Below are 60,948 nucleotides of genomic sequence, written 5' to 3'. Positions count from 1 at the left end.
CCCACATGCCTCAGGGCCAAAAAACCAAAACATAAAGCAGAAGCAATATTGTAACAAATTCAATAAAAATGGTCCACATCAAAAAAAAAATTTTTGTTTAGGCAAAATAATACAATGGTTAAGACTTCAGATTCTGGAGTCGGTCAACCTGGATTCTTTTCTGAGTTGTTTCATTTACTGAATGGCTCATTTATTTAAGTTTGCCTCAGCTTTCCCCCTTGATAAAATGAGGGCAGCAATAGTATTGTCCTCACAGGACAATGTGAGGAAGATGTTCTTGGAACATCTTTGAACAAACATGATTTGTTCTTGGAAGAATAAATTAAAATGATGCATGTGAAGGTCATAGCACGTTGCCCCATACGTAGTTGACATTTCATTCCTGCCCTTAGCTTAGCATGAACCTCTCAGAGACCCTACATGCAATGAAGGTGATACCTGACTTAGTCTGGTGGGGTGTGTCATAGTCAGAGAAGGGTTTCTGGGGAGGGTGGCACTCAGTCGGGTTCTGAAGCTTGAGTAGGAGTTTGTTGGCTGGAACAATAGGGTCAAGTCCAGAATGAGGAAATGGCAAGGACAAAGGCTGGGTGTGTGCATGTGTGCATGAAACCATGTGGCTTGTTCTAGGAACTCCAGAGCAGAAGGAAGGGAAGTGGTGAGCTAGGCAACTGGTGATGTGGGTGGAGCCCCAAAAGCTAGGACTGCAAATGCCAGGCTGAGGAGCTCAGACCTCATCCTGGGGGCGATGGGAAGACAGCGCCCAAGCAAACAAGCTGATCCTTCGGTTCACAGATGGGGAAACTGAGGCCCATGCTCAGACCCTGTGTGGTGGCCCCTCTGATTTCCAGCTCTCTGATTTCTAGCCACTTGTGAGCCTCCCCATCCTGGGTCCTCCAGCTCCTGCTCAGACACCCTGGAAGACGCCTGCCTCCCACCTGCTGGTGGGCTCAGGATAACGAGGAAACAGAGTGGGGAAACTGAGGCCCACAAACAGATCAGGACCCCCGAGTTAACATCCCGGCCTCTGAGGTCACAGATACAGGTGCAAATCCAGGCTTGGTCTCTCTTTTGTCTGCTTTGATTTTGAGCAAGTGAATCTCCTCCTCTGAGCCTCAGTTTCCCCATCTGAAAAGTGGAGCTGTGAGAGTAGCCACCTCGGGACTTCCCTGGCGGTCCAGTGGTTAAGACTCCACGCTCCCGATGCAGGGGGCATGGGTTCGATCCCCGGTCGGGGAACTAAGATCCTGCATGCCGCAAAGCACGGCCAAAAAATAATAATAATAAATAATAATAATAATTAAAAAAAATAAGAGTAGTCACTTCGTGGGGCTTGGCACAGCCAGGATCCTGCAGTCCTTGAAAGATACGGGCTTCCTGAGAGGTTGGAGAATACCAGGGGTGAAGTGCACAAGGCTGGAGCAAGCCTCTAGTTCTGGGAGTGGTTTGATGCGATGATGCATTAAGGACAGGAAAAGGGGTGCAGAGGAGGGGGGCTCAGACCTCCCAGGGTCTCCACTCTAGGCTGAGGGGCCGGGACTTTGGCCAGGGGTACTGGGGAGCCATGGGAGGCCTGTGAGCAGGGGAGGGGTAGGTCTGCTCTGCACTGGATGGGATAACTGGAGGCAGGGAGGGCTGGGAGGAGGCTGGGCTGAGGGTCCAGCCAGGTGAGGTGAAGGCCTGCACGGGGCCAGGGCGACGGGGACGGGGCAGAGAGGATCAGAGCGAGACTGTGAGAGGTGAGGGGAAGCAAGGGAGAGAGGACAGCGCCCCGGGTCTGGGTGGACGGGGGGGCCGTCCCTGAGATGGAGGACACGGGGAAGTTGGTGGGGGGCGGGGTGTGGGACTTGCTAACGTGGAGGCCTGTGGGTCCCAAGAGCATCATCAAGCCCTTGGAGGACCCTCTGGAGACTTGGCAGCCGCCACCCGCTGGAGCCCTGTGCCCACCGGGGACGACCCTCTTCCTCCTCTACTCCCTGGCCGCCCTCATCTCCTACCTCCTGGTGATCCAAGGGGCAGGGCCCCCCTGCCTCCCCCTTTGTCCGCAGACTGGTTTGGCCACCAGGCCATGGCCGATGCCGCCTTCACTGTTCTCCTGCCCCTGCCCCTCACCTGGACGCTCCCCGGCTGGCCCCTGGGTGGCATCTTCTACCACCTGGACCCCGGCCTCGTCTTCCTGACATTCTACGCCAGTGGCGGCCCGCTGACCCGTGCGGCCGCCGACCGCTGCACCTCTGCGCTCCAGCCCACCTGGGCACAGAACCATCGCACAGCCTGGAGGGCAGTTTTCTGGGCCGGGGGTTTTGGGCTCCTTCTTCTGGTCCTGGGCACATCAGCCCTGTGAACCCTGAGGGGCCAGGTGAACCGGGCCGACGCTTTTAACAAGACGCCTGCTGGGGAGCCTGCCCAGCCATCTTCATCCTCCAGCCCTGCACTGAGTCAGCGGGCGTTCAGCTTTGGGGTGCACTGGCGGTGCTGAGTGCCTTCCACAGCCTCCTGAAGGCCAGGCTGCAGCTGGCGAGGCTCACAGGGCGGCCCCGGCTGCTGGGGGTGCCACAGCCACGGGGGCCGTGCTGTTTCTCTGCTGGTTTCCCTTCCCCCTGCTGCTTCTGTTGATGCTGGTGGGGATGTGAGAGGACCAGGCGTTCAGGCAGCTCCTGTGCTGGGCGGGTCCTCTGGTGCCGCCAAGTGGGGTAGTCTGAGGGGGGACGGGTGGGGTCTGGCACTGGGGAGGGAGGCCCAGGTGTCCTGCGGGGACCGGGAGGGAAATTCCTGGGGGGCGGGGTTGGGGACATTTAGGGAGAGTGTAGGGGGGGGGTCTCCCACCTTATCAAACTCCAGAGAATGTGAGATGCTGAGAGAGACTGAAATTTAGAGACGGGGACAGGGACCCGGGGTGGGGCGCAGGGGCCCAGAGAATGGGGAAAAAGGATGCAAAGAGAAAGCAGGCCAAGTGAAGGAAGAGATGCAGAGAGGGAGAAACGGGCACCGACGCAGACGTGACAGCATCACACAGACGCGGTGGCAGACGGAGGCCAAGGCAGGGAAGGGACGCGAGAGACAGGTCAGGCTGCCGGGAGGGACCAAGTGGGAGACAAGACAGGAAAAGATACAGAGACAAAGACCCAGGAGGAGGTGGAAAGGAACTAGACTGACTGAAGGAGAGGAGAATGAGTGGGGAGAGAGACAGATGGACAGGGAGAGACAGACAGACATACAGACAGACATGGGCCTGGATCTAAAGACACGATTATAGACATGGGCTAGGAACCTGCAGCCAACCGTCCTGGTTATGCCAGGACTTAGCAATACAATATCTGGGCTATGGGGCTTTCGGAGCTAAAACCAGGAAAGTCTCATGCACGCTGGGATGCCGTGGTCCCTGCAGGTGGAACCGAGTAACACAGGACAGTACTTGGCCACCGGATGTTCTGGGTCTCCAGGACACTGGCTATCATTCGTCTTGTCTTGCTGCCTTTTGAAATACGCACGTGCCTCCTAACCATGCCCCCGCCCCTGGAAAAGGATGTTGTTGGTCATCTTTGGTTTTCAAACTCCCAAATGTTTCCCAACTAAAGGTTAATTTTTGCTCCTCGTTCTGAGTCGTTTGATGTATCCGTGGCGCTACCTCAGACATGCACTAAGCTCCAAGGGGGAAAATCTATCTCTTCGGTCTTTGGAAAATGCATTATAGCAGATGCCTCTTGACCCTGTCTGCACATCAGGATCTCCGGAGGAGCTTTTAAACTCCAAATCAGTGCCCAGGGCCCATCCCCAGGTGTTGTGGTTTAAGTGGCCTAGGGTAGAGCTGGGCTCTGGGAGTTTCCAAAGCTTGCCAGGAAGTCCCACGGGCAGCGGGCTGAGCCCCACCCATCTCCAAGTGCCTGTGGCTGTGCAAATGCAACCTTGGTAGCTCCCAGGGGGTTGAGAAACCCAGCACTCAAGGGCTGAAAACCCTGGAGGTGGGAGTGGGGAGGAGGGACGCAAAGATCGATTTCTTTGTCAATATTTGTTTGTTTTCCAAACGTTGATAGCCAAGACCCAAGCTGGGGGTCCAGCAGAAGTCAGATTTATTCTGTGCACCCCCTGCCTTAGGCTCCCAGTCACAGCCAAGAAGGGTGGGGAGGAAGTGGCGGGGAGGCGAAGAGAGGGAGGCTGACTCTGATTGGGAGAGGTTTTTAGGAAGCCTTCCAGGTGGAGCTGACACACAATAGAGGAGGGAAAGGGCACTCCGGGCAGGGAGTACAGCATGTGCAAAGACCCCGGGGTGCGGCTTTTTTTTCTTTAAACCATCTGTGAGCTACATACGTTAAGATATACTACAGAGGGGGCGTAAGAGGTGGGTGCGATTAAAAAAAGAAAAAGACGGGAGGGCGTCAGGTCAAACACAGCTTCCAGGACTTCTCTGGTGGCACAGTTGTTAAGAATCCGCCTGCCAGTGCAGGGGACATGGGTTCGAGCCCCGGTCCGGGAAGATCCCACATGCTGCGGAGCAACTAAGCCTGTGTGCCACAATTACTGAGCCTGCGCTCTAGAGCCCGGGAGCCACAGCTACTGAGCCCACGTGCCACAACTACTGAAGCCCGCGCGCCTGGAGCCCGTGCTCTGCAACAAGAGAAGCCACCGCAGTAAGAAGCCCGTGCACCACAATGAAGAGGAACCCCCCGCTTCCAGCAACTAGAGAAAGCCCACAGCCCACGTGCAGCAAAGAAGACACATCGCAGCCAAAAACAAACAAACAAACCCCAAAACACAGCTTCCTATGCCAGGCTGAGGGGCTGGGACTCTTGTCCCAGGGGTGCCGGGGAGCCAAGGGAAGGATAGGTCACCTCTGCTTGTAGAATGACCCCTGTGAAGACTGAAGGAGAGAGATAGGGGGCGCGGCTCAGGTCTCGGAATTCTTGTTTTGCGGAAATCGACTTCCCTGCTAGAGCGGGGCTGACCAACTTCTGGCTGGGAACATAGTACAACACCGCCCCTGTGTGGTTATTCTTAGCATTGTAACCAAGGTCTCCTATAAGTAAGACTGTCTTCTAAATCAGGACGCTTAGAAGAGTTAAAGAGGACACTATTACAAATTAAAATTACAGTGAAACTATAAATTCGTTTCTAATTGGAATTTTCTAGGCCTTTCCCAGGAAACCCAGGATGTTCAGTCACCCTACTCAGAAGCTGCCTTTTCAGATCTTGAGGTGAAATGAAATTGTTTGTCTGATGAGAAAAATGGATGAAACTTGACCAAAGGCTGGGGTGTCACCCATGGCATTCCACCTACTGGGGATGGAGACAGGGAGTGGGAAGGAGGCGGCTAGTGAGGGAGCTGGTAACTGACTGTATATCTGGAGGTCTGGACACTTTTATAAGTAAGGGGCATTTACAGTAGGTATTGAAGGCTGAATAGGAGTTTGCTAAGAAAAGAGAAAGATGTGTTGATACAATATAGCAATGAAGACATCACTACAGACCTTTGCAACTTGCAAATTCCATTCGCATCTTTGATCTCAGGCTGTCCTTGCCACGGCCTTCTGGGGCCCACTGGTCCAAGATTTTCACCTTTGTCTGACTGAGAAGAAAACCAAGACTCAGAGAGAAGGAATAAATCTGAAGTACACAGCAGTTTGTGTTGGTACCAGGTGGTGAGTCATCCCTGCTTCTTCTCCTATCTGTGTTTTTGCACTCAAAGTTGGAATGTCCTTCCCCCTCTCTAAACGCTCCTGACAGACTACTCCCCCCTCAAAACACAGCTCAGTCTCTGGGCACCTAGCCTCAAACCTGATAGTCTATCCCCCTAGTCTTCACCTTCCCCAGACCCAGGAGTGCGGGCCTCCTGTCTCTGACCCAGAAGCCTGGCCCTCAGACAGAGGTGGCCCGAGGCTGTGTGCCTGCCGGGGTGGTGGGATAGAGCAGGGTGTACTGATTCAGTCACATTTATTTGGTCTCAGAGGCCACAGTCACGGTCAGGGCAGAGGCAGGGCTCTTGGATTAGGGGTCCTGTGTCTTCTCATTGCTGAGCCTAAGAGAGGAAAAGAGACAGAGAGATACACGGAAACGTGGGACAGGAAGAGAGGCCCGAGATCTAGCCTGCTACCCCCGCCCTCTTCCCGCTCACCTTGTTGAAGAAGTAGATGGAGGTGAGGATGGTGAATACGGCTATGGCCAGGGTCGCATTCTGGGTGGAGGGGTCAGAGGTCAGGACCCATCCCTTCCCTTCCCTCTCCCCACCACTACCCCGGGCCTCCCTCCCCCTGCCGGACCCCTCCTCACTTCCTGAAAATTCATGGCCAGAGGTCTCAGCCGCAGGGTTGCTTGGCCTCTCTCTCCCTTTCCCGGGCCTGTAAGCCAGAGAGGGAGGTGGGCCAGCAGAGCCTGACAGAGGGTCATCTGGGAGACCAGAATGGTGGCCACGGTGACAAGAGAAGGGCATTCTGGGTAAGGGGACCTTGTGGCAGAGGCTTGGGGGAGAGGGGCATTTGGGTACAGAATGTCACATGGAGTATGTGAACTTGGAAGGGGGACATCTGAGATGGGAGAGTCCAGACCTGCAACCCTGGGCGCCAGAAATATCTTGGAGAAAAAAAAAACAAAATGAAAAAAGAAGAAAAAAAAAAGAAGTATCTTGGAACAGGAAGAGACTGGAAGCCAGAGAGCAGATGAGGCGGCCCAGGCAAAGTTTCCTCCAATGGTATCTGTCAGTTGCAAGATTTAGAGACACAGCAGGGGGAGGACCGAGCCTCCCAGAGCCTGGTCACCAGTTTGGGGGCGGAAGCAGCAGTTATAATGGTAGGACTCGTGGCAGAGGCAGCAGCCTTCCCATCTCTGGGCCACGGGGACAGTGATGTGCCCGGGACTCCCGTGGCCCTCTGGCGGTCCTTGGCTTTTACTCTGCCAGCCCTCCCGAGAGTCTGTAGACCTAAATCTCTTTGGGTCCACCACACCTTTAGAACTAACTTTGGGGTCACCAGAAACACAGAGGACACCAGTGCAGTCAGCCCTCATTATCCGCGATTCCACCTCTGCCCCGAGTGGCTACAGGTTTGAGTCTGAGGACACGCACGTTCCTTTGTTGATCAAGGGGACAATCCTCTGCTCTCTTGTTTCAGCTCAAACAGAGAGCTGCCCAGAGGCCAGAGACAGGAGGGGGCAGTGCTGGGGAGGAGCTCCTGCTCTGGGGCCAGACGGATGGGTTTGGATCCCAGCTCTGGCACCTGTGAGTGGGGTGGCCTGGGGCAAATTTTCTAGTTTGTAAAAAACAAAAAGAAAAAAAAAAAAGGATCTACCAGGATGAGTAGTGTTTTGGATTTAAGATTATAATCTACGTGACACACACACACATTTTCCCTAGAAGCAATGATTCAGTATTTGCTAATCCCGTGTTCCCGGTGACTTTATGCAACATAAATGCTGGAAATGACATGAATCAGCTGTGAAATGATACCTGAGCGCACCAGCCAGAAAACTCCAGAAGGCAAGACACTGAGCAGGGCAACTGGCATGGTCTCTCCAAGTCCGTGTCCCCAAAAAACCAAGGCAAATGGACTTGCTCTATTTAAACAAATCCATAAGAGACATAAGACCAGATTCGATGGGTGATCCTGAACTGGATTCTGGTCTAGATAACTCAGCTGTAAAGGATATTGGGGGAGATATTGGGGACCTCTGAAAGGAGAGTGGGTATTAGATGAGATGAAAGTGTTATTGACATGGAAAGGAGGAGATTGTTCCAAAATTGCATGTGCGATATGATCTCATTTTGGTAAAAAGTACGTATATTTTTTAAACGTGGGGATTTCCCTGGCGGTCCAGTGGTTAAGACTCTGCGCTTCCACTGCAGGGTGCACGGGTTCGATCCCTCGTTGAGGAACTAAGATCCCAGGTGCCACGTGGTGCGGCAGGAAAAAAAAAAAAGAACGTGTGTGTCGAAAAATCTGGAAGGATGCGCTGTCTCAGTGTTGCAGCAGAAAGCGGCAGGCGCAGCTCAAAAAGGTTTAACTGGAAGGAGTTTAATACAGGGTCCACGTTCAGAGTTGGCAAGACAGCGCACCACTGGGCTTAGGAAACTTGGGGAGCTGCTGCCACCCAGTTGGGTCTGGATTGAGTCCCACCAAAGATCAAGTCCTCACCCCCGGTACCTGTGAATGTGACTTCATTTGGAAATAGGGTTTTTGCAGATGTGAATCAAGTTAAGATCAGGTCATAACTGGTGTCCTTATAAGAAGAGGAGAGACCCAGAGACAGACACACACACAGGCCACATGAGGAGAGTCTGGAGTGACGCTTCTATAAGCCAGGGATTGTCAACGACACCGGAAACTGGGGAGAAGCAGGGAGCAGATCCTTCTTCACAGCTCTCAGAAGGGACCGACCCTGCTGGAACCTTGATTTCGGACTTCTGGCCTCCAGAACTGGGAGACGATACACTTCTGACGTCTAAACCAGCCAGTTTGTTACAGCAGCTCTAGCAAACCAATACACACCTCTAGGCATCAAGGGGTGAGACCCATGTCATCAGAACCTCAAGGGACAGGGGGTTCCCCGAAGGAAGCTATACTGCGCCAGTACCTCTCATCCTAGGAGTTCCTGCTCCCCTCCCTGGCTGGCCCCAAGGGGGATCCAGAGGGCACGGGGGCCAGGATGGAGATGAAGACAGAGGCTTCCTCAAGGGCACAGAGCTGGACAGAGAATGGTGGAAAGTGGATCAGAGGAGTGGGGTGGGCCACCCCTGTATTTACGTGTGTGGCGGGCTGAGTAATAGACCCAAACTGGCCACACCCCAACCCCCAAAACCTGTGAGTATTTCCCTCACCTGGCTTAAGGGACTTTGCAGAGGTGATTACATTAAGGATCTTGAGACGGGACTTGTCTTGGTCTGTTTGAGCTACTATAATAGAACACCATAGACGGGGTGGCTAACAAATAACACAACTATATTTCTCACAGCTCTGGAGGCTGGAAGTCCAAGATCAAGGTGCTGGCAGATTTGGTGTCTGGTAAGAGCCTGCTTTCTTGTTCATAGATGGCCAATTACTCGATGTGTCCTCATGTGGTGGAAGAGACCAGGGAGCTCTCTGGGGTCTCTTTTAAAAGGGCACTAATCCCATTCATGAGGGCTCCACCCTCATGACCTAATCACCCCAAAGGCCCCACCTCCTCATACCATCACCTTGGAGGTTCGGGTTAAAACATATGAATTTCGGGGTGGGGGACTCAGGAAGTGGGCTGACAAGACATCTTTATTTAAAGTACATTACCATGGGGACTTCCTTGGTGGTCCAGTGGTTAAGACTCTATGCTTCTAATGCAGGGGGTGTGGGTTTGATCCCTGGTCAGGGAACTAAGATCCCATGTGCCATGCAGCCAAAAATAAAATAAAATAAAGAACACTGCCATGGAGCCAGCCTCCAGCATAGCCCCCAGTGAGTCTCACCTCCTGGAGTTCATATCCCATGTAGTCTCCTCCCTCATGGAATAGGGTCAACCTGTGTAAATAGTGGAATATGGTGGAAATGGCAGAGGGTGACTTCTGAGGCTGGGCTATAAAAGACACTGCTATGCCTTGGGTTAGTCACTCTGGGGGAAGCTGGTGGCCATGCTGTGAAGATGCTCAAGCAGCCCTATGGGAGGCCCGTGTGGTGAGGGGGCTGAGGCCTCCTGCCAACAGCCACATCAGTAAGCTTGGAAGTGGCTCTTCCAGTGCCAGTCGAGTTTTCACGTGACTGCAGCCCTGGTGGATATTTGACTACAATCTCATGAGAGACCCTGAGCCAGAATCACCCAGCTAAGCCACCCCCAAATTCCTGGCCCACAAAAGCTGTGAGAGATAATAAATGGCTACTGTCCTAACCCATTAAGTTTTTTGGGTTTTTTTTTGCGGTACGCGGGCCTCTCACTGTTGTGGCCTCTCCCGTTGCGGAGCACAGGCTCCGAACGCGCAGGCTCAGCGGCCATGGCCCACAGGCCCAGCTGCTCCGCGGCATGTGGGATCTTCCCAGACCGGGACACGACCCCATGTCCCCTGCATCGGCAGGCGGACTCTCAACCACTGCGCCACCAGGGAAGCCCCCATTAAGTTTTAGAGTGATTTGTTACGCAGCAGTACATAACCAACACTATTTAGTACTTACCCTGAGAAATGCTGTTCTAAGCGCTGAATATATTTGAACTCATTAATCCTGAAAGCAACTCTCCAAGGAACAGACTATGCTTGTCCCCGTTGTATGAATGAGGAAACAGAGAGATGCAGTAACTTGCCCAAAGTCACACAGCTTATACATGGCAAAGCTGGGGTTTGAACCCAGCCTGTCCAAACTCCAGGGTGTACATGTTCAACCTCTGGGCCATGCTGGCTTTGGCCAGCTGTGGGTGGCACTGGAAGAAGTCACCAAGAAGTCCAAGAGAGCCTCAAAGAGCCCCAACATTTAAGGGGTGAGAAAAAGAACAGACGTGCCTGGTGGAGTGGGGAAGGAGGGGAGGGCAGAGTCTAGAATGTGGGGCGGGGCGGGGTTCTCCCTCCATCTGTGCCCACTTTAAGGGCTCCTAGGTTCAAATCCCAACTTTGCCACTTACTAGCTGTGTTCCCTCAGGCAGATTACTTACCCTTGCTGTGCCTTGGTTTCCCCGTCTGCACCATGGAGATGGTGATAATCAGATCAACACTTCCTGGGGTTGTGGTGAAGATTAAATGGGTCAGTCCACGGTGAATCCAAGGCTGACAAAGGCCCTGGGGGATCGGGCTCTGCGGGGAGGCGTGCTGGGACCTGCTCTTCGGGGGGGCGTTGCTGAGGCGGGGGTAATGAGCAGGTGGGGCTGCGGCACAGACAGTGGGCTGAGCTCAGCGTCTGGCTGTGTGGAAATGGCCGGGCCAGGGTTTCGGGGCCACCCTGCTGGACTTCTCCTGCTGCTGCTGCTGCTACCCCAGGCCCTGACAGAGGGACCCCTGGTCTTTGTGGCTGTGGTGAGGTGCCCCACCCCCGCTGCCCGGCCCCTCATGTCCCCCAGGCCAGCCCTGACCTGGTCCCCTCCCCAGGTGTTCCGTCATGGCGACCGGGCCCCGCTGGCCTCCTATCCCACTGACCCGCACAAGGAGGCTGTATCTACCCTGTGGCCACGTGGCCTGGGCCAGCTGACTGGGGTGAGAAGCTGGGGATGGGAGCAAGGGGTGGGGCAGTGTGGAGAGGGGTCCGCTGAGCCTGCTCTGTCCCCAGGAAGGGGTCCGCCAGCAGCTGGAGCTGGGCCGCTTCCTGAGGAGTCGCTACGAGGATTTTCTGAGCCCCGAGTACCGGCGGGAGGAGGTACTGCCTTACTGACCTCCATCTTACCTCCTGACCTTCCACCTCTGACTTCCACTGACTCTAGTGTTTCCCTTGGCCTCCACCTCTGGCCTTTGACCCCCATCAACCTGACCTGCACCTTATGTCTGATCTCTGACCCCTGAACCATCGACTAAACCACGTTGACCTCTGACTCTATCTCAACCTGAGTCACATCTTGACCTCTGACCTCCATCATCTCTGACTTTATTTTCTGTCCTCCACCTCTGTGTTCTGACTCCCCCTGACTCCAACCAGACCCTCTGACCTCTGACTCCAAAACTTGATTGATTCTGTCTTTGACCCTCATTGATTCTACTTGCCCTTCTGACTCCAAACTTTGACTTCTACCCTTCCTCAAATCTGACTTTCCTATACCTTCCTCTGTCTCCTGACAGATCCCCAGTTAGGATCATTCCTCCTGACCCCTGACCTCTGATCCCTGATACACATGTACTGAACTCTGACCCCATGACCTCCAATCTGCCCTCCTCATCTTGACTTCTAACTTCCAGCCTCCAGCGATTCTTATATTCCTTTACTTTTTAAAAATTTATTTATTTAATTTATTTACTTTTGGCTATGTTGGGTCTTTGTTGCTGCACGCGGGCTTTCTCTAGTTGCGGTGAGCACGGGCTTCTCACTGCGGTGGCTTCTCTTGTTGTGGAGCACGGGCTCTAGGCGCGGACTTCAGTAGTTGTGCCTCGCAGGCTCAGTAGTTGTGGCTTCTAGGCTCAGTAGTTGTGGCGCACGGGGCTAGTTGCTCCGCGGCATGTGGGATCTTCCCGGACCAGGGCTTGAACCCATGTCCCCTGCTTTGGCAGGCGGATTCTTAACCACTGCGCCACCAGGGAAGCCCCTGATATTCCTTTCTGACTTTCATTGACTCAAATGACCCGTTAATCCTCAATGTCCACCCAACTTCTGACCCCCAACCCAACTGCTCCTGACATTGACCTCTGGCCCTTGATCCCAGCTTCCAAAATTGAAGGCCAGCCCCTGAACCCGCCCTGAGTTTTGACCCCCAACACCTGAACTTCGACTCTGAACTTAATCTGAAGCTTTTGGTTTGCTGCTATAGCTGACCTCTGACCCTGACCGTGGTACCCTGGCCTGGCCTCTCCCCACCGCACCCAGGTGTACATTCGCAGCACAGACTTTGACCGGACCCTGGAGAGCGCTCAGGCCAACCTAGCGGGGCTTTTCCCTGAGGCCGCCCCAGGGCGCTCCGAGGCCACCTGGAGGCCGATCCCTGTGCACACGGTGCCCGTCACTGAGGACAAGGTCAGGGGGCTGGACAGGGCCTGGAGGTGGGAGGGATGGAGGGAGACAGGGACCCCAGAGACGGAGAGGGCCAGCGGCTGAGAGAGGAGGCTCGGGGCCTGGATGGGTGGTTCCCGGGAGCCAGAACACCCAGACCTTCCCTGGGGCTGAGCTGTCCTGATGGGGTGAGCCGCCTACCCGACACTGTGCAGCCGGATCTGGGAGAGACGCTGGACCGGAGACAGGGCCCCACAGCCCGACTCCCCCCGCCTGCAGTCGGGCCCCGGTCACGCTGCTGTCCCCGCTGAGCCTCCGTTTTCTCCAGCTGCTGAGGTTCCCTACACGAAGCTGTCCCCGATACCAGGAGCTGCTGAGGGAGGCCACGGAGGCCGCCGAGTACCAGACGGCCCTAGAGGGTTGGACGGTGAGCAGGGCCTGTGTGGTGGGGCAGGATGGGGCGGGGCCGGCGGGGCGGGGCGGGGCTGGCGGGATAGGGCGGGACCTGCGATGCAGGGCGGGGCCAGTGGAGCGGGGCGGGGCCGGCAGGACCTCGTGGGACCCGCCGGGCTCGGAGGTCTGTCAGGCTCACCCAGCCCAGTCCGGTGCATCCAGGACTTCTTGACTCACCTGGAGAACTTCACGGGGCTGTCGCTGGTCGGGGAGCCGCTCCGCAGGGCGTGGAAAGTTCTGGACACTCTTATTTGCCAGGTGGGTCCCTGCCTCACCCACCCAGCCAAGTCGTTTATGGCACCTGGGTTCAAATCCCAGCTTTGCCGCTCACTACCTGTGTTCCCGCAGGCAAGTCACTTAAGTGCCTCAGTTTCCCCATCTACACAGTGGGGATGGCGACACACGTATCAACACCCCCTGGGTTGCTGTTTAGATCAAAACGGGTTAATTCACGTGATGCCTTAGAACAGCGCCTGGCACACAGCGAGGCCTTTCAATCTGTATGCTTGCAACTCCAATCCCCCAGTTCCATAAGCGGAAAAGCGCCGGTAACTACGGCTTCGGCGGCAGGAGCTGACCTGAAGCTGCATGACGCTGGTAGTCTTTTCTTACCCCACTTTACGGGAATGTATGTCTAAGGGGGCTGCCCCAGACCCCACTGGATGTGTTATGAGGTATAAGGTATCCTCACCACTGTACCTTTCTAAAATTCCAAACGTCTGATTCTAGAACAGCTCTGGACCCAAGGATTTTGGAGAAGGCCTTCTGGAATGATGGTCATTCCTATGCTTAATTAATAATCGCTATCGCCCACCCCACCAGACCTAGCCCATGAGGGTCGGGAGAGAGGATTGCAGCTGATGGGGGCAACACAGGAGGGCCTAAGGGGGGCACGAAGAGCTAAGGACGTTGCGGTCACTTTGTCCCCTCCCTCTCTCTCCCCAGCAAGCCCACGGTCTCCCCCTCCCATCCTGGGCCTCCCCGGATGTCCTGCAGACACTAGCTCAGATCTCGGCTTTGGATATTGGGGCACACGTGGGCCCACCCGGGGCAGCAGAGAAGGCCCAGCTGTCTGGGGGTGAGGTGTGGAGCTGGGAGGCTGGGAGGCTGGGAGGCTGAGGCGCCTTCCTCTGGGAAGTTCTTAGCACTCTGTCTCGCCCTGTCAGGAATCCTGCTGGATGCCATCCTTGCCAATTTCTCTCGGGTGCAGCACTTAGGGCTGCCCCTCAAGATGGTCATGTATTCGGCTGTGAGTCTTTGGGAAGGGAGGCAGTGCCACGTGGGCACAGGGATGGGAGGGGCACAGGGATGGGAGGGGCACAGGGATGGGAGGGGCACAGGGATGGAACCTCAGTCTGATGCCTTGAGTAACTCTTATCTCCAAACCATATTCTTGGACCATATCACTAGAGGCATGGAATCTGGAAGGAGGGAGGTGATGGTGTTATGGGAAAGAATTCAGTTTTTCTTCAAGGACTGGCTTTTTAACTGAGCTGTCATCATACTTCGTGTCTAGTTAACCAATCTTTATTACGTGACCACCTGTAACTGGTGGGGCTGCCTCCAGGGTGAGCAGGTTTGGGGGGACTGGTTCTAAGGGGTCTGAGGGACATCTGGGAGGCAGAGGGATGCACAAGCTCAGGAGAGAGGAGACATCTGGAGGAGCCCCGAGTCAGCCCTGGATCCGCCTGCAGCACGACAGCACTCTCCTGGCTCTCCAGGCGGCCCTGGGCCTCTATAATGGGCACACACCGCCTTACGCCGCCTGCCTCGGCTTTGAGTTCCGGAGGCGCCTTGGGGACCCGGATGACGACGCAGGGTGAGGAGGGGGTGGTACCCGGGAATGGGCAGGCCAGAACTCTCAGGAGGAGCGATGCGGTGCCAGGTAGAGGGCATGGCCCAGGCACAGGCTCCGAGGGGAATTTACTGGGGACGGAATCGGGAAGGAGTCAGGAGCCCAGTTCTCCACCCAGCTGCTCTCCTCCAGATATCAGGTCAGCAGTAGGGAAGGCAGGGAGGGGCCTGGGTACCACCACCTCCTCTCTCCCTCCAGGAATGTCACCATCTCCCTCTTCTACCGCAACGACTCTGCTGGCTTACCCTTGACCCTCAGCCTCCCCGGGTGCCCGGCGGCCTGCCCCTTAGGCCGCTTCCGCCAGCTGACGGCCCCCGCCCGGCCTCCGGCTCACGGGGTCCCCTGCCATGGCTTCTACGAGCCCGCCGCCCCCGCAGGTGACCGCCCCCGGTGCTGGGGTGGGAGGGGGCGGCTCAGTCTGGAGACTTACCCCCGCCCCCGTTCTCCCCGCAGCCACCGCGGTGCCTCTGCTCGCTGGTGCCGTGGCTGTGCTGGCAGCCCTCAGCACGGGGCTGGGCCTGCTGGCCTGCAGAGCCGGCTGCCTGCGGGCCTGGGGGCGCCCCGTGTGAGCCACGGAACCGGCACCGTTTCCCCCGCAGCTGACACTGGATCCCAACACAGCTGCTCACCCGCTGCTCTGGCTTCTGTGACTTACTGTGCGCGCCGGGGGACACAGGGAGGGCTCCCAGGCCAAGTCACAAGCTGTCCTGTGTGTGTGTGGGCTCAAGCGCGCATGCGTGTGCGCACACACGTGTGGATGTCTGTTCACGCGTACGCTCCTGCACGGATCTGCGTATACACGTATTCGACGTACACGCACATGCTTACGTGCTCCTTTGCACGTGTGGGTGATACGTGCGCCAGTGTTTATGTGCAGGTTTCTATACACGCCTAGGAACGCGTGGTGTACGTGCGGGAACCTCTATTTGTAGGTGCAGCACACATGATGTGTGCGAGCCTGCAGGGTGACCTCCTCCCCACCACGGGTCATGCACTGTCAGGGTCCAGCTCACTCAGCCTGGTTTTGGTGCCCGCCTGGTAGTGGGAGAGCTACGGTCAGGGTTCAGAGCCTGGCCGCACAGCCAGCCTGCTGGGACCAACCTGGAGGCTGACTCTGGGCTAAGCATTCATCTCTGCACCGCCATCTCCTCTGGCACACACAACTCCTCCATCAGGTTAACTAGCCTCCGGCGAGCCAGTGGCGGGAGGGGGGCGAGAGCATCCCCTCTGGGCTACCTAGCATAGCATTTGCTATACTTACGATTTGGAGGGGGCGGGATCCCGGGATCCCACCCAAGTACTGTCCAGTATGGTTGCCACTGGCTGCCACGTGGCTGTTTGAATTCACATTGTGTAAGTAAATAAAATGTGAAATTCAGGTCCCAGTCGTACTAGCCAGTCCCAGCACTCATTAGCCACACGTGGCAGGTGGCTGCCCTAGCGGGCGGCGCAGGCAGGGAGCTTCCACAGGACAGCCCTGAACGTGAGGAAAGGCAACGCTACCGCACAGCAGGTTCACGTGGTGCTGGTCACAGACCAGGCCGTCCCAGGCCTGTACTTGCGCTGCTGCATTTAGCCCTGCAACCCAGGAGGCGGCTCTGCCCTCTCCACACGCCAAACACCAGGCAGCAGTCTGGGGCACCAATGATCCTGTCTGCATAATCAGGCAAACGTGTCAACACCCCACTAGGCTGTCGGTGGGCAGCCTGGTGTGCAGTGGGTGCTCTGTAACCGCCACTGGGTGCCTGTCAGATGGGGGAGGCTTGGAGGATCAGAGGTGGGGCTGGGCAGCCAGACTCGAGAACCACCCCCAGCTGCCAGAACACCGTGGGCATGGGAGGGATAGGGCAGGGGTCAGCAGCCCCATCCTCACATGTGTGGACAAGCCCGGCTCCACCCACCTCCCTGTGCCACCTGCCCTGGGCCCCAAGGGAGCCTCTTGTCATGAGCACGCGGCCCACCACTGCTCCTGCTGGTACTGGACTGTCACAGGGCCTCAGGGAAGGCCTAGGAATGCCCTCTGCACTTCACTTCTTGGTCCTGCTTGGGGGGCGGGGCTGGAATCGCAGCGGTGCGGCCTCTTGCTTCCAGATGCATGTTAGACCCAAAGGAAGCTCCAGCCGCCCCCGCAGCTGTGAGCCTAGACCCCTCCTCAGCAGACTGCTGGGAGGGCCATGGAGGTGGCGGGGCCTTGCTAGGGCTGCCATGCAACTCCCTCCATCCTCACCCGGGGAGGGTTCTGGCTCCAGCTCCACACCTGGACCCAGTCAGACGCCGCAGCTCACACGCAGTGACGTGCAGGCTACTTAATGGGTGCCTGGTACCGCCTGCCAGGGCTGTCCATCCTCACAGCTGGGATTCTTGGCCCCAGCATCCCTCGCCCAAAGGTACCAGCCACACACACAGCTACAGAAACTGGAAGGGACTGGCCACCCCCTTCGCAGGCAAGCAAAGCGCAAAATTCAAGTTTAAAAGAGAAAGGCATTGCAAAACAAACTTAATAGAAAACCCTTGGCAAAAGAGGAAACGAGCAACCATAAAACCCAAGTGCTGTATGAAGTTAACAGGTAAAAATATTGCATTAAAAAAAGGCTTAAGAGAAAGGGTACAAGCTTCAAGGTGCTTTCATGGCGTGGGCTGCGGGGTCTCCCGCTTGGCCTGTAGTGCTTCAGAAGCCCATGTGACACAGCGGCGGGGTCCACCCACCATGCCCATCAGGCCAAAGTGTAACAGACTGAAATGTAACACACTGCCTGGCATCCAGCAACAACAGCTATCAGCCAGCTGCCTGTTCTCCACCAGCTCTGGCTGGTGACGCCCACGGGGTGGGCTGGGGGCAAGGACACCCCCCTTTGGGGCTCCTTGAACACCGGCTGGAGCCGACCAAGGCTTTGCGTCTCCCCTACGATGTCCTGCTCCTTGCCTCCTTGCCCCGGGAGGCCTAGTCTTGGCGCACGGGTGGCTCCGCCCACAGGCTTGGTCGGTCCGGCGGGCACGGGGGCTGCTCCTCTCCCGGCCCGAACGCGTCGCGGGTGTGGCTGCGCCTGGCCTCTTGGATGTACAGCTCCAGGGCCTTGGGGGGCTGCCTGTCCACCCGCTCCTTGGGCATGCCGCGGCTCAGCAGCCAGCCCACGAGGTCGTTGCGCGTCGGGTTGGGCCCCAGCATGAGCCTGGCGCGGCCCGGCTGGCTCTGGTGCCAGAGCAGGCCCACGTCGGCGACGGTCTGGATCACCATCACCGCCTCCAGCACCGTCACGCCCTTGACCAGCAGGCCGACCAGCAAGAGCCGAGAGCCGCAGCTCGGAGGGCGCGGCCGCCCACAGGCGCCGCTGCAGGCCCTGCATGAAGGGCACATCCTTGGGCACCAGCCGCTCGGGCTCGGGGAGCGGCGGCGGCGGCTCGCGGTAGATCCAGTCGAGCATGCCCAGCTCTCGCACCAGCTGGATGCCCTCCTCCATGGTGGTCCAGGGTCGGAAGGGCAGCTCGGTGCCCTCCAAGTGCAGGAAGGACTGCCAGCGCTGGCGCCAGGCCAGCAGCGTCTTGCCGTCACCCCGCAGGGCCTTGCAGCAGTAGTTGAAGACGGGCATCGCCGGTCAGGTCGCCCAGCATCACCAACTCCCTGGAATCCAGGGCCAGGCCGCCCTGGTCATACACCCGCAGGATCCAGGTGATCATGAGCTCGTTGGGGTTCTGCCGGAAGCGCCGGGCGATGGCCAGGAGCCTGGTGTACGTGTAGTAGCGGTCGCCCTGCCCCGCCATGGCCACGGGAGCTGCGGGAAGGGCACAGAGGGGCATTGGGCGGGGAAACAGTCACAAGCCCCTAGCCTCTCCCCACAGTGGGGAGCCCCTCAGACCCCCAGGTGTCAAAGGTCCCGGGGGGGCACTGTGTCCTCATGGGAGATCAGAGCCCAGTGCTGCACATCATGGGGGCCCCAAGCGTGGCCCCTTCAGGAGCCCTCATACTGGATGTCTCCCCGCAAGCCCCACCCCAAGCCGCTCCTGTACCAGCTTCCCCTTACACCACCCACTGCGCTCCCATCACGGGGTTACTGTGAAGATTAAAGGAATTTAGTGCTTAGGACTGTGCCTGGTTTAAAGTTTAGTGTTCAGCCTTCGCCTGGACATATACCATTACCATAATCTCTCCACTTTGTGACTGTAAATTTAATATAATTATGGTATTAATAAGAACTTGTTCTCACCGAGGCCTGGTGGAACTGCTGGCCTCCTGGAGGAACTGCCTGCAGACAGGGAGGGGGGAAGAGCAGGCTGGTGGGGTGCAGGGCAACCATGATCGCCATCCATCTGTCCCCAGAGCCAGGGACCCTTCCCACCCCCGGGGGTCAAAGGTCCCGGGGTAGCACCGTGTTGTCACAGAGCAGAGCCCTGCACTGGACATCACAGGGGTCACCAAGCACAGCCCCTTCAGGCACCAACTGAGCACATCTCACTGCAAACCATGCCCCCCCCACCGCGGGCTGGCCTGTTTCTCATCCCCGCCCCTCCCGCAGCCACCTCCTCTAACACGCCCCACCCCCATCTCTGCAGCGGACGCCACAGAGCTCAGGGCAGCACTCGGGGGCGGGGGGCGGCGCAAGGCTGGCGCTCGGTGATCCCGGTGAGCCCCAGCAGTACCAGCTGAGGCATCTCTACAAGCCCAGGAGGGGCTGGGCCCTTGCTGGGGTGGGGGGGCCCACAGCACACACACCAGGGCGCCTACCCCTCAGCCCGATCCGCGCAGACAAATCACGCCCTAAGGTCAAAAGTGGCAGAACCGGGGACCAAACCAACCTCGCTGGTCCTGTATCAACTGCAGGGAAGAAGGGGGGGGTACAGAGAAAGCCCCCATCACCCTGTTGCACCCGAACATGGATGGAGGCTGCAGAAATACGCCCCCTCCCCACCACAAGGAGACGAGTGTGGGCAAACCACCACCTCTACGCGCCTCCATCTCACCTGTGAAGCACGGACAGAACTGCACCCGTTTCAAATGGGGTTACTGTGGCGACTAACTGAGTCTAGTGCTTAGGAATGCGGCCTGGCTCAGACGGAGTGCTCAGCACCTGTCCTTATTATGCTAATGTCACCATACTCTATAAATTGTATTAACAATAAATTTATAATATAGTAAGTTTAATATGATTATTACAGCATTAATAGTAAGGGGAGTCTCTTCTGTTCTTACCGAGGGCTGCTCAACTCCTGGGGGAACCACCTGCAGACAGGAAGGGATGGGGGGATGGAGAGGTTATAGGGTGCAGGGCAACCATGGCCCCCATCCGTCCCTCCCCAGAGACGGGACCCCCCCACTCAGACCCCCGGGTGTCAAAGGTCCCGGGGGGCACTGTGTCCTCAACAGAGATCAGAGCCCAGTGCTGGACATCATGGGGGTCCCAGTGTCCTCAAACCCCACACCCCAACTCCGCTGCCCCCGGACTGGGCAATGCAGAATAGAACATTTCCACCTTGCCAGTTCTGCTGGCCAGCAGTGCCTCAGACATCGACAGATGTTACACATCCCTTAGGGCTTCCCTGTCCTGCTGTCAGCCCTCCCTCTTCTCACCCCCCTTATGTATCGCTGCCCAAGTGACACTCTCTCTACTCCACATTATCCCAGAAATTCCCTCAGCCCACAGCAAACCTTCAGAGCTCTGCAGAGGATGCCTCAGATGAAGAGAACAGCCCCCCAGAAAGATGCTCAGATGGTCTGCATTCTGAGCTAACCCTTCACAGGATGCAGCTCCACGCCCCCTAAGGTACCTCTTGGCGAGAATCTAAACCTCTAAGAACCCCACAGGCTACACTTCCAGTTCTCCACATTATGTATTTAGAAAGTAATCTAAATACAGGTGAAGACATACCTGTATCAGTATCAAGTCATCCTTATTAATGGGAATATAGATTTAGGCCCAGACCTCACTGAACAGAGAAAAAAACCCTCCTAGAGCTGGGAACACTTGTTTCTTTTTGGGTAACACACATACCCATGTCCATTGGATGATTTACTTAGCTCTCTGAAACATCTGTGAAACATTCTCCAATGTGAAACATTTAGGAAACATTCTCCAGATACACCATGTTCTCCGACAACTATTGTATAAATTGAAAGTAACCTTAACAACTCTATCAGTTTACATATACATGATGCATGGGAAGCCGCCTAATCTTTGCTGAAAGGTACACTGTATTTAGTCTACAAACCACCCCCACTGTCCTGCAGTGAGTGATAATGCTTCGAGCCCTTCTGTTTCTTTTCTTCTGCTGAGTTTGAAAATTAGATTTCTGATTAGTCCTTTTCCCTGAAACCCCAAAACATACATTGGGCCCTCCATATCCACGGGGCCCTGGAACCACTCCCCCACGGACACCAAAAAGTGACTATCTTCCTCTTCTACAGCCCATATATTCCCTGTCATATTCAACCCCTACCTTTGATGTGTTGTGCCCACTCTACAGACACAGAAACTGAGGCTCAGGAGACCAAGCACTTGACTAACATCCATAAGCCCAAGAACAGCAGAGCTGGGATTTGCATGATTGCTGGCATATAAAATTAGGTCCCAGAGATATCTGATGTGAAGTCACCCCAAGTGAGGGTGAGATATTTTAGACCTGGGTGGGTCAGGGACTGGGAGCAAGGGTTCTTACCAAGGTGGGTGGGCCCTCAGCTTGAAGACACACCTGTAACACAGGAAGGATCTGGTGAGGGTAGGGGAAGAAACAGTCTGGGGGTCCAAAGAACATCAAAACCAGGGCCCCTCAGACCCCCAGGTGTCAAAGGTCCTGGGGGGCACTGTGTCCTCAGGGGTGATCGGAGCCCAGTGCTAGACATCATGGGAGCTCCAGTCCCTCTGCAACCAGGTCCCAAGGCCACTCACCTTCACGGACAGAGGCCAAGCAAGCCAACAGTGCTTAGAGACTGGAAAACACAAAATCCAACGGACATACAAATGCCCACAGCCTTCCCTGTGGTGACACCAAAATGCCCTCACCTCCCCAGTGTCACTCCCCAGTCCCCACAAGGGACTGTCCTCAAACCCATTACATGGAGAGAACCTGCTAACCCCCTTGCCTAGTTTTGCAGATTTCCAGCATTGGCTATACCTGCTACTGACCCTAAACAATTAAAGCTAAGATGCAAATCCCTTGAAAGAAACTGTTGGGGTAAATGAAGAGAAAAAGAGAAACCTAAAATACAAGCAGTGTAAGCAATGACCAGAGACCCTTAAACACAACCATTTTTGAACAAATCAACCGTGGAAGACATTTTGGAGATGACTTGGGAACTATGGACACAGAGCAGATAGGATATGGCCTCATTAAGGAATTATCTCACTGAGGACGACAAGAGCAGTGTCATTAAGTAGAAAAATGTTACTTTACAGACACAGTGTTAACTTTTTTGGATGAACCAAGAAATTTACTTTCAAAAGATGAAGGACACAAAAGTAAACATGGGGAAATGTTCTGTCAAACATGTCTATTTCCCTGCATGTTTGAGGATTTTAACAATTAAAAGTAAAAAAAAAAAAAAAAAAAAAGGCGCGAAAAAGGAATACATGGGACAATGGAAAAAGGGGGCGCGCTCCAATGATGAATGGATGAATATCGTTCCACTTGTGACATGGCAACAGTTAGGATAAAGTCAACGGTTTTCTAGATAGTTGACTGAAGGGAGAAAGTCAGCTAGAGGATTCTTGCTGGGCTGTGGTGGGGAGAGAAAGTCAGCTAGCTGCTCCTGGGCTGGATCTCCTTGGCAGGGGCGTAGTATTCCTCGGGAGTCAGGGAAACGATGTCCACAAAAGTCCGGTTAGCCCAGAACTAACGTTTAACACAAAACTCTGATGTTCTGAGTGATCACGAAACTGATATTTAAGTGACCGTGTCAGAATGATTCCTGAAAGTGAACAAAGGCCCCATTTTCTTTCTCCTAAAACTACTCCTACCTGGTTCTCAGACACAACCCAGTAATTCACTTAGAGACCCCACTCGCACTTCTTCCTCAGGAACCCTTGAGATTGTCTGTACCTGCCCCATAGTCTCTGTTCTACGTTGCACAAAAACGCCAGCCACATGAAATGGGAATACACAAGAACGATTTCCGAAGGAAAGTACGTGTAGCTAGCACAGGTGTGGAAAACCTCAGAAAGAAAAGCTCAAGGTCACAAGCCACCCCCACCCCGAAATGGACAAAATGGCGGAGCCCTGCGACGTGGGCAACAGAAATGGCGCAGGTGCAGACAAAGGAGGACTAGTTCTGGTGTCCCCAGTTCGCTTCGGCGGGAGTGCTCCTCTCCCACCCCCCGAGAACCCCCAAAGAGCCACCACCCTCTCCGGTCGCCACTGCCCGCCCCGCAGAGAGCACTCAGGCCTGCCTCGGAGCGCGGGTGCTAGGCCCTTACAAAGGCCCTAACCCCGTCCACGCCACAGCGTGGCCGTCCCCGCAGCAGCCCCGGGCACACACGACACGCGCGACCCAGGTCCCAACGCACGCCCTCCCGCAAAAAAACAAAAGGAGCCAAAATGCAAAGAAGTCTCACCCAACCCTCACTTTCTCCACCGCGTGTGCGAGTTGCTGCACCTTCCGCTTTATTGCGCGCGCCGCTCTCACGGCCCGCCCCCCGGCCCCAGGTCGGGCTCCGCCCCGAGGCATCCAGCATATTCACCGGTGTCGGAAACCCCACTTTGGTGCTTGGGGAAGGAAATACTGCCTGTTTCCTCCAGAATACTTCCGAACAGGCGATGATACATTGTCCCTGGAGGCGGAGGAAAAGAGAGCAAGGAAATATTGGGGCCCTTTTTCCTATCATGAGAGTCAGGCAATTCTGTGAACAGCACAAGAGGCGGGCGGTGAAGGGGAAGGACCCCAAGTGTGGGAGGGGCCAGAAGGAATTGCCAGCGCGGCAGTGGCGTGAGCCATGGCTGCAGGGGCGGGGCCGACTCAGAAGCAGTCCCAGGCGCAGGGTGGGAGGCGGGGCCAGTGAGGAGATTGACAAGGGGGCGTTCCGGGAAAGGGTCTGCGTGGCTCAGAGTTAGAGGCCGAGCCTGCGCAGTGAGAGGCGGGGCCAGAGGCTGGACTCGGGGGCTGGAAGGCCCGACTCCCGGGTCGAGGGAGGAGGGTATTGGAGGCCCGGACTCGCCTGGAGATCTGAGGAGTGTCTTTCAACTGACATGATTGTAAAAGTTATTTTCAAAGATATTAAATGAAACTTTTCTACTTCAAAGCCACTGTCCAGAGTCGCCATTGTCAACAAGTTGGTGTGGACTTTTTACTTTATGATATACACACAGACGTTATGGGTAAAGATGCTTGTTTTTTTTTTTTATCTCCAGTAGTCTCATAAGTAGTCTCTCCCCATAGTACACAGAGTGACCTCATTCCTTCAGCAATTCCCTTGTGTGACAAGAACACGCTTTGTTTAGCTGGTTCCCCGGGTCATTGGGGTTGTTTTCTTCCTTCTAGTGAGGAGACTCCTCCGTGAAGCCTGTGGTCTGAAGTAAGAGACCTAAACTCTGCACGTAAGTGACACATTTCCTTCACTGATTCCTGCTCCCCTCAGAGGAATGCAAAGTCCTCACTGTGGCCCACAAGGCCCAGAGTGACCTGGTCCCTGTTCCCTTTCTCCCCTCATTTCCTTCCTCTCTCTCCCTTGCTCAGGGCTACACTAGCACATTGGCCTCCCTGGTCTTCCTGGAAGCTGCCAAGGACATGTCTACCCCAGGACCTTTGCATTTGCTGATTCCTCTGCCTGGAACTCTTTCCCCCGATCAATCCCCATAACTCTCTTCCTCTCTTCAGTCCTGTTTCTGCTCAGATGTCACCTTAGCGTAGAGCCCTCACCCGTCTGCTCTATACAACAGACCTCTCCTTTCCACACTGGTCTCCCTTACCCTCTGTTATTTTTCTTCATAGCTCTTATCTCCTAACATATCTATTTGTGGGCATGCTTTTTTTCTTTTTGGCTCCCTGCTGAATTGTCAATTCCTTAAAGACTAGGATTTGTGTCCAGTTGGGTCAGTCCTGTAGACCCCATGTCTGGCACATAGTTGCAGCTCACTTTTTGTTAAAAACGAACACATTGGAGAGCCTTTTGTGGTAGACAAGAGGAAGAGTTATTGTAACAACACTTAATGAGAACATGGACTAAACTCTAACTAGATTAAGGTACAATTGGCTTTCTGTATCCACAGTTTCCACATACATGATTTCAACCAACCACGGATCGAAAAAATTGGGGTAAAAAAATAGCTCCAGAAAGTTCCCAAGACCGAAACTTGAATTTGCTGTGTGTCCCAGCAACTATTTGCATAGCATTTACATTATATTTATAACTATTTACATAGCAATTACATTGTATTACATATTATAAGTAATCTAGAGATGATTTAAAATGTATAGGAGAATGAGCATAGGTTACGTGAAAATACCCTGCAATTTTATATAGGGGACTTGAGCATTCCCCGATTGCGTTATCCAAGGGGCGGGTCCTGGAACCAATTCCCTCCGGATACCGAGGAACAACTGTACTGTCATTATCCTCCAAACCATATGCAAAAATTGGCTACATATAACAGCCTTTAAAATAAATAAATAGAGGGCTTCCCTGGTGGCGCAGTGGTTGAGAGTCCGCCTGCCGATGCAGGGGACGCGGGTTCGTGCCCCGGTCCGGGAAGATCCCACATGCCGCGGAGCGGCTGGGCCCGTGAGCCATGGCCGCTGAGCCTGCGCGTCCGGAGCCTGTGCTCCGCAACGGGAGAGGCCACAACAGTGAGAGGCCCGCGTACCGCAAATAAATAAATAAATAAATAAATAGAGAAGGAATGGGATACTATAGAAAAATAAATGAAGTTAAAAAAAGGAATAGAGCTGAATTGGGCTGGGGAGGAGGAAGGGAGTGGTGGCAGGAGGTGCTGGCAAAGGCAAGAGGTGAAGTGTGGGTGCAAGGAGAATTAACCTCAGGAGGGGCAAATTATCGGGGGTCACAAAAGTGAAGGATGAAGCCCAAAGAGCTTGGAGAGAATCGGCTATTCAACACACACTGATTGAGCACCATCTGTATGCCAGGAACCAGGAGCCAGCCTGTTTGCTGACACCTCCTGTCTCTTTCCCTCCCGACTCTCTCCCTCACCTATCCCTGTACCCCAGAAGGCTCAAGGGATGGCCCCAGAGAGGCGTGGCATTTCCAGGGAACACTTATAAGGCACTGAACTTAAAAGAATGTTCTGGGTGAAAAACGCAGATTATTTGAAAATACAGATTATTAATCTGAGTTGGGGGGGTGTTTCAGAGGGGACTGAGGGGGCTGGAGGGCAGGGTTGTCAGGTGCTTGGCAGGGAGCCGTGGGAGCAGGCCTGAAGTGGGGACATTCTCATGTCTTAAGTCCAGATGGCCTGGATCGCCAGGAGAGACCAGAAATTCATGTAGTTCAGATAGGAAAAGAAACCTGCGGGAAGGAAGAGAGCAAAGGGGGTGAGGCGCAGAGTTCACCAGCCCCAGCCTGACCCCAGTCCTTTCTCCAAGCCCAGCTACACCTCCTATCATGTCCCCAAATGCATGTCTAAACCCAAACTCAGCCCCAGCCCCTACACTGTCCCCAGACCCAGCACCACTCTCTACACTGTCCCCAACCCATTCCCAAATTCAAACCCGACCCCGCCCCTACATCCAGCCCTAGGCCTATCCCCAGTCCCATCTCCCTACTCAACCCAGTCCTCCCAGTCCACAGTCCCCTTCCCATCCCAAACCCTATCCCACCCACCCTGCCCCCATCTGCATCCTTGAACGCATGCCCAAACCCCACACCCAACCCCACCCCAGCCCAGACCAGTTATCAGGAAGAGGAAGACGCCAATCCACGCCAGGTAGAAGCTGCAGCCCAGCTTGTAGGTCATGCCTTCTTGCAGGAACTCATGGGCCTGCATCAGGTAGAAGAGGATACCCAATATCATGCTGGTTCCTGTGTGAGTACAGGTGTTAGGAGGCCGGCCATCAGGTGCGTGAGGACCCCTGCCCATAGCTGTGTGGCTGCCAGGGTCCTGTTCCTTACTTTCCCACTTGCTTTTACCTCCATGAGCCTCTGCTCACAGGCAGGAAAACAGGCTCCTGACAATGTCTTGGTGGAGGACATTGGGAGGGCAAGACTTGGTGTTTAACCAGGCAATGTTGATGTCTAAAACCACAGGCTTTTGGGCTTCCCTGGTGGCGCAGTGGTTGAGAGTCCGCCTGCCGATGAGTGGACACGGGTTCGTGCCCCGGTCCGGGAAGATCCCACATGCCGCGGAGCGGCTGGGCCCGTGAGCCATGGCCGCTGAGCCTGCCGTCCGGAGCCTGTGCTCCGCAACGGGAGAGGCCACAACAGTGAGAGGCCCGCGTACCGCAAAAAAAAAAAAAAAACCACAGGCTTTGGAGCTAACAGACTGGAACTCTTGTCCCGTTTCTGTATCCCACCTTAGGGCAGCCTCTTTATCCCACCTTAGGGCAGTCACTCCATCTCTCTGAACCTCATTCCCCTCATCTGTAAAGTGGGCATAATCGTAGGACCCATCTCCTTGGGCTGTCTTGAGGAGTTATTGAGATTGGCACATTCCCTGGCGCACAGTGTGTCCTCAAGAATTGAGATTATTGGGAATTCCCTGCTGGTCCAGTGGTTAGGGCTCCATGCTTCCACTGCAGGGGGCACAGGTTCAATCCCTGGTCGGGGAAATAAGATCGTGCCTGCCGTGCAGTGCAGCCAAAAAAAAAAAAAGAAAAAAAAGAAATTGAGATCATCATCACTATATTGGGTCTTTAATTCTGGGCTTCTGAAGCAGTGGCAAGAAACTTAGTCATTCTGGGTATTTTAATTTTATCTTGAAATAACATGAATTAAAGATAATTTGTGAAAAGGAAAAGACTCGTTTTTTCCCCTCTCAGGTAATGGAGTACTGGGTAATTTTTTCTTTGTTATTGAAAAATAATATAGGAGGTGTTTTCCATTTCATTAAAAGGGGGAATGGGCAGAAATGTTTCTTTTTTTTTTGGCCATGCCACGCGGCATGCGGGATCTTAGTTCCTCAACCAGGGATCGAAACCGTGCCCCCTGCTCTGGAAGCATGGAGTCTTAACCACTGGACTGCCGGGGAAGTCCCAGAAATGATTTTCTTATAGAAAAAATGTCCTATTTTAAATGACGTATAACAGGAGTGTTTTCTACACTTTGTACCTTATGTTTAAACAATTGGGAAGATTTACTAGACAAACTGGATAAATACCATTTACTAACAAGAAAACAGGAAGTTGAGTGTTCTCTCTTCTTGGACTTACTATCACTCTCCAAGAATGTTCATTTTTTTTTTTTTTTGCGGTATGCGGGCCTCTGTTGTGGCCTCTCCCGTTGCGGAGCACAGGCTCCGGACGCGCAGGCTCAGTGGCCATGGCTCACGGGCCCAGCCGTTCCGCGGCATGTGGGATCTTCCCGGACCGGGGCACGAACGCGTGTCCCCTGCATCGGCAGGCGGACTCTCAACCACTGCGCCACCAGGGAAGCCCAAGAATGTTCTTCTGATGCAACTGAAAGTTGTGAACAATTATTGCAAGAGACAGGAACACAATATCCTGCATTTCCAAATTAAATTGCCCCCCTTTTTCTAAAAAGTGTAATTTGGCATGCAAATGAAAAACTAAACTGTTCTAATCAGACTATCGTTTTTGAGTTATTTGGAAGGGAGTGGGAGTACCATCAAGGTAAGGATGTGTGCAGAGTTAAATAGCTACCATCACGTACTGACGTTTTCTAATTCAATCCTCACTACCTCTCATGTGGTGGGAAATTTTATTATCCCCATCCTACAGATGAGAAAACTGTGGCTCAGAAACGTTAAGTAGCTTGAACAAAATCGCAGAGCTGGTGCTGGGGGTGAGATAGGATGTGGGATGGGGTTAGAACTGAACATGGGGTTGAGTATTGGGTAGTTGGAGTCTGAGTGATGGACATTACGGTTGAGGCATGAGTTTGGGGGACGGGCATGAGTCGTGGTTGGGTATGAGGATGGATTGGAGATGGGTAAGAAGATGGGGTAGGGAATGCGCTGGGTTGAGTGTGAGAGTGTGAGATCCGCAGGGGATAAGGGTGTGGTTGCAGTTGAGGTTGGGGATTAAGAAGAAGATGGGATCAGAGATGGATTGGGGTTGAGTCTGAGGTTGAGATTCATAGTCGAGAGGGGTGGGTTGCATTTGGAATGAGTCTCGAGGAGGCTCAGGCGTGGAGTTGGGTGTTGAGGTCTGTAAAGGGGTTGGAGATGGTGATGGGGATGGTTTGGAGATCGGAAAGAAGATAAAATTGGAATGGGGGTGGGGATGGAGAGGGACGTCACAGAAGGGAACGTGAATGAGTTTGAGATCTGTTGATGATGGAAATGGGAGGTGAAGTGGAGGCTGGTATTGGGGCTGGAGATGGGGCTGGATTGGAAGTTGATCTTTTTTACTGGGATGGGTTGGAGACTTGGAGGGAGCTAGGCTTGGGCTTGGGGATGAAGGTCAGGATGGGGATGGGATTGAGGTACTCCTTGACTTGGGTCCTCAGGGAGGGATCTCAGTGCCATGCCTGTGAAGAGACTGATGATGACATTGGAGAAGTCCAGCATGGGCATGTTGGAACTGGTGAAGAAGACGATGTTTATGAGGATGATGCAGAGGACGAAGCTGGCAATGCTGGCAATGAGGAGGAAGGCCCAGGCAAAGTCCAACAAATCTGGGGAAGGAAGAGAATCAGGAACGCCAAGATGGGCCCTCAGGCCCCGAGCACGGGGGAGAGGGTCTCCGGGGAGTCTGAGAGTATCCTTAAGCCCTCTCCCTTGAACATTCTTCATCCCCCTTTTAAGAAAATTGAAACTGGGCTCTAGAGAAGGGATCTTGAGGCAGATGCCTTTGGCATTGAGGGTACATCCCCCAGGTCAGTAAGGACAGGTTGTTGGGGTGGGCAGTGACAAGTGGGGTGGGCATTGAGAAACCAACTTGATGTGATGAGGACAGATTCCTTGGGGTGAAAAAGCCTCAGGATAGTGAATAAGATGCTAAGGTTGTGAGGATGGCTAGCACGTGGGTGAGAATGAGCACAGGGCAGTGAGGCTGGTTCTGAGGCGGCGAGGACCCTTCCGGGGAGAAGGGAGGACCAACCCAGGGGAGGCAGAAGGGGGTCTCTGGACCAAAGAGGAAAGAGGAGTCCCAGGAATGGTGAGTATAAGGCAGGCCTTACAAGCATTCTGGTCGTACTCAGGCAGGCAGGAGATGTCAGAGCACCGCACAAAGAAGATGGTATCGATGGGGATGGTCTGGGAGCCAGCAGGGTCCCCAGGGGGCGCCAGCGGCACCTGGAAGTGGATCCAGGGCTGGCCCAGACAGACGAGGCCGATGATTACCAAGCCGGCCAGGCTCAGCGCCAGGCTCAGCCGTCGACTGATCTTCTTGGCCTCATGCAGCAGCCGCCAGCCCCTGGGCAGCTGGGAGTGGCTGCGTCTACACGTCTCCAGAAACCTGCAGCAGATCGCCCACCACCAGTGTCAGCACCGAGTCCGGCCAGCCAGCCCAGGTCCAACTGTCAGAGTCCCACCCAGTCTAACTTTCAGACTCTATCTTCCCTATGTCCATTCTCCATTCCCTGTATCCGCCAGGTCCTACCTCTAGGACACGCTCACCCAGATACAGCCTCTAGGCTCCCTGGCCGCCAGATCTAGCTTCCGGCCCTGCCACCCCCAGATGCAGTCTCTAGGTTGAATCATAGGTCCAGCCTCTATGCCGAGCCCCACCCAGGGCCAGCCTTCAGGTCCAGCTTTCAAGCCCTGCCACACCTACGTTCCAACCTCTAGCCTCATATACTGACCATGCTTCTGGTACCCGACTTTTGCCTGATCCCCCTCCCCCAGGACTCTGGCCCCAAATCTGGCCCACCCCGTGGACTCCTGCCTCTTACCTGCCAGGACTGCTCTCAGTGGAGCTGCCTGATGGTAAGCTGTGAATGCTGCTTTCTGGAGGATGTTGGTTGGTTTGGGAGCCGTCCGAAGTGTCTTTGATACTCTCCTGGGAGGTCCAGATAATTGATTCGACGCTTTTGACACTGGCCTCGGGGCTGCGAGTAATTGATGGGGGGACATCGACTCTGGCCCGGTTTGGTGACTTGGAGCTTTGAAGACTTGAGTGGAAACTCTGGGTCGTTGGCTGGATACTAATTTGACTATTGTAGGTAACTGATTTTACTTTGGTCAGGGGGGCGCGAGCAGCTAATGAAGGGTTTTGGTTACTGAAGTGGCGAGTTTGGAAAACTGGTGGGACACCTCGGGTATGGAAACAGCGACTGTAGGTGATGGACGGTGTGTCTTGGATACTGACCCGGTGACCCTGAACATTGGGCAGCAGCTCTTGGATACTGACCCGGTGACCCTGAACATTGGGCTGAGAGTCTTGGATACTGACCCGGTGACCCTGAACATTGGGCAGCAGCTCTTGGATACTGACCCGGTGACCCTGAACATTGGGCTGAGAGTCTTGGGGACTGACCCGGTGACCCTGAACATTGGGCTGAGAGTCTTGGGGACTGATCCGGGGCCTGAAGGTAGTTGACGAAGGGTCTTGGGTCTCGCCTTGGGTGTTGCTGGGAGCTACTGGAAAGGACTCTGGCTGAGAGCTCTGCTGGCCAGATTGGGACTTCTGGGCCATGTGGAGATGAGGGACAAGGCCAGTCCCCAGATGCACTCAACAACCTTCCAACTGCCTCATCCCCTCTTTCCAGGCATTTCCATGGCCACCTGGAAGTCCACTGGTCTCTCCGGGGTCAGGCTCTGTCCCTTGGGGTTTGAATCTCTCGGTCCCCTCTTCTGTGTTCCTTGGTCTCTCCTGCTGTCCTAAGGCAGGCCTCAGGGCTTCAGTCTGGCCTGGCCTGGGGGCAGGGGGCAGGTTCCATGACAGTTGGAGGGGTTCCAGGAGGTTGGGACGTTGGCCATGGACTCATGTTCTACCCTAGCCCCGTGTGAGAGATATGGGGGCTTGGGCTGGGTCAGGGTGGGCTCAGTGTAGGGTCTTGGTGGGGTCAGGACTGGGTCAAGAAGGGGTCATGGCTGGGTCAGAGAGGTAGAGGGAGAAGCATGAATCAGAGCATGAACTCAGGGTGTAGAGGCCCCAAGGTAGTCTGTTGGTGTGTGGGAGGGACCCTGTGAAGTCCAGCGTAGCTGGAGGTGAGTGAGCAGTGCGGGGTCAGGGTCCCTGCCAGCTGGAAGGTTGGCAGATCACAGCCCTTGGTGAATGTCGGGGGCACCACCCGTGTTCACCCTTTCGGCACCATGGGTCTCGGCCTCGTGAACACACTTTGGAACCTGTGTCATAGCTGTCTGTGTCCTGGGTTGGGATATGTGACAGGGATGGAGATAAGGGGATGATGTTGAGAGTGGAGATGGAGCTGGGCTTTGCGGAATAGGGAGCAGAGGATGAGGTTGGAGACAAAACAAGTTGGTTTGGGTTTAGGCTGGGTAGTGGGTGGGAGAGGAGATGTGCGTTAGCGTTAGAGATGGGAATGGGGCTGTGTTCAGGGCTTAGGACAGGGAGAATAGTGGGGATGGCACGGGGCTGTGGGTGGTGCTGGGATGGGACAGGAAACAGAGATGGGGATGAAACTGGGATTGCGGTTTGGGTGGGGATGGGAAGATGGCTGTGGGTGGAAGCGGATTGAGAATGGGGTAAAAGGCAAGGTTAGGGTGGGGGTGGGGACGTGGCTGTGTTCGAACATGGAGACTAGGATGCAACAGAGTGATGCGGGCAGAGCCAGGCGTCCAGAACTCTATTCTTTCCCAGCGGATCAAGCCTCTTCCTGGGAGGAGGACCGCAAGTTTGTCCTGCGGGGCTGGTGTCTTGTCTTCAACATCCTGGCGACCCTGATGCTGCTCAGCGTGTTGGATGGGCGTATGGCCTACCTGCAGGGCTCCTACACTGGCTACCTGGGCCTCTGGACCAGCTGCGGGAAGCACAAGTGCGCCAGCCTGGGCCAAGTCACCGGTCAGTAGGAGCCTGGGGTGCTCTGGGGGCGGGGTGGTCTCTGGAGATGATCAGGGGAGAGAATCTCTGGGGGAGTCTCTTCGGGTGTTCTTGGTTGGGGGGGGCGGGAATCTTTAGAATTCTTGAGAGGGTCTCTGGAGATTCTCTGAAGGCCTTAGGAGGGAGCTTCCTGGAGTTATATGTGGGCTTATGAGGAAACAGGACTGTCATTGCTCATGGGAAGATGGGCGTTACACTTGGCCAAAACCCAACCTGCCTCATGACTAGGTGACTAGACACCATCATTCTCTCTCTCACTCGTTTGAAAATGGTGGTTTCTTTTTTTTAAGATAACAAGAGCCTTCCAGCTCCTCCAGAAACATTTTGCCTCCTTGTAGGTCTCCGCGTTTCCAGCGCTTTTGAGCACTGCCACAGAGGCAGCCCAGGCCCTGGAGCCAGAGCTCCGGGTTTGAATCCTGGCTCAGACACGTGGTAGCGGGGTGACCCTGGGCATATTCCTTCACCGCTGTGTGCCTCAGTCTCCTCATTTCTATAATGTCAGTGATAGTGGTACCAGTGCATGGGCTGTTTGAGGAATACGTGAGTTAAAACACGTAAAGGAATTAGAAGAGTGCCTGGCACAGAGTAAGGGCTACACCCAGATTTCTTCTTATTATTATAAGGATCCGCCACCCCACCAGCCCGTGTACCTACCTTCATTTCAGATCTCACTTAAGTGCTCATAAAACTTCCAGAATATTGTGTGGTATTAATCTTATTTATTTATTCTGAGTACCTCTTTCTCTCATACCTCTCAAACTCAAGCTGGTTTCAAGTTTTGGAAAAGTCTGCAGGCATAAATTGTCCCTGCTTCGGGATGCAGGTGCTCAAAAGGTACCTGTCTCTTGCCATCTCTCCTCAAAGGATTCCTTTGTGTTGGGCCCTCAGGCAAGCTGTGCTCACACAGTGGCAGTGGGGCTCTCAGCAGCTCCCGGGTCCCATTTTTTTCCTGTAAGCAACGATGAAGAAAAGAGAATACGTTTTCTTCTGTGGTCCTCACACAGAGGTCTCAGCATTAGCGCCGATGGGATCAGATTAACTGCCCTGGGATTTCTCACTCCTCCCTGAATCATTTGCTGTGGTCAGGAGGACGTCATGCTGTGTTTGCCTGGGTCTGAATCACATGCTTTTCTTAAAGAGTCAACGGAGGGGGTCATTTCTGTCAGAATCCCAAGGACAGAGGGTGGGCAGAGAGTTCCTCCGGACACTATCAGGTTGCTCTTGCCAGAAGAACGGGACTGGATGCTGGGTGGGCAAAGGCAACTGGGCACAATTTCCCCCTCTGTTTACAGTACTTTCTTTGAGCATGATTCCTCTTGGGGGATATATTCCCAAGAGCAGAATAGCAGTCCTTCCAAAGGGCTGATGAAATTTTGTAAGGCTTTGATATACGCTCCCCATATGGAAGTCAGGATTCTCATGACAAGCAGCAGAAGCCAATTCAAGCTGGTTTAAGCAGAAAATAGATTTACCCAGGATATCGCGGCGCTTATAGACTCTCTGTGAGGCCAGGGAACTGGGCTCCAGGGACGGAGCGATCAGGACTGGCTGACTGGTCACACACACTGGAGCTTGACGTGTGGAACCCAGTCTCTCCAGGCCTGGACTCCCCTGGGGAACCTCTTTCTCTGCTGCCCCAGGACCCTGGAGGTAGTTGCAGCCACCCCGACTAGAATAGATTTCACGGCTATTTCTCCCGGCTGCTGATTCCAAGTTTAGCGTGGCTGTATTTCATTGGTGGAACCTGGTCGCATGCTGAGGTCCTAGCAGTAAGAGGCTGGTTTCCTTGCTGGGAAGTGTGGATACAAACATTGGGAAATTCCCCAAACATAGGACCGGTGTTCAAAGGTGCTGGGAAGACAAAAAAGAATGATGAATATTCATTACATTCCTCATTTGTTCTAAAATGTTAACTCTGTGATTTTATTTGATTTTACTTTATTTTATTTTACTTTCTGGCTGCACCACGCAGCTTTTGGGATCTTAGTTCCCCCACCAGGGATTGAACCCTGGGCCCTTGGCGGTGAAAGCGCAGAGTCCTAAGCACTGGACCGCCAGGGAATCCCTCTGTGTGATTTAAAATTTTTTCCTTATTTTAAAATTTAAATGACTTTTATTTTATTTGAACAGGTAATATATTTACGTGGTTCAACAAAATGCAAACGTCTCCCTCTCATTTTTGTCCCTCGTCCCTCCCAGTTGCCCTTCCTGGGGGCAACCGATGTCACTAAGCCATTTTAAGCCCTTGTGTGTTCTGCTGGTCATATTCTCTGCATATATGAGAAAATGGCTATGGTTATATACGCATCAGAATATATATACATACACACACATAGGCAGGTATGTATTTACTTATATGTCATTTAAAAAGCACACATAGCAGTATTACAGTTCTCTTTTAAAGGTAAATCACCATTATTGAATGCTAAGAATATACAAAGCTTTGTGGTTGGCATAAGAAATAACAAATAGGTTGTGAAGGTTTTAATTATTTTTGAGGTGCAGAAATTTAGGATTTTTATGTAGTCTAAATTCTCCACCTTTGCCGAACATTCAATTATGGTTTTGTGTGTGTGTGTGTGTGTGTGTGTGTGTGTGTGTGTGTGTGTGTTTTAGGGTTTGACTGTGATGTTGGTGGGTGGTATTCAGGCAGTACTGAATCCTGTGCTCCTTGCCAGGAGCCTACAGAAGGGACCTGAATTAGTCATAAGTCTTTGGATCACAGGCGGTAGAAACTCTAACTTGAACTAGCTTGAGTGAAGGAATTTACAGGCTCACCTAAGTGAAAAAGTATGGGGGTAGAAACGCTTTCAGACATGGCTGCGTTCAGCGGTCCAAGTGACCGCATCAGACATTGCTGTCTGTCTGTTTCTTGGTTACTTACTCGAGTGGGCTTCATTCTCAAGGCTCCATGTAGTGGCAAGGCAGGATCCAGTCAGGAAAAAACAATCATTCTAGGGGCTTCAGAGGGAAGTAAATATAGGGAATTGGCTTCATGGGTAACAGAAGAGCTGAGAAGCCGAGTAGGAATGGTGAGGCAAATCAGGGATTAGCAACTCAGCAAGCTGCCAGGCCCCTACGCCGGAAGAACAAAGGGAAGAAGTAGTATTACTGGAGCCTGGAAGTTGGAGCCATCTGGAAGGCACAGACTCATGCTGAGATTTGCTTAGAGGTGGCTACAATCACCGAAGAAATGCATCGATGGCTGAAGACACCAACTGAGGCAGAGAGAGAGGAGGATAACTACCCTGGCTTGTCCCATCCCCCTAGAGCCAGTCTTTTGCCAGTGCCTCCCATGAGCCAAACAGAGATAAGTCAGTGAGCAAAGGAGGCTGGGAAATGTAGTCCTTGTAATGTAGAACAGAGAAGGGTGGGGAATGAACCTGAAAGCAGACAGAAGAATGACTGGCAGAACTGCTAACAACTCAGACCTCAGGTCTGGCAGGAAAAATAGTGCAGAAATTTCCTGCAAAAGTCCTGTGTGACTGGCTCACAAGGTACCTACCCCCAAACCAAGCATGGTGACTAGAGCAATGCAACGTACTGACTGTCTTATAACTGGGACTTCAAGTGAGGAACGGCAGGAAGGCGAAATGCATGGTGCGGAGGTAAGCTGCAAACGGCCGTCCCTTCTGACCAAACTACAGAGTGGGCTTGTCTCTGGGATGACAAGAGCCAGGGACTTGAGTGTCATCTCAACTCTCTCTCCTCCTCTTGTCTGCTTTTTCTTCTTAGTTTTACTCTCAGTTCTCCTGTCACCTAGGAGCTTGGGTCCAAGGCTCAGGCAGCTCCAAGCTCATAATCCTCTTGATCAGAGAAGAAAGAGCTGGTCCCTGACAGCTTCAGTTAGAAAAAGTCCCCGGGAAGAGCTTGATTGGCTGGCTTTGGTCATGTGCCCATGTTTGAGCCAATCACCACTGTCTGGGTCATGGGGCACTGTGATTGGCTCAGCCAGAGTCACATGACTACCTCTGTGGCCCTAGAGGGCAGGGTATGCCATGAAAAACTCTCAACCAGGATTACGTGATTGATCCTGAGAGCACTATTGCTATTTTGTAATACGTGCAGTTTGCCAGAAACAAAGCAAATGGAGTCTTAGCTCATTTGGCTGAAATAGTCTTGCACTGCTCAAAAGTAGGCAAAGTAGGAAAGGGCTGAAAGGGAGAAGCGTAATTCTCAGAAGGAGCCGAAACTCTTGTCATACTGAAATGCAAATTGGATAAATATCAATTTTAAACCGAGTGTGATTACGTCTTTTAGGTACTTTGGTTTTAGAGTATTTGGAAATTTTCTTGTGTGTACATCTGTGTGTGTGCTCTGGGGGATGTCAGGAGGGTGATTTGGAGAATGTCTGTGAGGGGCTCTAGGGTGTGAATGGGGGTGACATTGAGATACCTGGGGAGGTCTGGGGGTGTGAGTGGGGTCATTAGGGAAACTTGGGGTAAGAGTGGGAGAGAAGTAGTGTGACTTGAAAGGTGATTAAAGTGACTAAGAGTACTATTGGGAGTGCCTGGGATTGGTATGGAAGGTTATTAATGTAATTTGCTGTGGGACATCGTTTGGGAGTATGAATAACTTTAGGGGTGACTGTAGGGATGACTCTAGGAATAATAGAGATGATTCTGTGGGGTGAACTTGGGGATGTGAGTGGGGGTGACTCAAGTGCTATCTGTGGGGTGACGTTGGAGGTATGTGTGGAGTTGATCATGAGAGTGTCTAGGACTGACTTTGGGGTAAGAGAGGGTGATTTGGCACCACTTTGAGGGTGCAAGTGGGGATGACTTTTTTAAGAATTGAGGTAGTTGACTTATAGTATTATATAAGTGTCAGGTGTACAACACAGTGATTCACAATTTTTAAAGCAAGTGGGTTTTTAAAGACTTTGGGTTAACTTTATGGGTACGCGGGGTGGACTTTGTGAGAGTGGGAGTCATTTTGGGGTTTCAAGGAGGTGACTTTGGCGAGGGCAGTGGGGGTGATTTCGAGGATGTCTGTAGCTAAAGTTTGGGGGTGTCTGTTGGGGATGTTGCTCAGGGCTGTGAGTGGGGATGAGTTGGGAGGATGACCCTGGGCACTTCCCCCTCTCCTTCCAGTTCTCATCCACATGAGCACGGGCTTCATGATCCTGGCCCTGACCCTGTGTCTGGTCCTCCTCCCGGCCATGGGCTTCTCCTTCCGGCCAGTGTTCCGCCGCCTTAACAAGGCGGACCTGATCTTCAGTTCCCTCAGCTTTTGCATCGGTAAGTGTTTCCCTGGGGCAAGGGGTGCCCTCCCTACCTCAGCATCTCTCCCCTCTCCTCTTTCTGGCTCTGTGTGTCTCAGAGTTTCTATCCTGCTGGGTGTCTGTCTTTGAATGCCTCTTGGGCTCTCCGTCCCACCCTCCCTGTGTGTTTCTCAGTTCTATATCCTTCTCAGTCGGGGTGAGTGTGCTGGGCCTCTCACTCTCTTCCTGGTTCCCACTCTTTCTTTCCGCCCCCTCCTGGTATCTTTCTGTCTGTCTTGTGTGTGCGTTTGCGCGCGCGCGCCCTTGTCACGGAGGGTGGGAGAGGATGTGTCTCTTTTCTCTTTCTGGGGGCCTCGGGGTCCCTGTCCAGCCTCGTGTCCGTCTCTGGCCCCACCCCCAGTGCAGGGCTCCTGGTTGTCCTCAGCCTGACGCTCTTTGTAGCCAACTGCGAGACGCTCCAACCGAGGCCACAGGTATCCTACCTGGTGACCACCTACCTGTGCTGGGGCGCCGGCGCCGTGACGCTGGGGGCCGGTGAGGGCAGGGCCTCGGGAGGGAGGGGCGGGGTCTCGGCAGGGCAGGGGGCGGAACCCGGGGAGAATACCAGGCAGGGCTTCTGGCCAGATTGGGGCGGACCCCCGGGGAGGTCAGCCTCGAGGCACAGGGCGGGGCCTAGGGCGGGGTTCGGAGTCCACCAGCCCATCTGGCCCCCACCCCCAGGAACCCTGAGCTACTTAAACTACGTGGGCATGTGGGGCAAAAGGGGGCCCTCCATGGAGCAGCGGCTGAACCACCGGCGGTGCGTCTCGCAGCAGAGCACCCTGAAGTTCATGTCCGAACAGCAGCGGTCAGACCCAGACTCGAAGAGCACCGAGGAAGAGCCCAGTTCACTTCCTCCCCAAGAACCCCCGTCTAAGCCTCTCTAAGCAATTGCACCCGAGCTTCTCAGGACACTGACGCCTCACCGCCGCCAGGTGCCGGGCCCACCCATTTCATCCTGGCCACGCGCCCGAGACTAGACTTCCCTGGAGGTCCCACTCCCTAAGAACCCCCCGAGAACAGGTGACAAAGCCCCACCCCTCGAGCCAAGGCCCTCCTTTGGCGGCTCGGTTCCCGCTCAGTCCTCACCCTGCCCCCACCCCGGAAGTCCAACACCGCCCCCTCCAGTTCTGCACTCCGCCTGTGCTGTGTGGCCTGTTGGTGTGGCCCCGCCCCCGAGCCTAGCTAGGCCCCGCCCCCAGGTGTCCAGCCCTCGCTGGCCGCGGCCCGAAGCCGCACTTCATCATAGGAATTCCTACCTCTCCGAGGGCCAGCACCGCCCCAGGATGTCCAGTCTTGACCCGGGCCGACACGACACTGCCTAGCCTTTGATGTAGCCACGCTCCTCGGCGGAACAGACCCCTCCCCAGGGAGGTGTGGCTTGCAATTATACCCCCCGCCCCTTCCTGGCTTCCCTGCCACAATAAAACGTGGGCCCTATCTCTCAGAGTCCGAGCCTCCGTTTCATGCTCTCCCCCAGGGCAGAGTGGGGCTCAGAGTTCTTGCCTTGTCCTTTGGGGTCTGAGCCTTTCTCTGCCTCTTTGTCCACACCTGCCTCTGATCCTTCCTTTCCCCTCTGATCGTAACTGCACATCTCCCGCCGAGAGAGACCGGGAGGGCTGGGGAGGCTCTAGTCTGGGCCGGATGGGTCCCGAGTTCCCAGGTGTCTAGCGTCTGGAAGGCCAAATGACACCAGGAGTTGATGCATGTTCGATTTTACTGGGGGTAAGGGACAGGGCGGGGGCATTCAGGGGTTGTCAGCCATGGTCTTCTTGATCCAATCCACATACAAAATCACTTTGGTGTAGATGGAGGGCTTATTGGGGGCACCGCACGGGATGTGGCCCCATGACGTGATTCCCTGAAACATACCCTCGCAGATCAGCGGGCCCCCTGAGTCACCCTACAGCGCAAGGGGGAGGGGGAGAGTGTGAGAGAGGTTAGCTGGGCCTGGGGGGCTCCAGCACTTGGACCTGGGTGCACAGATCCAGACAGCGACTCCCCATCTCTGGGGAAAGAGACCATTGTCTCCAGAGTCCACTCCCAGAACATCAGCGGGGATTCCAACAGAGGAGACAGTGGCTCGAGTCCTGCCAGTGGGGATGGGACCTCAGGGTCCAGTTTCTTCCCCGGGGTTGGGGGGGGGGGTGGATCCAGGAGGAGGATGGTCCCTGCAGACAGATCGGTGGGGAGGACCCATCTATAGGACACTCCCACCCTCAGGGCTCCTGTCAGATGTCACCTCTCCGGAGAAGCTTTCTCTGACTGGACAGTAAGCTTGTGTTAGAGGAGAGGTGAACTATTAATTATGTGCAGGAGGGAGATACACAGGATACCGGGATGGGGATACAGGAAGGAAAGGGGGCAGAGAGCTACAGCTGGGAAGCTATGGAGACAGATGCCTGCTTAGCTCTGAACCCCAGTCCAGAATCTGAGTCCCCTCCCCCAGCACTTCAAGACTCCGGGGGACAGGCTGGCTCACCACGCAGGTGTCCTTGCCGCCCTCCAGGTGTCCAGCACACAGCATGAACTCTGTCACCTTCTCGGAGTGGGCACTGGCACACACCTCATTGGGCAGGACAGTAAGGTCCACACACTGGAGATCATCTGGGTAAATGACTACAGGCCAGGGAGAAACACGGCTGTGGCCAGACCCCACCCCCTAAGCCCTCCTTCCCCAGACTCCGGAGTCCAGGTCCCCAGCCCCCTCCTCCCTTACACCCAGGTGCCTGGGCTCCAGGCTGCACGGTGTGGCCCTGGCGTACACTTAGCTGGTTCGATGCTGCCCCAGCCAGAGGCATAGCAGGTGCTCTCCAGTTGGGGTTCCTTGGTGGGCAGCTCCAGGACCTGCACATCCTCTGTGATCTGGACGGGCCCCTCCAGGCGGAGCAGCATGAGGTCATGGCTGTAGTCCTCCCCTGTGGGGAGGGTGTCGTTCTTCAGGAGGCTCAGGTTGAAATCGGGGTGTGGAAAGTCCTTACTGACATGGGCAAACTGGGCTGTGTCTTCGTCCTCAAACAGGTTGTGGCGACCCAGCCAGAGCTGGTAATTGCTGGTGAAGGAGAGGGTGGAGACGATGAGAATGAGAGAGGAGGCAGAAAGGGAGGGCATGAGGAAGGGTCCAAAATGAGAAAGAGAAACAGGAAGGGGGGGAGTGAGGGAGAGAGAGAGAGAGACCGAGGGAAGATACAGAGTCACAGAAAACAAAGAAACTGCGAGTAAATAGATGAAAGAATGTGACGATGTCACAGACAGAGACAGACTAAAATGGAGTAAAAGAAGAGCTTAGAACAGTAGAGAGGGTGGGAAAGATGGAGGGGAGACAGTGAGATAGAGGGAGCACATAGGAGACAGGAGGAGGAAGAGACAGAGACCGTGAAGAACAGACTAAACAAAGAGGAAGGGAGGGAAAAGACAGAACGAGGCAGGAGACTGAGAAACGGACCAAGTGAGGAAGAGAGCAGAAAGGAAGGAGAGAGAATGAGAAATAGAGGCAGAGGAGGCAAAGGGGTGAGAGAGAGAGAGAAAAAACGGAGAAGCACAGGAGGGGGATGGGGAGGGGGCGGGGAGGGGGATGGGGAGGGGCGGGGCGGGGCGGGGCGGCCAGCTCAGCCGCAGCTGGGGCTGCGAGGCTGGTTCCCCAGCAGGCGGGTGGCCTGGCCCCCAGCCCAAGGTCGGCGTCCCCTTTCTGCCCCAGCTCCCTCTCTCCTCTTCTCCTTCCTCCTCCTTCTTCCTTCCCTCCACTGCCCCCACCCAGTTCCAGCTGACACTAGACCTTCTCTGTGTCCCCCTGGAGTGGATGATTGGCCTGGAGGGAGGGGCTGCCCAGGGATGGATCATCTCTTCCATTTCTCTGGGGTGGAGGTGTGCTCAGTAGTGATGGGAGAGGGAGTGAGGCAGAGACCCAGAGAGACAGAGAGACGGGGCAGAGAGATGGAGGATGAGACACAGGTGACAGAGATGGCAGCAGAGACTTGAGATGGACAGAGAGGGAGAGACACAGAGAAATGGAGACAGAAGAGAGAGGGAGAGAGACACCAATCATAGTCACACAGAGAGACCCACAGCAGAGCCAGTTACTGAGACACACACAGAGATAGGACAGAGGCAGACATAGAAAGAGAGACAACAGGACAGACCCAAGAGACCCAGGCAACCGTGGAGAGGGCTTCCCTGGGGTCATCGAGTCCCAGCCCTGTCCCTCTCCTTGTGACCCTGGACCACAACCTCCCCTCTCTGCCTCAGGCCCCCCAGCCTCCCCTGAGGTTATCCGAGGGTTATCCTGTGTGTGCCCCCCCTCCAGACCCCCTGCCCCTACTCACTCGCTCCTGCAGTGAGCAGCTGTGAGCACCCACTGGGGGTCCACCAGGACGCCTCCACACTGGAAGCTGCTGAAGCGGTACAGAGCCACCTGCCAGGGCTGGGAATGCTTCCTACACTCATGGCCTCCTATGATCCGGGACTGGATAAGGGGCACAGCGCCTGTGGACGGGGGTGCTGGGTCAGGTCGGGTGGAGTCGGCAATGGGGCTCAGAGACTGGGCTGGTAGAGGGAGCTGAGCTGCGTGATTGGAGGTTCGTGGGGGTAGAGGACCAGAGCTGGGGGTCTGAACGTGGGCCGGGGGTGTTGGGAAGGGCCTGGGATTCCGGAGCCACCCCTGGGCTTGCGGGTTGGTGGCTGGTCCCGGGTGTGGAGGCTATGCTGAGTGCAGAGCTGACTCCCGGGATGAGGGTAGGGAACAGCAAGGCAGCATCTGGAGCAGGCATCTGGTGAGGGGGTCGGGAGACTTGGGTTCTCGGACTGTGGGACAGGAGGCTGTGGGTTCTGAGAGGGGAAACCGAGGATAGAGGCCCCAAGAGACGAGGTCAGAGGCTGCAGGGGGAAGGATTTGGGGGATTAAGGGGCTCTCGGGCTGATGAAATGGTTAGGGCTTGGGCTGAGCTTTTGGGGTTTCTGGAAAGAATGCAGATCTGGGCAATTAGGTTAGAGGGGCCAAGAAGAGCATCTGGGGAATTTGGGGGCTCCTGGATTGGGGCTGGGAGATTTGGGAGAATTGGGGGTTCCGGATCAAAGAATGAATGAAAGGATTAGGCTGGGAAAGGGGTCCTGGGGTCTAGGAATGGCATTCTAACAAGAGTGAGGGCCCCGGGACCAGGCTGGGGTCAGACTGCGAGGGAGCTCAGGAGAAGGGAGAGTGGAATAACAGTTATTCTGGGATCGGGTGCTTCTCATGGGGTTGGGGTTCATGGTCTGAGGCTACTGGAGGCATCTGGGGTTTTCTTGGGAGCAGTGCCAGGACAGGAATGGATGAGGAGGCATATCAGGGGCCAAACAGCTGTGGGAACACAGAGAGAACTCACTTGATGTGGGGTTTTAGAATCAGATGTTGGGGTACCTAGGGCAGGACAGCTGGGCTGGGAAGGTACGTGTTGGGATCCTGGTGGGCGGGTTCCCAGAAAACCAGAGCTGCACAGGAGGGATTCTGGTTGGTAGAGGGCTGGAGCCTGGGGAAGGATGGAAATTCTCCAAGGAAAGGAGCATGTGATTGTGGGTTCGGGATAATTTTCCTGGGGGGAAAAGGCTGGGGCTGTGGGATGCGGGTTCTGGAGCAAAGAGGTGAGGAAGTGACATTTGCAGAACCCACCCCTGCTACCAGATGGGAGGCCTACCTAGTCACAGACCAGAAAGTCTGTTTTTGAAGAAGCATAGGTGTCTAGTGAAATTTGGGGTCCTGGGGGGATGGCGGGGGACCAGATGTCAGGACTGAAGGAGCTAGTTGAGAGCTGACAGCTGGATGGGGAAAATCACCAGGGTGTGGTAGGATTTGGGGCCTCAAGGGCCGGACCGCTGGGCCATAGAGAACTAGGGATAGGAGGGGGTGATGAGAGTCCCAGAATCTGATGGGTTTGGGGGGGCTCCTTGGAAGAGAGAGACAGAGATGGCCCAGGATCTGCCCCCTTTAGTAAAGTGGATGGGGGCAGGGATCTGAGCGGGGAAGAGGAGAAAAGTCTGATTATTCCCGAGGGAGCAGGGGCCTAGTGCGAGCAAGGTGACACTGAGGAGGGGTCGGTTTGGATTTTAGGGTGGGGCTGGGAGAGATAAGAGAGAGCCTGGTGTCCTGGTCTGGGCTAGACTGGGTCGCAGGGGTGCAGGCTGCGGTACCATGTGGGAGGGCAAGGAGTCACGGAGCGGGGCCGGAGGGCAGCATGAGAATCGGGGCCCAACCGCCCTCCCACATCTTCCCCACTGTCTCACCAGTCCCTGCCAGGGACAGGGCAAGGCACAGAACCGGGAAGCACATGATGACAGAGGTGTCCAGGGGCAGGCAGGCGGTGAGCTTGGAGCCGGGGAGCCTCCCCGAGGAATCTTTTAAAGCCCTCATTCCCCCGGGGCCCCACCCCTGCCCTGCTGGCACCCAGATATGGCCAAGGCCCTGCCCCTGCTTCCTGGGGGCCGGACAACTCTCTCCCACACTCAGAGCTTGTGGAAGGGGCGGGAGAGCGAACAGCTGCTGCTCTGCAGGCCCTCAGTCGCACTGGAAGCATTCCTGGGGCCTGAGGCCAGACAGGGCAGGGCCTGGCGTTCCTGAGACCTTGCTCTTGGGGACAGAGCCGGTGAGGGGAGGTGGAGGTGGGGCAGGTGGGAGCAGAAACGGCAAAGGTGGAAGAACCATTGACCTCCAGCACAAAACCCCATCTACCTTAACCCCAAGTGAGGCTATGTACCCCCAAGACCCATTAGACCCTCAAACACCAGCAGTGGGGCTCTGTTTCCTTTCTCCCTGCACCCCTTGTAGCCAAAGATACCAGCTTCTCAGCTTCTCGAACCCCCTGAAATGTAAGCCTTCGCTTTCAGAATGCCCTGACTCTTGCACTCCTAGATTTGGGGTCCAGGCCCCTAAATCTACTCCTCCTTTCATAATAAAATCTTAGGCGCCCGTCACCCAATCCTAGCGTCCCCAGATGCAGGAATACGAAGTTTCAACGGTTCCCAGTGTAAATTTCCCAGCATTTCAAAATCTAATGCCCCCCCAAACAACGTTGGGCCGCCATACCCACCTCCTCCTTGTTCCCCAAATCCGGATGCTCAAGGTCACGTCCTCCAAAGTCCCAAAGAGGGTCACGAGATCGTCTCTGCAAATTCCAATCCACCCTCCCCTCCGTAAACTATTTAGGTCTCAAGAGCCAGGTTCCTGCGCCTTGACGTTCAGTGACCTTGAAAAATCACATTTTGGGGGTCAGGAGCTAGATTCCTGCAGCCTCAATGATAAGTCCATCCATTTCTAAGCTTTCCAACCCATTCTCCTGGCTCTTCAGTAAAATCAAAGCAGCTCACGGGGGCCCAACCTCTGCTGTAGGTCAGGAACCTGCCTAAGGAAAGGAGAGTTTTTGCCTTTTCGCCATGGCGACCAGGAAGCCTAGATCTTGAAGAAAATGAAGTCATTCTTGAGCATCTAGTGTGTGCTGCGTTCTTTCACTGGGGTCCAGAAACACAGAGTATTTTCTCAGTGCCAGGCATTATTCAAATCAGTTCCTAGGAATCACCTCATTTAATCCTCACAGCAACCCTCTGAGGAAAGCAATAGGAGATGGGGGAAACCCAGGCTGACTGAGGTTGGGTCTTTCGCTCAAGATGAAATAGCCGGTCCTAGATGCTGAATGAACGTCAGGGCAGTGGGTGAAAAGGAACAGTATATAGTGGCCGTGAGTTCCCCACCCAGTCTGTGGCCCCCGTTTCCCTTCATCCCCAGAAGTAAGTTGCAGAAACTTCCACAGAGAAACTTGCATCAGTGTTTTCTGTTATTCTGGTATCAAACAGGTGACCTGAAGCACCAGCTCTGGTCTCAGAGGGGCAAGTCCTTGGCTAACCTCTGGGTCTTGGACGGGGCCTTGGGGGATGGCCCAGTTCTGTTCCAGGTCAAGATGGGGCTGCTGGCCAGCCATGGGGGCTTCTGTGTAGTCAGGGACACAGGTGGTAGCCCAGAATAGTCAGTTCCTCTTCATGGTTTCCTTGATCTACTCCAAGTAGCTGCAGACTTTGGTACAGACACTGGGCTTGGTGTTTGTGTCGCAGGGGACATCACCCCAGGACACAATGCCCTGCAGGACATCCCCACAGACCAGGGGTCCCCTGAAGTCACTGCGCCATCGCGCTGGCGCAGGTTGTGCTCGCCTAGGCGCACTCCCGTGGAGCTGTGCGGGTGAGCGGTTAGCCACAAATGGAGTGAGGAGTGGGCAGAAAGATCAGAGAGTGGGCAACTTTGGGTCCCCTGACCCTCTGGGAATCTGGAGATCCCATCAGCCTTTCCGCAAGGCCCCGAAGCCAATAGTTTCAGCCTCTGCCTCTTAGAGACCAAGGTGCCAAAGTCGTGCACACACCTGGAACTCAGTCCCCAGGCTCCAGCTCCTTTCCTCAGAATCCATGATTGTGAGATCCCTAGACCCTCCCGCCACGGCCCGTCAGGACCCTAAGCCTTCATAGCGCGTTTGGCAGTGGGCTGCAGAGAGCACCCAGTGCGGGGAGATGAGGGGACCACCGCAGTTAAGGCGTCTATGCTCAAAGAGGGCCACCAGCCATGTCTGGGAGTGGGGCGCACACTCAGTACCTTGTCACTGTCATCCTGCGCCACTGAGAGAGGAGACAGAGGAAGATCCCCGAGGACAGAGTCCTCTCCCTTGCACCCTACACCTTCCTTGTACCCTGACCTCACTATACATTTTCCACCTGTTGCCTTTCCCCAACTTCTTAAGATGTCCCTCCTGTGGAATTTTAAGCACCGCCTTCTCTCTAGCTTTTACAACTGCTGCTTGTTTTCCCCAGAACTGTCCCTCTGCCCTCAGCCCCCACTCGTTTGCTATAGGACTCCGGGAGAGAGAGGACAGGGAGAGGACCGGAGGGCAGGCAGTCCTCTGGGATTGGGAGTAGAGACAAGGACAATGGATATAGGTCCAGACAGATGGTCACTTGAAACCGGCCATTCAAGTTCACCGAGCTGTCACAGACACCAAAAGGGTGTGGCCACTCAATCTGTGGGACACACATTCTTGGCCCCAGAGTCTGGACATCTCAGCCAAACGCAGTATCTTACAAGGACACAGATGTAGCCATACAAGGTCATGGGCAAACATACAGGCACAGCCAGTCTTCCAAACTCAGGAACCGATATGGGCAGCACTTTCAGCTGGAATTCATTTGTGTGGACATGGGTTGCAGCTTCAAGAATCACAGCACAGAACTTCGTATGTGTATGTGAACAGGATAGTTAAGGCATGAGCCTGTGTACACACACACGTTCACGGGCACAGGTTTGGACATAGAAGCTCAGACCTAAATTTACAGACCCCAGCGTGGATCTGCATACACTAGGCCACAGATTTGCACACTTGCACACGGGGTCTGAACAACAGGGTGAGGTCCTGAATGAGGGTACACAGGGAGAGACACCGATACACACTCAGGTCCCAAAAGACTTGTCACCAACATGGGTCTATAGTATAGTGGTTAAATCTGAAGTGATAGAGTAAAAAATCCTGGATCCAAACATATTATCTGTGAGACTTTGAGCAAACGGACTTTTCTGTGCCTCTATTTCCTCATCTGTATAATGGGATTGTTGTAAGAATTAAATGGGAAAGAGAGCAAGAGAGAGAGAGAGAGAGTGAGAGAGTGTGTGTACGATGTCTGGCATATTGTAACTGCTTTAAAAATATTAGTTATTTTAAACAAAGGACACATAGATTTATTTATGTAGACATATGTGTGGATGTTCAGGTTGTGGACACAAATTTAGCCAAAGTAAGCCAGACATATGTGCAGACCCGGGTAAAGATCGTCAAGGTCAAAACCGTTATTCATTCCCAAGTCACTTTGTGGGGATTCAAAGTTATAAAACCGACCCAGAGGGCCAGAGCTCAGATATGGACCCACTAGATCAGACCCAGGGAAACATGGGACACAAAGGTGGCATTCAAGGTCAAAGGCACATTGCTCAAGACACAGGCAGCCAGGTCGGGACATACTTATCCATCTCTAGATCAGCCCCCAAGTCACTCACTTGGTGTTCAGGGTCACTAATTGAGTTTCACAGTTGGGGACCTGGCTCAGACATGTGGGCGGGATGTAGACACGAAGGACTCTGCACACACACGCTCCCGTTGCCCACACTGCACCATGCACGAGGACATGCACGGGGATGCGTCAAGGTCATAGGACCATGACCCCCTACACTGGGCAACGTGGATATGTCCCCTCAGGGTCACAGCCAGGCACACAGACACCCACAATGGGGCAAGATGTGCACAGCCACACCAAATGCCCACACTCTACCTGCCAAGGTCAGGAACTGGGCCAAGGGCCCTGGCAAGGCCGGGGGAACGCGGATGTGGTGGACAAGGGGCTTAACAAGGGAAGGGTGGGGTCGTCCTGCAGAGAAGGACAGAGGGTGCGGGTTGAACAGCTGGGCACTGAGGCCGCCCCTGGCCAGTCCAAGCCGGAGGAGGGCGGAGGCCCTAGCTGGGTGCAGCGGGCAGGGGGTAGGGGCAGGGAGGAAAGAGCACAGAGAGAGCCTGAGGGGAGGCTGGCAGCAGCGGGGAGGTCTGAGGGGCCCCCAGAAGTGAGGGTCATGTGGGGGGGGGTTAATAAAAGTCCACCTTCAACCTCTCCAGGGTAGAGGCATCAGGTTACAGTTAATTTCTCCACGGGTGGTGGCTGAAGGCAGTCTGGAGCTCTCCTGCCGCCTGGGGTCACCTTGACCCAGTGGCTGCCCCTCTCTGAGCCACAGGGGACCAGATGAGTGCTGACCACTGTGTCTGGAATATACCAAGTGCCCAGCAACGCTAACACACCTTTACAGGGCGGTACCCTGGGCCGGGACCGCATTTAATCCTCACAATAACCCTATGAGAGAGCATCTGTTGTTATCTCCGCGGTACAGTTAGGGAACCTGAGTCACAGAGACGTTAAGTAACTAGAAAGCAGCAGAGGCAGGATTTGAACCCAGAGCCTGTGTTCTTGAGCTTCCCAACATGTATTTAATGCTCAGTATAAGCTTTACCTACATCGTGCTATCGAGCCCTTACCATTATTCTTGCAGGTAGGTGCTGTCTTCTAAAGAAGGCACTGAAGGACCAGAAAGGGGAAGCAATTTCCTCAAGGTCACACAGCAAGGAAGGGGCGGCCCCAGAACTCGAACTCGGGTCTGTGTCACCCAAGGGCCATGTTCATTGTCATGGGGACTCCAGAGCAGCGCCAGGCCCCTGACAGCTCTTGGGGTAGGGCGAGGACCCGGGGATGTCGGCATGTGGCTGAGGTGGGTGTGGGGGAAGGATCAGCAGATGGTCCCCGAGTGAGGGAGGCGCTGCTGGCAGATTGCAGGACCCGGATAGGCTGGGGAATTAGGTGGCACTACACTCCCACTGACCCGGACCTGACCTGGGCCCACCTCACCTGCAGATGTCAGCAGGAAGGAGAAGGTGAGGAGAAGCCACATTGCGAAGGAGGGACCAGGGCTCTGCCGATGTCTGGGGAGGGGAGAGAGCGAGCGGGTGTGAGGGTGGACCCTCCTGCCCCCACCTGGATCCCTCCAGACACAAACTCATCCCACCTGCTCTTAAGAAACCCCTTTTCACCATCCTTGTGCCCCATCCCAAACTGCTCTCCCTCCCGGGCTCTCCATCTCCCAAGGGTCTGCTGTTTCTCCAGGCACCGGGACAGACTCCCAGGTACACCCACAGCCTGGCAGAGCCCAACACCATCCACTGACCCCAAAGCTTTAGCTCAGGATATATTCTTTCCCCAAATCCCACACCAGCCTCTTATCTGGCCTCTTGGGTCCTTACCAAGCCTGTCCCTCCACTCAAGTCCCACACTCCTCACAGCCTGTACCCCTACCTGGCTCCACAGGACACCCCTAGACCCGGAGCTGACCCCCGGCACCCCCAGGATAAAGTCCCAGTCCCCCAGCCTCACTTGCGAGGCCATGAGTGGCTTCTCCCCTTCTAGCCCCTCTGGCCGGGTCTCTCGTGACCTTGCGCGTCTAGGCTATTTCTTCCCATTTTCCTTCTTGCAATTTCATGCCTCCACATTTTTGTTCAGGCCGTTCCTCCTTCCAGGTATGCCAGTCCCTTCAAGGTCCACATCCTCCTGGAGGCCTTTTCTGACCTCCCTGAGTCAGCGGTGTCTGCCTCCCCTCCCAGACCGAGAGCTCCCTGAGGGCGAGCCCAGCCTGACTGCACTCTGGTTCCCCAGCACTGCCCAGAGCTAGGCAAGCTTTGGGCTTGAAGTAAAGCCCTTTCCCCCCTGCATCTTCCAAATTCCTATTTGTCCTCTGAGGCTCAGCCCTCGCCTCTTCTGGGAGACCCCGATACCTAACAGGTATCTCTTCTGGGTCCTATAGTGCCTGTTCTGGTTCCATCCCCAGGTGTGCTCAGCTCAGGTCCTCTCTGTGTCCCCAGCACTGCCCAGCCAGGGGCCGGGCACACAGGAGGCCTCAGGGAGATTGTGCTGAGCTGACCTGCACGCATGATAACTCCTGACCTTGTTCCTGGCTCTGGTACAAGTGCTTTAGAAGACGTCCTCCTGATGTACTCCGTGCCCTCCCCCACCTCACCGCTGCAGCTCCCTCTTGCATCTCCAGGACGTTTTCTTGGTTCAGGCTCGACTCGGTGCCTCAGCAAACAACACATGGACCTACCCAGGTGCCCTTGACATGCAAGTCCCTCAGGGAAGTCCATGTCTGCTCCCTGGAACGAGGACATCCCATGTCTCCCCTAGACCAGGGAAGACCTGTGTCTCTCCTCACTCCAAACCCCCTGCCCCATCTCAAAGATCTCACCCCCCTCCAGATCCTCCAGCAGCATCTGGGGTAGCTTGGAAGCCAGAAGAAAGCGAGCAGGCACATGAATGCCTGAATTTATAAGCTCCCGGCCCCACCCGGGTCTTGGGGGAGGGGGATAGGGTGAGGTGGGAAGTGGCTGAGAGCCAGGTTTACAGGCAGGGATGCCTGAGTGGCTAGTGGGGTGGGGGACAGGACCTACGGAGCATTTATTAGGCTGAAGCTTTTGTCTGAGTCTCTGAGGAGGAATTTCCCTACCAAGGGCAGTTTGTCAAGGGGGAGGAGACAGTAGGGCAAGAGCAGAAAGTTGGAGGAGATCAAAATATAGAACCAGGAGCCTGGAGCATGTAACCTGGAATCTGGGGTCTGGAGTGTAGAAACTGGATTCTAGAGTCATACTTCTGGTGCCTGGACTAGGGGTCTGGATCTTGGGTTCTGGAGCTGGACCGGGACCCCCCCCTTCTGGATCCCTGATTCTGGATTCGGAACCCGCTCTTCTGGATTCTGGACCTTGGATCTCTGATTCTGGACAGTGGATCCTGGGTCTGGATGTCCAATTCTGGACCTTGGGTTCTGGATATATATCCCCAATTCTGGACCTTGGAGTCTGAACCTCCCAACTTTGGGTTCTGGATCTTTCTGGATCTTCAGCTTTGATTCTGGATCTCCAATTCTGGATTCTGAGTTTGGGGCCTAGAACCGGCCACTCATGACTTGAAGTCGGGAGTGGATTTTGGAATGTGACTTCTGGAGTTTGGGTCTGGAAGCTGGATCCTGGACTCTGGCCTTTGAGTCTCAGTCTTGGATTCTAGGTCCAGGGCCTCTGACTCTCGAGTCCAGACTAAGAATCTGGAGTCTGATGCTTGGACTCTAGGACTTGAGGTTTTGGGGCCTGGACTATGAATGATAGATTTTGGATTTTGAGTTACGGGGCCTGGATTCTAGAGTCTGGGTCTAGACTCTGAGGGTTCATGGATTGACTTTGGAATGTGAAGTACGGAGTTTCAAATCTGCATTGAGGGGACTTCCCTCGTGGTCCAGTGGGTAAGACTCTGCACTCCCAATGCAGGGGGCCTGGGTTCGATCCCTGGTCAGGGAACTAGATCCTGCATGCATGCCTCAAGTAAGAGTTCGCGTGCTGCAACTAAGACCTGGTGCAGCCAAAAAAACTAAAACAAACACCCCCCCAAAAAACCCAAAAAACTGCATTGCGTATTTAAGCGACTGGACAAGGAGAGAGGGGCCTGGCTTCCAGGATTCTGAGGTTCCTAGACTCTTGACTCTAGAGCATGACTTTAGAGACTGGGAGACTAGAGTCTTCATTCTGGATCTTGCAGTCTTCCTTCTGCATCCTGAGGCTTGAAATCTGGATTCTGTTTTCTGGAGACTGGAGAGCATCGTTAAGATGACCCAAAGCTTGGGGAATTTAAGTTTGTTTACCAGTGTCTCAGGACCATAGAGGGCCCTGGGGAATTGTCTAGAGTCTACCGTGGCTTGTCTAAATAACGAAGAGGCGCAGTAGAAGGAAATACTGACCTCAGATCACCCAGTGAAAGATGGGAGCTATTATAAGCATAGTTTCTCCCTGTTTCTGGAAATCCGTCACATATATAGGAAGGGGCTGCATGATCGGGGCTGACTGTTAAGGACATCAGTGGCCAATGCCTAGGGGTCCCTGGCACTTGACTTCCTCACAGATAATATGGGAAAATGATGGTGTCTAAGCCCCCAGATGTCTTTCAGACATTCCAGAACCATAAACCCTTAGTTATTCCAGAATCCTAGGGTCTCTGTCACTCTAGAACCCCAGACCTTCAACAGCTCTAGGATACCAGACCTTCAGATTCTAGAAGAGAAGGGCCTGAGATATTCTGGAAATCTAGGTCCTCAGATGCTCTAGAACCCAAGACGGTAAAATAGTCTAAAACCACAGATCTCTAGACATTCTAGAACCCTGTCATCTTCAGATGTTCTGGGACCCCCAGATAGTTTGGCTCCCAGGCTAGAAGCTATTCTAGAACTACTCTGTCCCTTCATTTTGCCACAAATTCGTGCTCAAGGTCTTTGGACTCACAGCGGACGGCAGCTTCACTTGAGCAGCCTCTGTTCATGGAGTGTCGGCCTTGCATTATCTCATTCATCCTTCTGACAGCCCCGTGAGGTGTTTATTATGGACGGCTTCCTCCTTCTTTTTTTTTTTTTTGACTGTGCCGGCACGTGGGATCTTAGTTCCCTGACCAAGGATCGAACCTGTGCCCCCTGCGTTGGAAGCATGGAGTCTTAGCCACTGGACCACCAGGGAAGTCCTTCCTCCTTAATATAGAGGAGACTGAGACCCAGAGAGGGGCATCCCGGCAAAGGTCACGACAGAGGGCGGGAAGAATCCAGTGTCTGTCTTTGGGAACACCTAGCTGGTCTGTTCATCTCCACCCCTGGAGACACCTCCCTCTGTTGGAGCCGGGTGGTGGTGAGGGGTGATCATAACGAGGGCTTCCCGGGCGCCAGGCTAAGCGCTTTCCATCAAGATCACACATGCTCCTCCCACCAGCCCACACAGGCAGGTATTGTAACCGTCTCCGCGACACGGATGGGACTCTGAAATCATGCCAGAGCGCAGCCCAGGCTCTTACCGGACCTGTGCGCCGGCTCCTCGGGAGGGCGCCGCGCCTCGCCTTGTCCCCGACACGGCGATGTCAACGACCCTCCCCCGCACCGCCCGCCCACTCTGGCCGAGTTAGACTAGGGTGACCAACGTCATCCTGGGCATCTCCCCAGATGTCCTTCCCCTCCACTAAGGCCTGAGTCCTGCCCTATTCCTCCTCCTGGGAACACTCCCTAGAGTCTTTCTTTCATCACCTCCATGGTTCAACCACCAACCAAGCAGTTCTCCTCCATCTGACCCTGAATTCCAGCCTTGGGCAGCCACCTGCTCCCGGGAGACACCCACCCCTGCCCGGGGTCTCCAGATCTCTCTCACTCACTGTGACCTAACACATTTCTCTCTTTCCCCAAACTCTCCTCCCCCTTCCTCTCATGTTTCCCATCCCAGGGACAGCCCCCACTGTCCACTCAGTCACGTGGCCAGATCCCCGAGGGTGCTGTCTCCACCCCTTCCCTCCCCTCATCCCCTACAGCCCAGCGGTACCCAGCCCTGTCCCTCTTCTCTGTCCCCTCGGTCTGGCTCAGGTGTTCCCCTCTATTCTTGGACCCTCACCCCAGCCTCCACCGCGGCCTCCCACCCTCCAGTCTGTCCCCTCCTGTCCACCACTAGTTGGCTTCAGAGGGTCTCTATACACTCAGAGCTGACCCTGCCCCTTCCCTGCTCACAACCCTTCCGTGGAGTGTCCCCGTCACCCCTGGACAAATGCCTTCGGCCTGGTGTTTGAGCCCCTTTGGATCGCCCTGAGGGAACAAACCTCATCTGGAACTCTTGCCCCAGGGAGACAGTCACTGCATCCTGCCCACCCTGGGAGCGGGACTGGACTCTCGATGCCCCAGGCAGCTCCTCACGTAGTGTCGGCCCTCCTCTAATTTCATCTCACCACAACCCACCCTCCCCCTTCATTATGGAGCCAGTCAAAAGTGGAGTTTCAGGGTCCTGGGCTCAGACCCCTGCTCCACTACTTGATGTTTTGGAAATTCTGGTAAGTGCTTTCAGTTTCTCATCCTTAAAATCAGATAATTTTATTCAATAATAATCAGATAAAACCACAGAGTTTTGCAAGGAGTAAGAGTTAGTGCGTGTAAGGAGCTAAGAGCACACAGTAAACAATTCCACACACATGAGCAGACGGTGGCGAGGACAGAGCCCCCCCCCGCCCATGCTCAAGGTCATCCAGGCTGCAGAAGTCTGGGGGGGAAGGACAAGAGAATGGTCCAGGAAGTCCTGTGCTTCCTTGAGTGTGAAACATCACCTCTCTGGTTATCAGTGCATACCCCCGATGGGGTCTTAGAGTGGGGGAGGAGTGGAAATGGGTGGGGTTGGACAAGGTAATATGCACAGAGCAGGTGTGTAAATCGAAATTAGGCTGGTGCGTGAAAGACGCGTTAACCCAGGACATGATTCAGACGTGGACTCTGGCTCCAGGCAGCCAGGATCGAATCCTGCCTCCAACACTTAATGCTGTGTGTCTTTAGGCAAGCCACTCGGCCTTCCTGTGCCTCCATTTCCTCCTCTGTAAGATGAGAATAATCATTGTTTCTGCCTCGTAGGAGTGTTTTGAGGCATCAGTGCCTGAAATTCGTGCCTGGCACTTAATCAGTGCTGAGTAATCCCAGGCCGTTACCAGGCCTGTTTTCCCAGAATGCTGGGGAGCGGTGGTTGTGGGGTCTTTCTCAGAGGACACAGTCAGGCAGCAGTAGATAAGGACTTGCTGAAGCGGGGGCTCTCCATCTCTGTTTTGGCATCTCTCTTTGAAACCCCTTTATCAAGACCCCCGTTTTACAAATGGGGAAACTGAGACCCAGGGAGAGAAAACAGGTGTGTGAGGCCCCAGCTTGAGAGTGTGACATCGAGCAGGGGGGATGCCCCAAGTACAGCTTACTTTACTCTGAGACTTTTTTTTTTTTTTTTTTTTGCGGTACACGGGTCTGTCACTGTTACAGCCTCTCCCGTTGCGGAGCACAGGCTCCGGACGCGCAGGCTCAGCGGCCATGGCTCACGGGCCCAGCCGCTCCGCGGCATGTGGGATCTTCCCGGACTGGGGCACGAACCCATGTCCCCTGCATCGGCAGGCGGACTCTCAACCACTGCGCCACCAGGGAAGCCCCATCTTTTTAATCTTAGCCATTCTGGTAGGTATCGTGTTTTGACAAGATTGTATGTTCTTCAGATACTGGGTGCAATGTTCTATATAGGACCATTAAGTAAAGTTTGTTAATCACATTGTTCAAATCATCTATGTCCTTATCCATTTTTATCTTGTTTGTTCGATTATTTTTTTGAGTCACCTTAAAATCCTCTTTTTAACATTTTTTAATTAAAAACAAAATTCTGGCCACGTGTCGCCACTTGCGGGATCTTAGTTCTCCAACCAGGCCTCAAGCTTGCTCCCTTGGCAGTGAAAGCACCAAGTCCTAACCACTAGACCGTCAGGGAATCCCCAAATCCTCTTTTATGAGTGGGGATTTGTCTATCTTACTTTCAGTTATTTCACTCTTTATATATTTGAGGATACATTAAGGGATACATAAAAATTTAAATATTTCCTTAAGAATAGATTCACAGTATATTTATGAATATACTTTGAATATAAATTCTCATCAGTATATTCTATTTAGTATAATAACAATTATTATGGTATAATAACAATTCCTTATATTCTTGGGTCCCCAGTCTCCCCTCTCTCTGTCCTCAGACCCCCCCTTCCCCGCCGCCCCCCAGATTCTTCCCACCAGTCTCCAGCTACAGCAGGAGGGTCCTGAGGCAGCTACAAATGGAGAATTCTTAAAATTCTTAGAATTCTTAAAATTCTTAAGAAGACCAAACCAAAAGAAGTCAGTGAAAGCTACAGAAACCGAATAAGTAAATCCCATTAATTTGCCGTTTGCTGATTTGACTTTTCAGAAATTGGACAACATCCACAGAATCAGTTCTCTTAACCTTCCAGCTATGTCTTGTTCCTTGGGGATCCTGTGGCTCTCCTGGTCAAGGCTCCCATTTCCCAGATGGGGAAACTGAGGCACAAGGAGGGAAAGCTATTTGCTGGAATCCCTTGGATGGGAAGGGAAGTAAGGAGAAGAGTCTGAGCCGAGCCCGTGCTTCTCTTCGACTTTATTTCTGGGCTTAGAGGAAGGGACAAATGACGGTGAAAACCCAGCTTTCTCTACCAATGGTAAGGCGGGGTCAACATTGTGCCACTAGGGGGCACTGTGTACAGGAAGATATTCTTAGCAGGATTGGACTACTGGGGATGGGGGAGGGGGTCTAGACTCCTGGGTCTGAAGGAGGAAGGCACTGGGAACCCAGATTCCTGAATTCCTTCAGCAGCTTATATTTGGGGGTTCAATTTCATGGGTCCCAGTCCCTGGAGTTAACTGGCCTGGATGGTTTTCTGTATCCAGTCTGTGAACTTGCAGAGGTTGGTGTAGACGCCTGGCACGTTGGGCTGGCCACAGGGGGATTGTCCAAAGGACACAAGGCCCTGCAGGGACCCGTTGCAGACCAGGGGGCCCCCAGAGTCACCCTGTTGTGGAGAGACAGAGAATGAGAATCCAAAACACAGAGAGATGGAGATAGATGTGAGATCAGAAAGGAACCAAATGAGAAGCCATGGCAGGAGAGGGGGAAAAAAAAAGATAGCAACATATTCCTTAAACGTTCATTCTAGAGCCCTGACCGCACCAATTCTGCTCCCCTACATCCTAACAGCTGGTAGATGCTCTTGGGTTTGTTACTGTTCTGTCTCTGTTTGTGTCCCTCCTTCTTTTTCTCCCCTTATAGCTTATTTCTCTGTCTCAACGACCCCTGGAGTCTCTGTGCCTCTCTGCATCTCTTTGTATATTCTATTTTTGTTTTTTTTCCTATTTCACTTGGCATTTCATCTCTACGCGTCTGTGTGTCTGTTTCTCTGTGGGTGTGCGTGTGTGTTCCTGCGTTACTGAATCTGTCTTTCTCTATTTCTGTCTTTCTTTGCTTCTCCTTATTCCTGTGTCGACTTCTCTCTTTCAGTCTCTCTCCCCATTTGTCACACTATCTTCCCGTATCTCTGTTTCTCACCATGGTTCCCTGTCCCCTCCCTTCTCCATCTCTCCCTGGATCTTCTCCCCTCTTCCCTTCTCCCATCTCTCACATGGCAGGAGTCCTTTTGGTCCTGGCCTCCGCCAGCACAGAACATGCTGGGGTGGTACACAGGGGCATAGAGTTCACTGCAGATCTCCTCCGACACCACTGAGATATTCACGCATTGGAGCACTTTGGGCAGTCTGCCTGGGACGCAGAGCATCGGATTAGCCTCTCTGGCTGGGCAGAGAACCCCCTCAGAGAGGCCGGACACACCCACACTCCCGAGCTCACCATTCTTTAGCCGACCCCAGCCGGAAACGAGGCAAGAATCCCCAGCGGTCGGGCACTGTGAGGCGACGCCGATGTTTTGGATGGTGTCAGACTGGGGCACCAATTCTTCCAACTTGATGAGCATGAGGTCGTTGGCAAAAGATGGTCTGTTGTACTCTGGGTGCTGGATGGAGAGGTGAGCCTCCATCATCTGACCGCCTGGTTCATGGTCGTCCTCAAGACTGTGCAGACCCAGCCTGATGGTATAGGAACTGAGGGCCACAGGGTGGGGGTGGGGTGGGGACAGAATAGCTTTGTGGCTACTGCACCGTTATCTCCATTCTTGCCTTCAGCCACAGCCTCATCTCCAGCCCCTTACCCTAGCCCCATCTTCCTTGCTAAGCACTGCGCTGAGAGCTACCCAACCTAAGGCACAATCATAATCCAGGGGCAAGAACTTGCCTTAAGTCACTAGTAACTCAGCAGCTGAGCTGGGATTTCAACCCAGGACCCTTGAGTCCTTCCAAAGCAACACATAGCTCCCGCCTCCCTCGCAGAGCCTTCCTTCACACTGGTTTTCACTTTTAGTACCCAGAGATCGAACCTATTAAGCGCTTCCCCTCAGCTCACCATACCTCCGGGTCCTCCCTAGGACCCAGGCCCCGCCCCCGTCCCCGCCCCGCCCTGCACTCACTTCTGGAAACAGTGTGCGGCTGACAGCACCCATTGAGGATGCACCAGGACGCCCCCGCAGAAAAATTCCTTTTCCAAGAACAGTGCCGCCTGCCAAGGCTGCGAGTGCGGGTGGCAGTCCTCGCCGTTTATGATGTCGCCGCCTCCACCCCAGGCGAGGGATCCTGAGGGCGGATTCAGGGCTGGGGGACGGGCTCAGAGGGGAACGGGGGCTTCTGGGGGCGGGGCTCGGTGCAGGGGCGTGGTCAGGCCTGGGGAAAAGGCCCAGAAGGCTGGACACTTATTCCTGGGGGCGTGGCCACAGAGCGGGGGCGTGGCCACGGTGCAGGGGCTAGATCAGGGCTTCCGAGGTCAGGGGGATGGGCTCAGGGTGGAACCAGGGCTTGTGAGAGCTTGGTGGGGGGGGGGGGGAACCTCGGTCCAGGGGGGCGTGGTCAGGGCTGGGGGACAGACTCAGGAGGCAGGACTAGGCCACTTGGGGGCGGGGTCACAGTGCAGGCGGTGTGATCAGGACCGCGGGATGGAGTCAGGGATCCTGAGGGCAGTCAGGCTCTTAGGGGCGGAATCAAGAATGAGTGAGAAGGGGGTGGGATCACAGTGCAGGCCTGTTACTCCACGGATCAGATTCAAGAGGCGGAGATCAGGGTATAGGAAGTGGGGTCACTTGTCAAGAGGAGACTTTCAGCTGTAAGTGTGTCACAGATCTCTGGGACCCACATGTCACCTCTCTCGCTCTCTCTCACACACACACACACACACACACGCGCGCGCGCCTCGACAGTGCACTACTGGGGCTATGAGCCTCCCAGCACAAGTAGACCCTCTCACACAAGGTGGCAGAGGCAAGGGCGACACAGCCAGACACTCGAGGCAGTGCCACACTCTATGGCCCTCCAAGCCTCTCCTTCCCTGGCTCAGCCTCCCCCATAGCAGCAAAAAGCCGGCTCACACAGAAACCCTATCACACCGTCCCGTGATGTGGCTGTCTGGGGGCCCAAGGATCGGAGACCCAGGAAGCAGGCACAGATTGCCAGCGATGGGTGACCCCGCAGAAGCACCATCTCCCTTTTAGCGGCACCCCAGGCTCCCCAGGTCCTCACAGCATTGCCACTCTGCAGGATATTCAGAGGCACAGACGGTCAGAGCTGTTCACCCAATCACGCACCGACTCTCACGGGCATGACCACACACCCTGTCATACTATGTCACACACAGAGGCATGCAAAGCCACACACACCCAGTACACAGGCAGCACACATGCAAACTCCCTGTGATACAAGGAATCACAAGTGTGCATCTGGAGAGCAACGGCCACACAGTACCGTCACCCACGCAGCTTCAGGCACATCCAGGAGGATACTGAGTCATGCCTGTAACAAACACTGCCTCAGGCACAGACACACACACGCGCGCGCGCGCGGACACACACACACACACACGCAGATACCTGTGACACTGAGGAGGAGGTGGCCCAGGAACCAGCCCCAGGGGTTTCCTGCCATGGACATCCTTCAGCACCTGCGTGCGGGTCAGTCTCAGATGAGTCCGGGGGCCCTGCATCTGTCTCTTTCTTTCTCCATTCCTGCCCTCCCAGGATATTATTGGGCAAACAAGGACCTATACCACCCCTCTCCCGACACACACATGCCATAGGGTCTGAGATCATGGCCCAGAGACCCACAGCCTGGAGAGATTTAGAGGCTGAGAGAGAAAAAGAGAGAGGGAGAGTGAAGTGGAAAGAGAGAGAGAGAGAGAGAGAGAGAGAGAGAGAGAGAGAACTCGGTGGAGAGGAAGGGATGGAGAAAGCGTCTCTCCGTCTATAAACTGGGCGAGGTAGGAGGATGGAGACTGGACTCTCAAGGATGGAGGGAAGATGGAGTACTTAAGAGAGATCATCGGAGACAGACTGAGAGGCAGAGGCAGGGAGAGAGAGATTCAGGGAAATAGAGAGACCAGGGGAGACAGAGAGAGAACTGGAGAGACACTCCTAACTAGAGACCTGTTTGGAGAAGAGACCTGGAGACACAAGGTCCGGATGCTGAGAGTCACAGGGACACGGAGCTGTCGGGACAGTGGGTCACAAAGACTGCGTGCTCTTAGGGCGCGGTGAGTGGGGACCTGGGGGCCACTCACCTGGCTGTCTCTGGGCTCCCGGATCCTGCTTTGGGCTGAGTTCCTGCCTGCTACGTCCAACAGGGGCCCCGGTGGGGCTTATAAGCATCCCCAGCTGGGCCGGC

General features: G+C 54.5%; 5 protein-coding genes, 2 long non-coding RNA genes, 4 other non-coding genes and 1 pseudogene across 11 annotated transcripts; 1 reads left to right on the top strand and 11 right to left on the bottom strand.

Moving 5' to 3' along the window:
- Positions 1-3,851: 3,851 nt before the first annotated feature.
- Positions 3,852-13,003, bottom strand: LOC132416459 (uncharacterized). The gene is made up of 4 exons (XR_009517597.1): positions 12,765-13,003; positions 10,591-10,653; positions 5,463-5,560; positions 3,852-4,855 (listed from the first exon to the last, which is right to left on the bottom strand). It is a non-coding gene; the product is annotated as an uncharacterized lncRNA (long non-coding RNA).
- On the top strand, positions 10,847-15,525 carry ACP4 (acid phosphatase 4). The gene is made up of 11 exons (XM_059999770.1): positions 10,847-10,948; positions 11,021-11,125; positions 11,199-11,285; positions 12,441-12,587; positions 12,892-12,990; positions 13,179-13,274; positions 13,962-14,094; positions 14,183-14,265; positions 14,711-14,835; positions 15,070-15,248; positions 15,325-15,525. Exons 1-11 carry the CDS (start codon positions 10,847-10,849, stop codon positions 15,438-15,440), a joined length of 1,272 nt encoding a protein of 423 aa, XP_059855753.1. The 3' UTR covers positions 15,441-15,525.
- Positions 15,526-17,079: 1,554 nt separating this feature from the next.
- On the bottom strand, positions 17,080-23,473 carry LOC132416419 (Friend virus susceptibility protein 1-like; annotated as a pseudogene).
- Positions 18,713-18,804, bottom strand: LOC132417357 (small nucleolar RNA SNORD88). Its single transcript, XR_009517799.1, has one exon. It is a non-coding gene; the product is annotated as a small nucleolar RNA SNORD88 (small nucleolar RNA).
- Positions 19,193-19,281, bottom strand: LOC132417359 (small nucleolar RNA SNORD88). The gene has a single exon (XR_009517801.1). It is a non-coding gene; the product is annotated as a small nucleolar RNA SNORD88 (small nucleolar RNA).
- Positions 20,170-20,265, bottom strand: LOC132417358 (small nucleolar RNA SNORD88). Its single transcript, XR_009517800.1, has one exon. It is a non-coding gene; the product is annotated as a small nucleolar RNA SNORD88 (small nucleolar RNA).
- On the bottom strand, positions 21,624-21,714 carry LOC132417356 (small nucleolar RNA SNORD88). The gene has a single exon (XR_009517798.1). It is a non-coding gene; the product is annotated as a small nucleolar RNA SNORD88 (small nucleolar RNA).
- Positions 23,474-26,247: 2,774 nt separating the features above from the next.
- ODF4 (outer dense fiber of sperm tails 4) lies at positions 26,248-30,720 on the bottom strand. Its single transcript, XM_060000624.1, has 5 exons — positions 30,701-30,720; positions 30,105-30,382; positions 29,454-29,600; positions 26,697-26,828; positions 26,248-26,315 (listed from the first exon to the last, which is right to left on the bottom strand). The coding sequence occupies exons 1-5, from the start codon at positions 30,718-30,720 to the stop codon at positions 26,248-26,250; spliced, it is 645 nt and encodes a 214-aa protein (XP_059856607.1).
- Positions 30,721-34,657: 3,937 nt separating this feature from the next.
- Positions 34,658-39,513, bottom strand: LOC132416461 (uncharacterized). Its single transcript, XR_009517598.1, has 3 exons — positions 39,452-39,513; positions 35,814-35,890; positions 34,658-34,780 (listed from the first exon to the last, which is right to left on the bottom strand). It is a non-coding gene; the product is annotated as an uncharacterized lncRNA (long non-coding RNA).
- Positions 39,514-39,939: 426 nt separating this feature from the next.
- KLK1 (kallikrein 1) lies at positions 39,940-44,493 on the bottom strand. The gene is made up of 5 exons (XM_059999803.1): positions 44,448-44,493; positions 42,515-42,674; positions 40,958-41,244; positions 40,675-40,811; positions 39,940-40,095 (listed from the first exon to the last, which is right to left on the bottom strand). Exons 1-5 carry the CDS (start codon positions 44,491-44,493, stop codon positions 39,940-39,942), a joined length of 786 nt encoding a protein of 261 aa, XP_059855786.1.
- Positions 44,494-46,180: 1,687 nt separating this feature from the next.
- On the bottom strand, positions 46,181-49,680 carry LOC132416455 (kallikrein-15). Its single transcript, XM_059999831.1, is given in 4 exon segments — positions 46,181-46,327; positions 46,330-46,373; positions 46,666-46,804; positions 49,618-49,680. Coding segments are annotated over 4 exon segments (393 nt in total).
- A 7,116-nt stretch (positions 49,681-56,796) lies between these two features.
- KLK4 (kallikrein related peptidase 4) lies at positions 56,797-60,219 on the bottom strand. Its single transcript, XM_059999802.1, has 5 exons — positions 60,159-60,219; positions 58,713-58,875; positions 58,040-58,290; positions 57,816-57,952; positions 56,797-57,209 (listed from the first exon to the last, which is right to left on the bottom strand). Exons 1-5 carry the CDS (start codon positions 60,217-60,219, stop codon positions 57,057-57,059), a joined length of 765 nt encoding a protein of 254 aa, XP_059855785.1. The 3' UTR covers positions 56,797-57,056.
- Positions 60,220-60,948: the final 729 nt, after the last annotated feature.

The sequence above is a fragment of the Delphinus delphis genome, chromosome 20 (assembly GCF_949987515.2).
Source record: "Delphinus delphis chromosome 20, mDelDel1.2, whole genome shotgun sequence".
Taxonomy (NCBI): domain Eukaryota; kingdom Metazoa; phylum Chordata; class Mammalia; order Artiodactyla; family Delphinidae; genus Delphinus; species Delphinus delphis.
This window is presented reverse-complemented; position numbering and strand designations above follow the sequence as displayed.

What these genes read in the sequence shown, in the direction of transcription:
- ACP4 (XM_059999770.1), top strand. Translation starts at nt 10,847, where the DNA reads ATGGCCGGGCCAGGGTTTCGGGGCCACCCTGCTGGACTTCTCCTGCTG. An exon ending in CCGAGTACCGGCGGGAGGAG is followed by an intron (nt 11,286 to 12,440) that starts GTACTGCCTTAC and finishes CACCGCACCCAG; the next exon opens with GTGTACATTCGCAGCACAGA. An exon ending in TGGACACTCTTATTTGCCAG is followed by an intron (nt 13,275 to 13,961) that starts GTGGGTCCCTGC and finishes CTCTCTCCCCAG; the next exon opens with CAAGCCCACGGTCTCCCCCT.
- KLK1 (XM_059999803.1), bottom strand. Translation starts at nt 44,493, where the DNA reads ATGTGCTTCCCGGTTCTGTGCCTTGCCCTGTCCCTGGCAGGGACTG. An exon ending in CCTGTCCCTGGCAGGGACTG is followed by an intron (nt 42,675 to 44,447) that starts GTGAGACAGTGG and finishes CCCCGTCCACAG; the next exon opens with GCGCTGTGCCCCTTATCCAG. An exon ending in GCGGCAAGGACACCTGCGTG is followed by an intron (nt 40,096 to 40,674) that starts GTGAGCCAGCCT and finishes CTTGCGCTGTAG; the next exon opens with GGTGACTCAGGGGGCCCGCT.
- KLK4 (XM_059999802.1), bottom strand. Translation starts at nt 60,219, where the DNA reads ATGTCCATGGCAGGAAACCCCTGGGGCTGGTTCCTGGGCCACCTCCTC. An exon ending in GCCGCACACTGTTTCCAGAA is followed by an intron (nt 58,291 to 58,712) that starts GTGAGTGCAGGG and finishes TGTGGCCCTCAG; the next exon opens with TTCCTATACCATCAGGCTGG. An exon ending in CTGGGGTCGGCTAAAGAATG is followed by an intron (nt 57,953 to 58,039) that starts GTGAGCTCGGGA and finishes TCTGCGTCCCAG; the next exon opens with GCAGACTGCCCAAAGTGCTC.
- ODF4 (XM_060000624.1), bottom strand. Translation starts at nt 30,720, where the DNA reads ATGAGGCTAGAGGTTGGAAC. An exon ending in ATGAGGCTAGAGGTTGGAAC is followed by an intron (nt 30,383 to 30,700) that starts GTAGGTGTGGCA and finishes GATCTGCTGCAG; the next exon opens with GTTTCTGGAGACGTGTAGAC. An exon ending in CATCATCAGTCTCTTCACAG is followed by an intron (nt 26,829 to 29,453) that starts GCATGGCACTGA and finishes GTACTCACACAG; the next exon opens with GAACCAGCATGATATTGGGT.